At 53.5% G+C, this 70,875-nt stretch overlaps 1 protein-coding gene across 1 annotated transcript; it reads right to left on the reverse strand.

Moving 5' to 3' along the window:
• Positions 1-13,370: 13,370 nt before the first annotated feature.
• LOC147111807 (uncharacterized) lies at positions 13,371-54,973 on the reverse strand. Its single transcript, XM_085999060.1, has 4 exons — positions 54,668-54,973; positions 20,208-20,268; positions 19,708-19,758; positions 13,371-15,431 (listed from the first exon to the last, which is right to left on the reverse strand). The coding sequence occupies exons 1-4, from the start codon at positions 54,827-54,829 to the stop codon at positions 13,591-13,593; spliced, it is 2,115 nt and encodes a 704-aa protein (XP_085855186.1). The 5' UTR covers positions 54,830-54,973; the 3' UTR covers positions 13,371-13,590.
• Between the last annotated feature and the right edge of the window lie 15,902 nt (positions 54,974-70,875).

A 70,875-nucleotide genomic window follows, 5' to 3' on the forward strand; every position in this document is an offset into this window, starting at 1 on the left:
GAGGAGGAGGAGCCCGGTATAAAAACCAGTGACCAGCGAGGCCCGAGAGCACTCGGAGCAGCGGGAGCAGAGGAGGAGGAGCCCGGTATAAAAACCAGCGACCAGCGAGGCCCGAGAGCACTCGGAGCAGCGGGAGCAGAGGAGGAGGAGCCCGGTATAAAAACCGGCGACCAGCGAGGCCCGAGAGCACTCGGAGCAGCGGGAGCAGAGGAGGAGGAGCCCGGTATAAAAACCAGCGACCAGCGAGGCCTGAGAGCACTCGGAGCAGCGGGAGCAGAGGAGGAGGAGCCCGGTATAAAAACCAGCGACCAGCAAGGCGCACCAACTCAGCAGCGGGGAGAGAGGTAAAAAGTAATCAGTGTGTGACGTCACCAGGGAGCAGGTAAGTGATTGGTTGGTGAGTATTTCTCTTTTTTTAAACTTTAACTCTGTAGTTTAGAGTTACTAGGGTCTTTTCTGGTGTAGCAGGGACTGTTGGTAGACTATACAAGCGCCTTAGAGATAATTTTAATTGGTGATAGTAAATTAATTTAAATTAAGTAAAGGGAAGGTCATGCCAGGTGAGCCCAGGCCCGTGATATGCTCCTCTTGCTCTATGTGGGAATTCAGGGACACCGGTGCCCCTGATGACCACGTGTGCCAGAGATGCATCCATCTGCAGCTACTAGCAGACCGCATTGAGGCGCTGGAGCTGCGGGTGGATGGGTTGTTGAGCATTCACGATGCTGAGAGGGTCGTGGATAGCACGTTTAGTGAGTTGGTCACACCGCAGGGAAGGGCTGCACAGGAAGACAGGAAATGGGTGACCACCAGGCGGAGCAATAGAAGCAGGCAGGTAGTGCAGGAGACCCCTGTGACCATTCCCCTCTCAAACAAGTATACCGCTTTGGATACTGTTGAGGGGGATGACTCACCAGGGGAAGGCAGCAGCAGCCAACTTCCTGGCACTGGGGGTGCTCCTGCTGCCCAGGAAGGGGGGAAAAAGAGTGGGAGAGCAATAGTGGTAGGGGATTCTATAGTAAGGGGAACAGATAGGCGTTTCTGTGGCCGTAGACGTGAATCCAGGATGGTTTGTTGCCTCCCTGGTGCCAGGGTCAAGGATATCACTGAGCGGCTGCAGGGCATTCTGGAGGGGGAGGGTGAACAGCCAGAGGTCGTGGTCCACATTGGTACCAACGACATAGGTAAAAAGAGGGATGAGGTCCTGCAGCAAGAATTTAGGGAGCTAGGTGAAGGATTAAAGAGCAGGACCTCAAAGGTTGTAATCTCTGGATTACTCCCGGTGCCACGTGCTAGTGAGTATAGGAATAGGAAGATAGAACAGATGAATGCGTGGCTAAAGGGATGGTGCAGGAGGGAGGGCTTTAGTTTCCTGGATCACTGGGTCTGCTTCTGGGAAAGGTGGGACTTGTACAAGTCGGACGGTTTACACCTGAACCAGAGGGGAACCAATATCCTTGCGGGGAGGTTTGCTAGCACTGCTGGGGGGGGTTTAAACTAACTTGGCAGGGGGATGGGGTACAGAGTGGAGCTATAGTAGGGGGTGATTTACAGCCAAATACAGAGGAAAAAACAAGTCAGCTGGGAAGGCAGAGCAAATATGTGAAGGCAAAAGGGAATATGGCAGGGCTGGAAGGCATTTATTTTAATGCAAGGAGTCTTGCAAATAAGGTGGATGAACTGAAGTTGTTGTTGAACACATGGGAGTACGATATTGTTGCCATCACGGAGACATGGTTGAGGGAGGGTCAGGACTGGCAGCTCAATATTCCGGGGTATAGAATCTTCAGGCGAGACAGAGGGGGGTGTAAAAGGGGAGGGGGTGTTGCAATATTAATTAAGGAGTCAATTACTGCTGTAAGGAGGGATGATATATTAGCGGGTTCCTCAAATGAGGCCATATGGGTAGAACTTAAAAACAAAAAGGGGGCAAGCACTTTGCTGGGAGTGTACTATAGGCCCCCAAACAGTCAGGGGGAGATAGAGGAACAGATATGTAGGCAAATCTCAGAGAAGTGTGAAAATAATAGGGTAATAATAGTGGGGGATTTCAACTTCCCCAATATAAATTGGGATAGTCAGAGTGTGAAAGGCTTAGAGGGTGCAGAATTCTTAAAGTGCATCCAGGAGAGCTTTTTGAGCCAATATGTAGAAAGTCCTACAAGAGAGGGGGCGGTACTGGACCTAATTCTGGGGAATGTAGCCGGGCAAGTGGTGGAAGTATCAGTAGGAGAGCATTTTGGCGACAGTGACCATAATTCGGTGAAATTTAAGGTGGTCATGGAAAAAGACAAAGACGGCCCGGAAATAAGGGTTCTAAATTGGGGGAAGGCCGATTTTAATATGATAAGGCAGGATCTGGCCAAAGTGGACTGGGAGCAGCTACTTATAGGAAAATCCACATCAAAACAGTGGGAGACTTTCAGAAGGGAAATAGAGAGAGTACAGCGCCAACATGTTCCTGTAAAGGTCAAGGGTGGGACCAACAAGCAAAGGGAACCTTGGATGACAAGGGAGATACAAAAATGCATTAGAAATAAAAGGGGGGCTTTTGGCAGTTACAAAAGACTAAAGACGGAAGAAGCCCTAGAGGAGTATAAAAAGTGCAGGGGCATACTTAAAAAAGAAATTAGGAGGGCGAGGAGGGGCCATGAAATAACACTGGCGAGCAAAATAAAGGAAAATCCTAAGATGTTTTATAAGTATTAAGGGCAAGAGGATAACCAGGGAAAGGGTAGGGCCCATTAGGGACCAAAGTGGCAATCTGTGTGTAGAACCAGATGATGTAGGCGGGGTTTTAAATGAATTTTTTGCATCTGTGTTCACTATGGAGAAAGACGATGCAGACATAGAAATCGGGCAAGGGGATTGTGACATACTTGAACATATTAGCATCGAGAGGGAGGAGGTGCTAGCGGTTTTAGCAGGCCAAAAAGTGGATAAATCCCCAGGCCCGGACGAGATGTATCCCAGGCTGCTGTGGGAGGCAAAGGAGGAGATTGCAGGGGCTCTGACACAAATTTTCAGAACCTCTCTGGCCACAGGGGATGTACCAGAGGACTGGAGAACAGCTAATGTAGTACCATTATACAAGAAGGGTAGCAGGGATAAACCAGGGAATTACAGGCCAGTGAGCCTAACATCTGTGGTAGGGAAATTATTGGAAAAAATTCTGAGGGACAAAATTAGTCTCCACTTGGAGAGGCAAGGATTAATCGGGGATAGTCAGCATGGCTTTGTCAAGGGTAAATCATGTCTGACAAATCTGATTGAATTTTTCGAGGGGGTGACTAGGGAGGTGGATGAGGGAAATGCTGTGGATGTGGTTTACATGGACTTCAGTAAAGCTTTTGACAAAGTCCCGCATAGGAGACTGGTCAAGAAGGTAAGAGCCCATGGGATCCAGGGTGCCTTGGCGCGTTGGATCCTAAACTGGCTGAGTGGCAGGAGGCAGAGGGTGATGGTCGAAGGTTGCTTTTGTGACTGGAAGCCTGTGTCCAGTGGGGTACCTCAGGGATCGGTGCTGGGTCCCTTGTTGTTTGTGATCTACATAAATGATTTGGATGAGAATGTAAAAGGGATGATCAGTAAGTTTGCAGATGACACGAAAATTGGTGGGGTGGTAAATTGCAAGGAGGAAAGCCTCAGGCTACAGGACGATATAGACGGGTTGGTCAGATGGGCGGAAAAGTGGCAAATGGAATTTAACCCTGAAAAGTGCGAGGTGATGCATTTTGGACAGACAAATAAGGCAAGGGAATACACAATGAGTGGTAGGACCCTAGGAAGTACAGAGGGTCAGAGGGACCTCGGTGTACATGTACATAGATCTCTGAAGGCAGCGGAACAAGTAGATAAGGTGGTTAAAAAGGCATATGGGATACTTGCCTTCATTAGCCGAGGCATAGAATATAAGAGCAGGGAGGTTATGATGGAGCTGTACAAAACGCTGGTGAGGCCACAGCTGGAGTACTGCGTGCAGTTCTGGTCGCCTCACTATAGGAAGGATGTGATTGCTTTGGAGAGGGTGCAGAGAAGATTCACCAGGATGTTACCTGGGATGGAGCGCCTCAGCTATGAAGAAAGACTAAACAGGCTGGGGTTGTTTTCCTTGGAGCAAAGAAGGCTGAGGGGGGACCTGATTGAGGTGTACAAAATGATGAGGGGCATAGATAGGGTAGACAAAGAGGAACTTTTCCCCTTAGTAGGGGGGTCAATAACAAGGGGACATAGATTCAGGGTAAGGGGCAGGAGATTTAGAGGGGGTTTGTGGAGGAACTTTTTCACCCAGAGGGTGGTTGGAATGTGGAACTCAATGCCTAAAAGGGTGGTAGAGGCAGGAACCCTCACAACATTCAAGAAGCATTTGGATGAGCACTTGAAATGCCATTGCATACAAGGCTATGGACCAAATGCTGGAAAATGGGATTAGACTGGACAGGGATGGATGGGCGGCGCAGACACGATGGGCCGAAGGGCCTCTTTCTGTGCTGTAAAACTCTATGACTCTATGACTCTATGACCTATATCCAATGTCAGACACAATGCAATGATAACAGCACTATCAAACTCCATGTGCTCAGGCCAAGGCAATCGAGTACCTATCACCAATATCAGACATAACACCTTGGAGTGCAGGTCCACAGATCCCTGAAGGTAGCAGGCCAGGTAGATAAGGTGGTTAAGAAGGCATACGGGATACTTGCCTTTATTAGCCGTGACATAGAATATAAGAGCAGGGGGGGGTTATGCTTGAACTGTATAAAAAAAACTAGTTAGGCCTCAGTTAGAGTACTGCGTGCAGTTCTGGTCACCACATTACAGGAAGGATGTGATTGCACTGGAGAGGGTACAGAGGAGATTTACAAGGATGTTGCCTGGGCTGGAGAATTTTAGCAATGAGGAAAGATTGGATCGGCTGTGGTTGTTTTCTTTGGAACAGAGGAGGCTGAGGGGAGATTTAATTGAGGTGTACATAATTATGAAGGGCCCAGATAGAGTGGAATAGAAAGGACCTATTTCCCTTAGCATAAGTGTCAATAACCAGAGGGCATAGATTTACAGGGCGTTGGCGAGACCACACCTGGAGTACTGCGTACAGTTTTGGTCTCCTTATTTAAGGAGGGATATATTTGCATTGGAGGCAGTTCAGAGAAGGTTCACGAGGTTGATTCCGGAGATGAGGGGGGTTGTCTTATGATGAAAGGTTGAGCCGATACTGATTGGAGTTTAGAAGAATGAGAGGGGATCTTATAGAAATAGTAGATGCATTGCTGGTCATCTTTCAGAACTCGATAGACTCTGGAACGGTACCCATGGATTGGAGGGTAGCTAATGTTACCCCACTATTCAAAAAAGGTGGTAGAGAAAAAGCGGGGAATTATAGACCGGTAAGCCTGACATCGGTAGTGGGGGAAATGCTAGAGTCCATTATAAAAGATGTAATAGCAGAGCACATGGAAAACAGTGACAGGATCGGACAAAGTCAACAAGGATTTACAAAAGGTAAATCATGCTTGACTAATCTACTGGAATTTTTTGAGGATGTAACTGGTAAAATAGATAAGGGAGAACCAGTGGATGTGGTGTATTTGGACTTTCAGAGGCTTTCAATAAGGTCCCACATAAGAGATTAGCGTGCAAAATTAAGGCACATGGGATTGGGGGCAAGGTATTGACTTGGATAGAGAACTGGTTGGCGGACAGAAAGCAAAGAGTTGGAATAAACGGGTCGTTTTCCGAGTGGCAGGCAGTGACTAGTGGGGTACCGCAAGGATCGGTCCTAGGACCCCAGCTGTTCACAATATATATTAATGATCTGGACGAGGGAATTGGATGTAATATCTCCAAATTTGCAGACGACACAAAGCTGGGTGGGAGGGTATGCTGTGAGGAGGATGTCGTGAAACTCCAGTACGATTTGGACAGGTTGGGTGATTGGGCAGAAACATGGCAAATGCACTATAATGTGGATAAATGTGAGGTTATCCACTTTGGTGGCAAAAACAGGAAGGCAGATTATTATTTGAATGGCAATAGATTGGGAGATGGGGAAGTGCAAAGAGACCTGGGTGTTCTTGTGCACCAGTCGCTGAAGGTAAGCATGCAGGTGCAGCAGGCGGTTAAGAAGGCAAATGGTATGTTGGCCTTCGTAGCAAGAGGGTTCGAGTACAGGAACAAGGATGTCTTGCTACAGTTGTACAGGGCCTTGGTGAGACGGCACCTTGAGTATTGTGTGCAGTTTTGGTCGCCTTACCTGAGGAAGGACGTTCTTGCCATGGAAGGAGTGCAGCGAAGATTCACCAGGCTGATACCTGGGATGGCAGGAATGACGTATGAGGAGAGATTGTGTCAATTGGGCTTGTACTCGCTGGAGTTTAGAAGATTGAGAGGGGATCTCATCGAAACCTATAAAATTCTGTCAGGTCTGGACAGACTAGATGCAGGAAGGATTTTTCTGATGGCCGGGGAGTCCAGAACCAGGGGTCATAGTCTAAGGATAAGGGGTAAGCCATTTAGGACTGAGATGAGGAGGAATTTCTTCACCCAGAGAGTGGTGAACCTGTGGAATTCTCTGCCACAGAGGGCGGTGGAGGCCAGTTCATTAAATATATTCAAGAAAGAGTGGATATATTTCTTAAGGCTAAAGGGATCAAGGGATATGTGGAGAAAGCAGGGACAGGGTACTGAATTTGGATGATCAGCCACGATCTCATTGAATGGCAGAGCAGGCTCGAGGGGCCGAATGGCCAACTCCTGCTCCTGTTTCTATGGTTGGAGGTTTAGAGGGGATATGAGGGGAACTTTTCTCACCCAGAGGGTGGTGGGGGTCTGGAACTCACTGCCTGAAAGGCTGGTCGAGGCAGAGACCCTCATCGCATTTAAACGGTACTTGGATGTGCGCTTGAAGTGTCGTAACCTGCAGGGCTACGGACCGAGAGCTGGAAAGTGGGATTAGGCTAGATAGCTTTTTCTCGGCCGGCACGGACACGATGGGCCGAATGGCCTCCTTCTGTGCTGTAAACTTCTATGATTCTATGATTATGGTGAAAAGTCCCCCCTTCCCCAAGTTTGCAGACGACACAAAGCTGGCTGGGCGTGTGTGCTGTGAGGAGGATGCAGAGAAACTCCAGGATGATTTGGACAGGTTGGGTGATTGGCCAGAAGCATGGCAGATGCAATATAACGTGGATAAATGCGAGGTTATCCACTTCGGTGGCAAAAACAGGAAGACAGATTATTATCTGAACGGCAATAGATTGGGAGAAGGGGAAGTGCAACGAGACCTGGGTGTCCTTGTGCACCAGTCGCTGAAGGTAAGCATGCAGGTGCAGCAGGCGGTTAAGAAGGCAAATGGGATGTTGGCCTTCGTAGCGAGAGGATTCGAGTACAGGAGCAAGGATGTCTTGCTGCAGTTGTACAGGGCCTTGGTGAAACCACACCTTGAGTATTGTGTGCAGTTTTGGTCGCCTTATCTGAGGAAGGATGTTCTTGCCATGGAAGGAGTGCAGCGAAGATTCACCAGACTGATACCTGGGATGGCAGGAATGATGTATGAGGAGAGATTGGGTCTGATATACCTATCAATTCGTCCAATGAAAAGCGACGAGTTAAGAAAGTAACTATAGGTTTTTATTGACTAAATAACAGAGCCCACCCTCGTGGATGATCGGATCCAAAAAGGAGGAATACCAGCCAGTCGACCACCTTTATACCGGGGCAGGTAGGTGGAGCCATGGGCGGAGTCGGCAGTGGTCAGCCCAGGTATAGCAGCGTGACAAGAGGCGACCTCGTACAGTGATACAACAATGTGAACAGTGATAACTATAGGGAAACGATCTAACAGTGATAACTATAGTGTAACGATAGTGAACGGTAAAAGTGGTTTACCACATTCACCCCTTGTTTAGATTTGAGTCCGGCGGGGTGAAGTGTACTACCAGTTCTGGTATGTCAGTCTGTCCGGAGGCCTTGTAAGCCTGTCTGATCGTCGCAGCGGCGGTGTTGCGTTCTCCGGTGTTAATGCTGGCGTCTGCGAGGTAGGCGAAGGCTCTTGGGGTTCCGGCGTACCGTCTACCTGGGCTGGAATTGGGGGGGTGGTGGGGGGGGGTAGCGGTGGTGTCTCCGGAGTGCCCGAGGGTGCGAGGTCTCGTAAGGAGACTGTGTCCTCCCGCCCATCTGGGTATGCCACGTAGGCGTACTGGGGGTTGGCGTGCAGGAGGTTCACCCTCTCGACCAGGGGGTCCGTTTTATGGGCCCTCACGTGCTTTCGCAGCAAGACAGGCCCCGGAGAGGTCAGCCAGGTTGGTAGCGTGGTTCCCGTAGTCGACTTCCTGGGGAAAACAAACATTCGTTCATGGGGGGTGGCGTTAATGGCAGTGCAAAGTAGTGACCGGGTGGAATGCAGCGCCGCCGGGAGGACCTCCTGCCAGCGAGAGGTTGGGAGGCCCTTAGACTTTAAGGCTAAGAGGACGGCCTTCCATACCGTCGCGTTCTCTCTTTCCACCTGGCCGTTCCCTCGGGGGTTGTAGCTGGTGGTCCTGCTAGTGGCGATGCCTCTCGCTAGTAGGAACTGACGGAGTTCCTCGCTCATGAAGGAGGCGCCCCGGTCACTATGTATATAGTTTGGGAACCCGAACAAGGCAAAGAGGTCGTTCAGGCATTTAACGACCGTGGTGCTGGTCATGTCTGGGCAGGGGAAGGCAAAGGGGAAACGGGAGTACTCATCAACAATGTTGAGCAAGTACACATTACGGTCAGAGGACGGGAGGGGCCCCTTAAAATCGATGCTCAAGCGCTCGAAGGGGCGGGTGGCCTTGATCAGGCTTGCTCTGTCCGGCCTAAAGAAGTGTGGTTTGCACTCGGCACAGGTCTGGCAGTTCCTGGTCATGGTCCTGACCTCCTCGATGGAGTAGGTCAGGTTGCGGGCCTTAATGAAGTGGTAAAGCCTGGTGACCCTGGGGTGGCAGAGGTCGTTGTGGAGGGTCTGAAGTCTATAAATTTGCGCGCTGGCGCATGTAATTCGCGATAGAGCGTCAGGGGGTTCGTTCAGCTTACCAGGCCGGTACAAGATATCATAATCGTAGGTGGATAGCTCGATTCTCCACCTCAAGATCTTGTCGTTCTTGATTTTACCCCTCAGCTTGTTATTAAACATAAAAGCGACCGAACGCTGGTCGGTGAGGAGGGTAAATCGCTTGCCTGCGAGGTAATGCCTCCAGCGGCGTACCGCCTCCACAATCGCCTGGGCCTCCTTCTCGACCGAAGAGTGTCGGATCTCAGGGCCCTGTAGGGTCCTTGAGAAGAAGGCCACCGGTCTCCCCTCCTGGTTGAGGGTAGCGGCTAGGGCGAAGTCGGATGCATCGCTCTCCACTTGGAAGGGGATGGACTCATCCACTGCGTGCATAGTGGCCTTAGCAATGTCTCCCCTGATGAGGGAGAAGGCCGCGCGCGCTTCTTCCGTAAGGGGGAAGGAGGTGGACTTCATGAGGGGTCTGGCTTTGTCCGCATAATTCGGCACCCATTGGGCATAGTAGGCGAAGAGCCCCAGGGTTCTCTTCAGCGCCTTTGGACAGTGGGGAAGGGGTAGCTCCATGAGGGGACGCATTCTTTCGGGATCGGGGCCGATGATTCCGTTCTCTACTACGCAGCCGAGGATGGCAAGGCGCGAGGTGTTAAACACACATTTCTCCTTATTGTAGGTGAGGTTCAGCCGTTGGGCCGTACGGAGGAATCTTTCCAGATTAGCGTCATGGTCTTGCCGGTCGCGGCCGCAGATGGTGACGTTATCTAGATAGGGGAACGTGGCTTGCAGCCCATTCTGGTCAACCATCCGGTCCATCTACCTTTGGAAGACCGAAACCCCGTTGGTGACGCCGAAGGGGACCCTAAGGAAGTGGTAGAGGCGGCCATTCGCCTCGAAGGCTGTATACTGGCGGTCCTCGGGGCGGATAGGGAGTTGGTGGTAGGCCGACTTAAGGTCGATGGTAGAGAATACCCGGTATTGAGCAATCTGATTGACCATATCAGATATGCGGGGAAGTGGGTATGCGTCCAGCTGGGTGTACCGGTTTATGGTTTGGCTGTAGTCGATGACCAGGCGGTTTTTATTGCCGGTCTTAACGACTACAACCTGGGCACGCCAGGGGCTGCTGCTCCCCTCGATGATGCCCTCCTTCAGGAGACGCTGCACCTCAGAGCTAATGAAAGCTCTGTCCCCGGAGCTGTACCGCCTGCTCTTGGTAGCGACGGGTTTGCAGTCGGGGGTGAGGTTAGCGAACAGGGAAGGTGGCGGGACCTTGAGGGTGGATAGGCCGCAGGTGTTACGCGGTGGGCGATTTAAAGGCTGCTGGTTGTCGACTGTGAGCCGGGGGAGGGGTCCACCGTATGCTAGAGTGACGCTTTGGAGGTGGGATTGAAAATCCAGCCCTAGTAGGACGGCAGCGCATAGCTGGGGCAGGATGAGGAGTTTAAAGTTTTTATACTCCGTGCCCTTAACCGACAGGGTCACAACACAGTAGCCGCTGATGTCTGTGGCGTGGGACCTCGATGCCATCGAGATCCGGTTGCGCGTTGGCTGGACAGTGAGGTAGTAGTGGCTCACCGTGTCTGGATGTATGAAGCTCTCCGTGCTTCCGCTGTCGAACAGGCAGGTCGTGGCGTGGTCGTCTACTTTGATGTCCATCATTGACTTGGACAGCTGATGCGGGCGAGCTTGGTCTAGTGTGACGGAGGCTAGTGTGTGGCTGAGCGGGTCGCTGTAGTCTGTAGGTGAAGCGGTCGTCAGGTCTGGAGGTAAGGTGGCGGTCGAGCGTGGTGGGTAAAATGGAGGCGCCCACGAGGTGGGGCAAAATGGTGGAGAAGATGGCTGCCCCCACAACCCACATGAGGCACTGCTGGCGTCGATTGCCTGGATCAAAGATGGCCGCCCCCATTGCTCATCTGTGGCCTTGATAGAAGATGGCCGCCCCCACAGTTCGCATGAGGCACTGCTGGCCTCTGCTGCTCTCCCTCTGCAGGCCTTCGCGAAGTGGCCTTTCTTCAGGCAGCTGGAGCACGTCGCGTTTTTGGCTGGGCAGCGCGACCTCGGGTGTTTCGCCTGCCCACAGAAGAAGCAGCCGGCGGCCCGGTCGCGGGGGTCCGAAGTCGCAGCCGGTACCAGGGGTGGCGGTCCCGATCGGGTCCGGGACGCCGCGCTGAGGTAGGTCCCGGGGGTGGCGCTACGAGGGGTATTGCGGTCGGGGTCGGGCCCGAGTCCCAGAGTCGCGAACTGTACCTGGAATACACCTCGAGGTCCCGCTGGGTCACTTCTAGGGAGTAGGCCAAGGCTGCAGCTGTGTTCGGGTCGAGGTCCTTTGATTCCAGCAGTCTCTGCCGTGAGTCGTCGGACCGAAGGCCTTTCACGAAGGCATCACGGATGTTATCTTCAGTGTTTTCTGCAGCCGATACTGCTTTAAAGTCACAGTCCCTGCCGAGTGTTCGTAGCGCCCGTAAAAATTCAGCTACAGACTCTCCTGGCTGTTGCGGGCGGGATCTTAGGAGGTGTCTGGCATACATGGAATTTACCGGGCTCCGGTACTGCTGTTTCAGTAGGTTGATAGCGGCCTCGTAAGTAGTAATGTCCTGGATGAGTGCGTATACTTTAGGGCTCGCTTGGGCGGTCAGAACTCTCAGTTTGGACCTCTGAGGGACGCCGGATTCTTCCAGGTAGGATTCGAAGCAGCACAGCCAGTGTTTGAAGCCGAGGGCTGCGTTTGTTGCTTGTGGGTTTAGATCCAGGTACGGTGGTTTGAGGGCTCGCAGCCAAGCCGGCTGCTGTGGCTGTTGTAGCTGGGCGTCTGGCTGGTCGTTTGGCTGCTCCGTTGACTGGTTGTTTGGCTGCTCAAGTGACGACATTTTAAAATTTAGTCAATAAAATTGATATACCTATCAATTCGTCCAATGAAAAGCGACGAGTTAAGAAAGTAACTATAGGTTTTTATTGACTAAATAACAGAGCCCACCCTCGTGGGTGATCAGATCCAAGAAGGAGGAATACCAGCCAGTCGACCACCTTTATACCTGGACAGGTAGGTGGAGCCATGGGCGGAGTCGGCAGTGGTCAGCCCAGGTATAGCAGCGTGACAAGAGGCGACCTCGTACAGTGATACAACAATGTGAACAGTGATAACTATAGGGAAACGATCTAACAGTGATAACTATAGTGTAACGATAGTGAACGGTAAAAGTGGTTTACCACAGGGTCGATTGGGCTTATACTCGCTGGAGTTTAGAAGAATGAGAGGCGATCTCATTGAAACTTATAAAATTCTAACAGGACTAAACAGACTGGATGCAGGAAGGATGTTCCCGATGGCGGGGGAGTCCAGGACCAGGGGTCACAGTCTAAGGATAAGGGGTAAGCCATTTAGGACTGAGATGAGGAGGAATTTCTTCACCCAGAGAGTGGTGAACCTGTGGAATTCTCTGCCGCACAAGGCAGTTGTGGCCAATTAAACATAGAAACATAAAAGATAGGAGCAGGAGTCGGCCATTCGGCCACTCAAGCCTGCTCCACCATTCAATGAGATCATGGCTGATCATCCAAATTCAGTACCCTGTCCCTGCTTTCTCCCCATATCCCTTGATCCCTTTAGCCTTAAGAAATATATCTAACTCCTTCTTGAATTGGCCTCCACTGCCTTCTGTGGTAGAGAATTCCACAGGTTCACCACTCTCTGGGTGAAGAAATTCCTCCTCATCTCTGTCCTAAATGGCTTACCCCTTATCCTTAGACTGTGACCCCTGGTTCTGGACTCCCCAGCCATCGGGAACATCCTTCCTGCATCTCGTCTGTCTAGTCCTGTCAGAATTTTATAAGTTTCAATGAGATCCCCTCTCATTCTTCTAAACTCCAGCGAGTACAAGCCCAATCAACCCAATCTCTCCTCATACGTCATTCCTGCCATCCCAGGTATCAGCCTGGTGAATCTTCGCTGCACTCCCTCCATGGCAAGAACATCCTTCCTCAGATAAGGCGACCAAAACTGCACACAATACTCAAGGTGTGGTCTCACCAAGGCCCTGTACAACTGCAGCAAGACATCCTTGCTCCTGTACTCAAACCCTCTCGCTACGAAGGCCAGCATACCATTTGCCTTCTTAACCGCCTGCTGCACCTGCATGCTTACCTTCAGCGACTGGTGCACAAGGACACCCAGGGCTCGTTGCACTTCCCCTTCCCATTAAATTCATTAAATATATTCAAGAAGGAGTTGGATATATTTCTTAAGGCTAAAGGGATCAAGGAATATGGGGAGAAGGCAGGAACGGGGTACTGAATTTGGATGATCAGCCATGATCTCAATGAATGGCGGAGCAGGCTCGAGGGGCCGAATGGCCGACTCCTGCTCCTATCTACTATGTTTCTATGTTTCCGCGGATATGAAAGCAAATAAAGTGGAGGTCGAAAGCCAGAGTGGGATTTGATTGGTTTCTTTTACTTTGCTCACCAGGCTTTATTTACGTTAAGGATAGGTCTGATCTCTCTGCGTAATAGCTCAACACATCTCGACGAGACACAAAGTTAGGAGGAGGAGGCCTCTCTCTCTTTCAGCGCCGGTCGTAGTAGGGGGGCGGTCTGCCGTTGTGGAAGCAGCTGCTTGGCGAGAGTGGGGAGCCGCGCTGGGATTTGGGGTGGTGAGAGGGGCGGGCGGGGGCCTCTGGGCCCTCGGCGCCGCCAGGGTACCGGACCAACAGCCGGGCCTTGCGGGGGGGCTCCCTGCCGGCCGCGGGGCTGCCCCCGCCTGCGGGGTCCTTCGGCTGCCGGTGGGCCGGGTTTGGGGCCTGGGGCTGGGGCTCGAAGGCTGGCTGGCCGGAGTGGGGGGCGTCGTTGATGCTGCATCCTCCGCCCAGCCGGGGCTGCCCCATCTTCCTGGGCAGGGGCTGAGGCGGGTAGCCAGGCGGCGGGGCCAGGGGGAGCTCGCTCTCCCCCCAGATCGGGCACTGTGGCGGGGGTTGGTCGGGGTCGGGACCAGGCCGCAGGTGGCGGCGGGTCGAGCAGGCGCAGTTGGGGCTGCGGGTGTCGGCGGCCCCTAGGGCGGGGCAATGGGCCCCGGCCTGCCTCATGGGGCTGGTGTTGAGGTGGGGCTGGCTGACGCCCGTGCGGTCATAGTAGACGGGGAATTGGCGGGGCGAGGTGTCGCCGTAGACCTGAGGCTGCCACCACTGCGGCGGATGGGGGTGATGGTGGTGAGGCGAGGGAGGAGGAGGCTGCTCTGAGGGCTTGGGGACACGGACAAGGTCCTCCACCGCGCTCTCGTCCATCGTGTCCTCTATGTAATAAGGGTTGCCATAGACTGCCGCCCCCCCAGTCTCGGGCACCAGAGAGCCAGGCTCGTCCGAGGCCCTGGGCCGCTGGACCAAGGCCTGAATGGCGCTCTCGTCCAAGGTGTCGTCCATGAAGCAAGGGTTGGAAAAGCCCGCGTCGGAGCTCACTGCCGCCCCTGCCTGGGGGATGGGGCGGCAAGGGCCCTCCAAGGCCTTGGGCCTGCGCGCTAGGGCGCCCTTGTCCGAGGTGTCTTCCGTGTAGTAGGCCGGAGCCTTGCCCGCCTCGGGGGCCAGGCAGCTGGGGGTGGAGCTGCAGCTGTACGAGGAGGTGTCGTCGGAGGCGACGGAGGTGGAGCGGGAGCGGGAGGGCCGACAGGGGGAGGAGGAGGAGGCCGGCAGCGGTGTGGCCCGCTCGGGGGGAGAGGAGGAGGAGGCCCGGCTGAGGGGCGACTCGGGCGAGTAGTCGGGCGGGGGCAGGAGCGGTGGGGTGCGGTCGGGGGCCGCGGGGGCCTGCTCCGCCAGCGGGTGGGCAGGGCTGGAGCTGGCGAAGGAGTCGCTGAAAGAGCTGGAGGTGCGGGGCCGCGGCGGGGACAGCGGGTAGTCCAAGGGGCATGTGGCCAGCTCCTGCCCGAGGCCCTGCGCCAGGGGGACGGGGTTGCTGAAGGGCTGCTCGGGCCTGTCCAGCACCGGCAGCTCGGAGAAGCAGGGGGAGAGCTGGTCCTGGTGGCGGAGGCGCGGGGGGCAAGTACCCTCGCTTTGAAAGTTGACCTTTGGCCGGAAATCGGGGCTGGGACAGCGGGAGCTGAAGCTGCAGTGGGAGCTGCCTTTGCGCTCGCTCTTGACCGGGTACTGGGAGCTGTGGGACCTGGACTCGGCCTCCTGGTCTCGGCCCAGCGAGGGGCAGTTGTCCACGCCCGCCTGGCGGTGGCATCCGGTGTCCGGGAGGCAGTAGCCGTCATCCTGGGCCCACTGGTACTTGAGGTTCCTCTCCGTGTGCTTCTGCGGGTGGTAGCTGGCCCGGGGGTCCGCCATGCGAGCCGCGCCCCCGCTCGGGGCTGAGACGATCATCATCAGGCACGACTTGACCCGGCCGGATAGGTTGGACGCGAAGCCGGCGCTCTCGCCTGAGGTGGGGGCACAAGGAACAAAAGGTAAATGAACACCAGACTGTGGGTCAAGTGAAGGACCAAGCGGACACGCGCCCCCACCCACCACCGTCGCTAACCTCACTTTTCACAGACCCCCCTCGCTGGCTGAGTAGGTGGAGTTGAGGGATATGGGGAGAAGGTGGGTAGGTGGGGTTGGGGGATATGGGGAGAAGGTGGCTAGGTGGTGTTGAGGGATATGAGGAGAAGGTGGGTAGGTGGGGTTGGGGATATGGGGAGAAGGTGGGTAGGTGGGGTTGAGGGATATGGGGAGAAGGTGGGTAGGTGGGGTTGGGGATATGGGGAGAAGGTGGGTAGGTGGGGTTGGGGGATATGGGGAGAAGGTGGGTGGGTGGGGTTGGGGGATAGGGGGAGAAGGTGGGTAGGTGGTGTTGAGGGATATGAGGAGAAGGTGGGTGGGTGGGGTTGGGGATATGGGGAGAAGGTGGGTAGGTGGGGTTGGGGATATGGGGAGAAGGTGGGTAGGTGGGGTTGGGGGATATGGGGAGAAGGTGGGTAGGTGGGGTTAGGGATATGGGGAGAAGGTGGGTAGGTGGGGTTGGGGGATATGGGGAGAAGGTGGGTAGGTGGGGTTGGGGGATATGGGGAGAAGGTGGGTTGGTGGGGTTGAGGGATATGGGGAGAAGGTGGGTAGGTGGGGTTGGGGAGAAGGTGGGTAGGTGGGGTTGGGGATATGGGGAGAAGGTGGGTAGGTGGGGTTGGGTGATATGGGGAGAAAGTGGGTAGGTGGGGTTGAGGGATATGGGGAGAAGGTGGGTAGGTGGGGTTGGGGGATATGGGGAGAAGGTGGGTAGGTGTGGTTGAGGGATATGGGGAGAAGGTGGGTGGGTGGGGTTGGGGGATATGGGGAGAAGGTGGGTGGGTGGGGTTTGAGGATATGGGGAGAAGGTGGGTAGGTGGTGATGAGGGATATGGGGAGAAGGTGGGTAGGTGGGGTTGAGGGATATGGGGAGAAGGTGGGTAGGTGGGATTGGGGGATCTGTGGAGAAGGTGGGTAGGTGGGGTTGAGGGATATGGGGAAAAGGTGGGTAGGTGGTGTTGGGGGATATGGGGAGAAGGTGGGTAGGTGGGGTTGAGGGATATGGGGAGAAGGTGGGTCGGTGGGGTTGGGGATATGGGGAGAAGGTGGACGGGTGGGGTTGAGGATATGATGAGAAGGTGCGTAGGTGGGGTTGGGGATATGGGGAGAAGGTGGGTGGGTGGGGTTGGGGATATGGGGAGAAGGCGGGTAGGTGGGGTTGGGGATATGGGGAGAAGGTGGGTGGGTGGGGTTGGGGGAGATGGGGTGAAGGTGGGTAGGTGGGGTTGAGGGATATGGGGAGAAGGTGGGTGGGTGGGGTTGGGGGATATGGGGAGAAGGTGGGTAGGCGGGGTTGAGGGATATGGGGAGAAGGTGGGTAGGTGGGGTTGTGGGGATATGGGGAGAAGGTGGGTAGGTGGGGTTGAGGGATATGGGGAGAAGGTGGGTGGGTGGGGTTGGGGGATATGGGGAGAAGGTGGGTAGGTGGGGTTGAGGGATATGGGGAGAAGGTGGGTAGGTGGGATTGGGGGATCTGTGGAGAAGGTGGGTAGGTGGGGTTGAGGGATATGGGGAAAAGGTGGGTAGGTGGTGTTGGGGGATATGGGGAGAAGGTGGGTAGGTGGGGTTGAGGGATATGGGGAGAAGGTGGGTCGGTGGGGTTGGGGATATGGGGAGAAGGTGGACGGGTGGGGTTGAGGATATGATGAGAAGGTGCGTAGGTGGGGTTGGGGATATGGGGAGAAGGTGGGTGGGTGGGGTTGGGGATATGGGGAGAAGGCGGGTAGGTGGGGTTGGGGATATGGGGAGAAGGTGGGTGGGTGGGGTTGGGGGAGATGGGGTGAAGGTGGGTAGGTGGGGTTGAGGGATATGGGGAGAAGGTGGGTGGGTGGGGTTGGGGGATATGGGGAGAAGGTGGGTAGGCGGGGTTGAGGGATATGGGGAGAAGGTGGGTAGGTGGGGTTGTGGGGATATGGGGAGAAGGTGGGTAGGTGGGGTTGAGGGATATGGGGAGAAGGTGGGTGGGTGGGGTTGGGGGATATGGGGAGAAGGTGGGTAGGTGGGGTTGGGGGATATGGGGAGAAGGTGGGTAGGTGGGGTTCGGGGATATGGGGAGAAGGTGGGTAGGTGGGGTTGAGGGATATGGGGAGAAGGTGGGTAGGTGGGGTTGGGCGATATGGGGAGAAGGTGGGTAGGTGGGGTTGGGGGATATGGGGGAAGGTGGGTAGGTGGGGTTGGGGATATGGGGAGAAGGTGGGTAGGTGGGGTTGAGGGATATGGGGAGAAGGTGGGTAGGTGGGGTTGAGGAATATGGGGAGAAGGTGGGTAGGTGGGGTTGAGGGATATGGGGAGAAGGTGGGTCGGTGGGGTTGGGGGATATGGGGAGAAGGTGGATAGGTGGGGTTGGGGGATTTGGGGAGAAGGTGGGTAGGTGGGGTTGGGGGATATGGGGACAAGGTGGGTAGGTGGGGTTGGGGATATGGGGAGAAGGTGGACGGGTGGGGTTGAGGATATGATGAGAAGGTGCGTAGGTGGGGTTGGGGATATGGGGAGAAGGTGGGTGGGTGGGGTTGGGGATATGGGGAGAAGGCGGGTCGGTGGGGTTGGGGATATGGGGAGAAGGTGGACGGGTGGGGTTGAGGATATGATGAGAAGGTGCGTAGGTGGGGTTGGGGATATGGGGAGAAGGTGGGTGGGTGGGGTTGGGGATATGGGGAGAAGGTGGGTGGGAGGGGTTGGGGGAGATGGGGTGAAGGTGGGTAGGTGGGGTTGAGGGATATGGGGAGAAGGTGGGTGGGTGGGGTTGGGGGATATGGGGAGAAGGTGGGTAAGTGGGGTTGAGGGATATGGGGAGAAGGTGGGTAGGTGGGGTTGTGGGGATATGGGGAGAAGGTGGGTAGGTGGGGTTGAGGGATATGGGGAGAAGGTGGGTGGGTGGGGTTGGGGGATATGGGGAGAAGGTGGGTAGGTGGGGTTGGGGGATATGGGGAGAAGGTGGGTAGGTGGGGTTCGGGGATATGGGGAGAAGGTGGGTAGGTGGGGTTGAGGGATATGGGGAGAAGGTGGGTAGGTGGGGTTGGGCGATATGGGGAGAAGGTGGGTAGGTGGGGTTGGGGGATATGGGGGAAGGTGGGTAGGTGGGGTTGGGGATATGGGGAGAAGGTGGGTAGGTGGGGTTGAGGGATATGGGGAGAAGGTGGGTAGGTGGGGTTGAGGAATATGGGGAGAAGGTGGGTAGGTGGGGTTGAGGGATATGGGGAGAAGGTGGGTAGGTGGGGTTGGGGGATATGGGGAGAACGTGGGTAGGTGGGGTTGGGGGATGTAGGGAGAAGGTGGGAGGGTGGGGTTGGGGGATATAGGGAGAAGGTGGGTAGGTGGGGTTGGGGGATATAGGGAGAAGGTGGGTAGGTGGGGTTGGGGGATATGGGGAGAAGGTGGGTAGGTGGGGTTGAGGGATATGGGGAGAAGGTGGGTAGGTGGGATTGAGGGATATGGGGAGAAGGTGGGTAGGTGGGGTGGGGGATATGGGGAGAAGGTGGGTAGGTGGGGTTGGGGGATATGGGGAGAAGGTGGGTGGGTGGGGTTGGGGGATATGAGGAGAAGGTGGGTGCGTGGAGTTGAGGGATTTCGGGGAGAAGGTGGGTCGGTGGAGTTGAGGGATATGGGGAGAAGGTGGGTCAGGAACGGTGGTTATGTTACCGGACTAATGACACCAAAATCCCACCCCGACAGCTGGGGAACTTAAATTGAGTTAATTAAATAAATCTGTAATAAAAAGCCAGTATCCGTAATGGTGACCATGAAACTACCGGATTTTCGTAAAAACCCATCTGGTTCACTAATGTAGGGAAGGAAATCTATCGTCCTTGCCCGGTCTGGCCGATATGTGACTCCAGACCCACAGCAATGTGGTTGACTCTTAACTGCCCTCTGAAAAAGAATAAGAAGAAAACCGGAGGGTACCGCCCGGCCTCGACCTCGGCAGCGTATCCAGACACGACCCGGCAAAGTCCTCCTCCCCAACATCTGGGGGCTTTGTGCCAAAATTGGGGGAGGGCTGGTCCCACAGGCGAGTCAAGCGTCAGCCTGACAGGTTCCAACACCGTGGCTGCAGTGTGGACCATCTACAAAGATGCACTGCAGCAACTCGCCAAGGCTTCTTGGGCGGCACCTCCCGGACCCGCCACCTCTTCCGCCTGGAAGGTAAATACGTACCACAGGTAGCTGGGGGACTGTGTGGGCCGCTCACGTCTCGGTACGATTTTGCTGTGGAGAAATTAAGATGGATAATTAGGAACACGCAGTTCGTGGTTTTTTTGTCCATCCAATTTCCACCACTTCACCCAAAGGTGTTGATTCCCTCGCTGGTGGGGGGGTCACGGGTCTCCCCATGGGCGCTGACCCCTCGCTGGGGATGGGGTGGTCAAGGGTCACCCCACGGGCGTTTCCCCCTCGCTGGGGTGTCACGCTTTCAGAAGCTCTCTGTCCATCCAGGACCTCAGTTAAACCTAACCTTCGACAGAGACAGAGAGATGACCGGACCTGGATCTTGGGGTGTGATTAGGAGATGGGGGGGGCGTGCTGTTGGTGTGTATGACGGCTTGAGAGGGACGTCAAGCACTCCCCGCCCCCCGAGAAACCGCCCCGGGTCTAAGGACCTGCCGCGCAGTGTTCGTGAGGGTGCCATGACGCAGTCGGCTCCAGAATGTACTCACTTTTCATTTGCTGAACCTTAGACTTGTACGAGGCCGCAGTGTGTCGCACCTTTGAATAGGCCTGTGTGGAAACCAAACCAAAGTGATCAGGAGCAGGAACCCTGGCTGATTTCCCCCCTCACTCATAGAAACATAGAAGATAGGAGCAGGAGTAGGCCATTCGGCCCTTCGAGCCTGCTCCGCCATTCAATGAGATCATGGCTGATCATCCAAATTCAGTAGTCCCTGCTTTCTCCCCATACCCCTTGATCCCTTTAGCCTTAAGAAATATATCTAACTCCTTCTTGAATATATTTAATGAATTGGCCTCTACTGCCTTCTGTGGTAGAGAATTCCACAGGTTCACCACTCTGTGGGTGAAGAGATTCCTCCTCATTTCTGTCCTAAATGGCTTACCCCTTATCTTTAGACTGTGACCCCTGGTTCTGGACTCCTCGACCATCGGGAACATCCTTCCTGCATCCAGTCTGTCCAGTCCTGTCAGAATTTTATAAGTTTCAATGAGATCCCCTCTCATTCTTCTAAACTCCAGCGAGTACAAGCCCAATCGTCCCAATCTCTCCTCATACGTCATTCCTGCCATCCCAGGTATCAGCCTGGTGAATCTTCGCTGAACTCCCTCCATGGCAAGAACATCCTTCCTCAGATAAGGCGACCAAAACTGCACACAATACTCAAGATGTGGTCTCACCAAGGCCCTGTACAACTGCAGCAAGGCATCCTTGTTCCTGTACTCGAATCCTCTGGCTACGAAGGCCAACATACCACTTGCCTTCTTAACCGCCTGCTGCACCTGCATGCTTACCTTCAGCGACTGGTGCACAAGGACACCCAGGTCTCGTTACACTTCCCCTTCTCCCAATCTACTGCCATTCAGATAATAATTTGCCTTCCTGTTTTTGCCACCAAAGTGGATAACCTCACATTTATCCACGTTATATTGCATCTGCCATGCTTTTGCCCAATCACCCAACCTGTCCAAATCATCCTGGAGTTTCTCGGCATCCTCCTCACAGCACACACGCCCACCCAGCTTTGTGTCGTCTGCAAATTTGGAGATATTACATCTAGTTCCCTCATCTAGATAATTAATATATATTGTGAATAGCTGGGGTCCAAGGACCGATCCCAGCGGTACCCCATCATACTCGCTGGAGTTTAGAAGAATGAGAGGGGATCTCATTGAAACTTATAAAATCCTAACAGGACTAGACAGACTAGATGCAGGAAGGATGTTCCCGATGGCGGGGGAGTCCAGAACCAGGGGTCACAGTCTAAAGATAAGAGGTAAGCCATTTAGGACAGAGATGAGGAAGAATTTCTTCACCCAGAGAGTGGTGAACCTGTGGAATTCTCTACCACACAAGGTAGTTGAAGCCAATTCATTAAATATATTCAAGAAGGAGTTAGATACATTTCTTAAGGCTAAAGGGATCAAGGGATATGGGGAGAAGGCAGGGACAGGGTACTGAATTTGGCTGATCAGCCATGATCGCATTGAATGGCGGAGCAGGCTCGAGGGGCCGAATGGCCGACTCCTGCTCCTATCTTCTATGTTTCTAAGTTAATACCATATTCCCGCTCTCTCCCCATACCCCTTGATGCCTTTTGTGTCTAGAAATCTATCGATCTCCTTCTTAAATATATTCAGTGACTTGGCCTCCACAGCCTTCTGTGGTAGAGAATTCCACAGGTTCACCATCCTCTGAGTGAAGAAATTTCTCCTCATCTCAGTCCTAAATGTCCTACCCCGTATCCTGAGACTGTGACCCCTCGTTCTAGACCCCCCCAGCCAGGGGAAACATCCTCCCTGCATCCAGTCTGTCTAACCCTGTCAGAATTTTATACATTTCAATGAGATCCCCTCTCATTCTTCTAAACTCTAGTGAATACAGGCCTAGTCGACCCAATCTCTCCTCATACAACAGTCCTGCCATCCCAGGAATCAGTCTGGGGAACCTTCGCTGCACTCCCTCTATGGCAAGTATATCCTTTCTTAGGTAAGGAGACCAAAACTGCACACACTACTCCAGGTGTGGTCTCACCAAGGCCCTGTATAACTGTAGTAAGACATCCTTGCTCCTGTACTCGAATCCTCTTGCAATGAAGGCCAACATACCATTTGCCTTCCTAACTGCTTGCTGCACCTGCATGTTTGCTTTCAGTGACTGGTGTACAAGGACACCCAGGTCCTTTTGTACATCAACATTTCCCAATCTATCACCATTTAAATAATACTCTGCCTTTCTGTTTTTTCCTACCGAAGTGGATAACTTCACATTTATCCACGTTATACTGCATCTGCCATGTATTTGCCCACTCACTCAACTTGTCCAAATCGCCTTGAAGCCTCTTTGCATCCTCCTCACAACTCACAACCCCACCTAGTTTCGTGTATTCAGCAAACTTGGAAATATTACATTTGGTTCCCTCATCCCATCTCATCTCTAGCCCAGGGGCCACTGGACAGTGATCAGGAGCAGGAACCCTGGCTGATTTCCCTCTCTCTAACCCAGGGGTCACTGGACAGTGATCAGGAGCAGGAACCCTGGCTGATTTCCCTCTCTCTAACCCAGGGGTCACTGGACAGTGATCAGGAGCAGGAACCCTGGTTGATTTCCCCCTCTCTCTAACCCAGGGGTCACTGGACAGTGATCAGGAGCAGGAACCCTGGCTGACTTCCTCTCTCTCTAACACAGGGGATCGCTGGACAATGATCAGGAGCAGGAACCCTGGCTGATTTCCGCTCTCTCTAACCCAGGGACCACTGGACAATGATCAGGAGCAGGAACCCTGGCTGATTTCCGCTCTCTCTAACCCAGGGATCACTGGACAGTGATCAGGAGCAGGAACCCTGGCTGATTTCCGCTCTCTCTAACCCAGGGGTCACTGGGCAGTGATCAGGAGCAGGAACCCTGGCTGATTTCCTCTCTCTCTAACACAGGGGATCGCTGGACAATGATCAGGAGCAGGAACCCTGGCTGATTTCCGCTCTCTCTAACCCAGGGACCACTGGACAGTGATCAGGAGCAGGAACCCTGGCTGATTTCCGCTCTCTCTAACCCAGGGACCACTGGACAATGATCAGGAGCAGGAACCCTGGCTGATTTCCGCTCTCTCTAACCCAGAGACCACTGGACAGTGATCAGGAGCAGGAACCCTGGCTGATTTCCGCTCTCTCTAACCCAGGGATCACTGGACAGTGATCAGGAGCAGGAACCCTGGCTGATTTCCGCTCTCTCTAACCCAGGGGTCACTGGACAGTGATCAGGAGCAGGAACCCTGGCTGATTGACCCTCTCTCTAACCCAGGGGTCACTGGGCAGTGATCAGGAGCAGGAACCCTGGCTGATTTCCTCTCTCTCTAACCCAGGGGTCACTGGGCAGTGATCAGGAGCAGGAACCCTGGCTGATTTCCCCTCTCTCTAACCCAGGGGTCACTGGACAGTGATCAGGAGCAGGAACCCTGGCTGATTTCCCCTCTCTCTAACCCAGGGGTCACTGGAATAGTGATCAGGAGCAGGAACCCTGGCTGATTTCCCCTCTCTCTAACCCAGGGGTCACTGGACAGTGATCAGGAGCAGGAGCCCTGGCTGATTTCCCCTCTCTCTAAACCAGGGGTCATTGGACAGTGATCAGGGGCAGGAACCCTGGCTGATTGACCCCCTCTGTCTAAACCCAGGGGTCACTGGACAGTGATCAGGAGCAGGAACCCTGGCTGATTTCCCCTCTCTCTAACCCAGGGGTCACTGGAATAGTGATCAGGAGCAGGAACCCCGGCTGATTTCCTCTCTCTCTAACCCAGGGGCTCACTGGACAGTGATCAGGAGCAGGAACCCTGGCTGATTTCCCCTCTCTCTCTAACCCAGTGGTCACTGGACAGTGATCAGGAGCAGGAACCCTGGCTGATTTCCCCTCTCTCTCTAACCCAGGGCTCACTGGACAGTGATCAGGAGCAGGAACCCTGGCTGATTTCCCCTCTCTCTAACCCAGGGATCACTGGGCAGTGATCAGGAGCAGGAACCCTGGCTGATTTCCCCCTCTCTCTAACCCAGGGCTCACTGGACAGTGATCAGGAGCAGGAACCCTGGCTGATTTCCCCTCTCTCTAACCCAGGGGTCACTGGACAATGATCAGGAGCAGGAACCCTGGCTGATTTCCCCTCTCTCTAACCCAGGGGTCACTGGACAATGATCAGGAGCAGGAACCCTGGCTGATTTCCTCTCTCTGTCTAACCCAGGGCCTCACTGGACAGTGATCAGGAGCAGGAACCCTGGCTGATTTCCGCTCTCTCTAACCCAGGGATCACTGGACAGTGATCAGGAGCAGGAACCCTGGCTGATTTCCGCTCTCTCTAACCCAGGGGTCACTGGACAGTGATCAGGAGCAGGAACCCTGGCTGATTGACCCTCTCTCTAACCCAGGGGTCACTGGGCAGTGATCAGGAGCAGGAACCCTGGCTGATTTCCTCTCTCTCTAACCCAGGGGTCACTGGGCAGTGATCAGGAGCAGGAACCCTGGCTGATTTCCCCTCTCTCTAACCCAGGGGTCACTGGACAGTGATCAGGAGCAGGAACCCTGGCTGATTTCCCCTCTCTCTAACCCAGGGGTCACTGGAATAGTGATCAGGAGCAGGAACCCTGGCTGATTTCCCCTCTCTCTAACCCAGGGGTCACTGGACAGTGATCAGGAGCAGGAACCCTGGCTGATTTCCCCTCTCTCTAACCCAGTGGTCACTGGACAGTGATCAGGAGCAGGAACCCTGGCTGATTTCCCCTCTCTCTACACCAGGGGTCATTGGACAGTGATCAGGGGCAGGAACCCTGGCTGATTGACCCCCTCTGTCTAAACCCAGGGGTCACTGGACAGTGATCAGGAGCAGGAACCCTGGCTGATTTCCCCTCTCTCTAACCCAGGGGTCACTGGAATAGTGATCAGGAGCAGGAACCCCGGCTGATTTCCTCTCTCTCTAACCCAGGGGCTCACTGGACAGTGATCAGGAGCAGGAACCCTGGCTGATTTCCCCTCTCTCTAACCCAGGGGCTCACTGGGCAATGATCAGGAGCACGAACCCTGGCTGATTTCCCCTCTCTCTCTAACCCAGGGCTCACTGGACAGTGATCAGGAGCAGGAACCCTGGCTGATTTCCCCTCTCTCTAACCCAGGGATCACTGGGCAGTGATCAGGAGCAGGAACCCTGGCTGATTTCCCCCTCTCTCTAACCCAGGGCTCACTGGACAGTGATCAGGAGCAGGAACCCTGGCTGATTTCCCCTCTCTCTAACCCAGGGGTCACTGGACAATGATCAGGAGCAGGAACCCTGGCTGATTTCCCCTCTCTCTAACCCAGGGGTCAATGGACAGTGATCAGGAGCACGAACCCTGGCTGATTTCCCTCTCTCTCTAACCCAGGGGTCACTGGACAATGGTCAGGAGCAGGAACCCTGGCTGATTTCCCCTCTCTCTCTAACCCAGGGGTCAATGGACAGTGATCAGGAGCAGGAACCCTGGCTGATTTCCTCTCTCTGTCTAAACCCAGGGGCTCACTGGACAGTGATCAGGAGCACGAACCCTGGCTGATTTCCCTCTCTCTCTAACCCAGGGGTCACTGGACAATGGTCAGGAGCAGGAACCCTGGCTGATTCCCACTCTCTCTCTAACCCAGGGCCTCACTGGGCAGTGATCAGGAGCAGGAACCCTGGCTGATTCCCCCTCTCTCTAACCCAGGGGTCACTGGACAGTGATCAGGAGCAGGAACCCTGGCTGATTTCCCCTCTCTCTCTAACCCAGGGGTCACTGGACAGTGATCAGGAGCAGGAACCCTGGCTGATTTCCCCTCTCTCTCTAACCCAGGGCCTCACTGGGCAGTGATCAGGAGCAGGAACCCTGGCTGATTCCCACTCTCTCTCTAACCCAGGGCCTCACTGGGCAGTGATCAGGAGCAGGAACCCTGGCTGATTCCCCCTCTCTCTAACCCAGGGGTCACTGGGCAGTGATCAGGAGCAGGAACCCTGGCTGATTTCCCCTCTCTCTAACCCAGGGGCTCACTGGGCAGTGATCAGGAGCAGGATCCCTGGCTGATTTCCCCTCTCTCTAACCCAGGGATCACTGGGCAGTGATCAGGAGCAGGAACCCTGGCTGATTTCCCCTCTCTCTCTAACCCAGGGGTCACTGGACAGTGATCAGGAGCAGGAACCCTGACTGATTTAGATCGATCTGTTACCGTCCGAGGCAAAGTACTAGACTACAATATCAGGGCAACACTCAAGGATTTTACAAGTACATTAAGAGAAAGCGAATGGCAAAGAATAATGTGGACACCTTAAAGACAGAGACAGGCGATACTGTTACTGAAAATCAGGAAATGGCAGACTTGCTAAATACTTGCTAAATCAAGGTGGCGGGACATATTGAGAGAGTGGTTAGCAAAGCATATGGGATCTTGGGCTTCAGAAATAGAGGTATTGGGCCAGAAATTAGGATCGGGTGCTTGCCGCGCGTGCAAGCACCCGATGTGCACTCACCCGGCGCACCAACATCTGAAGCCTGGGCCTGCTTGGAGTTCCTGTCACTGGCCCGGTTTAGCTGTCGGCGCGATGTGCTTGCCTGATCCAGCGGCGTAGTTAGTGCGATGTGCCGGCTGGGATCAGGTGAGCACTCTGCAGCCAATCAGGGGAGGGGAAACTTCATTCATGAGTTTGATAGTAAGAGCTGTCAAACTCATGAAAAGTACGGGCACCCAAAAGACTAGTTTAACTTTAAATAAAATTTTTAAAAATATCCCAATAATTAAATAAACTATAAATAACTTTAAAAAACTATTTTAAACAATTAATAAAATTTTTGAAAAAAATAATTTTTTAAGAAATCGGGTCTAAAAATAAACTTACCTTACTGTAAAGTCCTTAAAAACAATGAAGCTGTGGAAAAAATGTAATAATTTTAAATAATAGACCACTTACCTTCAAGAATCCAGTCCTTACGCCTCCTTTTTATATGTGTAAAAAGTTCAGGCCCTTGCACACGGGCAAACCTGTCAAAAAGAAGGAAGTTCAACGCATGCGTGCAGAGTCCTGCACGCACACGTTGGACCTCTGAAACCCTTGGAGGAAATGCCGGTTTCCCGCGCATGCGCTGTCCATGCTGAAATCCAGCACTTCCAACGGGCCCACGCGTGAGTACCCCGTCTGTACTCACGCGTTGGGACCGGAATTACTGGGCCATAGAGTGCAAAAGTAGAGAAGTTATGCTGAACCTTTATAAAGCGCTGGTGAGGCCACAACGGGAGTATTGTGTCCAGTTCTGGTCACCACACTTTATAGGAAGGATGTGAAGGCCCTTGAGAGGGTGCAGAGGAGATTTACCAGAATAATTCTGGGGATCTTAGCTACAAGGACAGGTTGGAGAAGCTGGATTTGTTTTCATTAGAGCAAAGGAGGTTGAGGGGCGATTTGATAGAGGTGTACATCCACGTACAGAGGATTGAAGAAGGGAATGCAATGGATGTTGTCTACATGGATTTTCGGAAGGCGTTTGACAAAGTACCACATAGAAGGCTGGTTAACAAAATTGAGGTTCATGGAATAGGTGGGTCAGTGGCAGCTTGGATAAGGAATTGGCTTAAGGACAGAAAACAGCGATTTGTGGTAAATAGCTGTTTTTCAGACTGGAGGATGGTAGACAGTGGTGTTCCCCAAGGGTCAGTGCTGGGGCCACTGCATTTTTTGATATATGACCTGGATATTGGAATACAGAGTAGAATTTCTAAATTTGCCGATGACGCCAAACTTGGGGGTGTGGCAAACAGTGAGGATGATACCAATCGACTGCAACTTGACATAGAAAGGCTAGCAGAATGGGCAGATGGAGTTTAATAGAGAGGTATGAGGTGATGCATTTTGGTAGAAGGAACAAGGAGAGGCAATATACACTGAATGGCACAGTTTTAAAGAGTGTGTGGGGACAGAAGGACCTGGGAGTTAATGTGCATCGGTCCCTGAAGGTGGCAGGACATATTGAGAGAGTGGTTAACAAAGCATATGGGATCTTGGGCTTCATAAATAGAGGTATTGAGTACAAAAGTAGAGAAGTTATGCCGAACCTTTATAAAGCGCTGGTTAGGCCACAACTGGAGTATTGTGTCCAGTTCTGGTCACCACGCTTTAGGAAGGATGTGAAGGCCCTTGAAAGGGTGCAGAGAAGATTTACCAGAATGGTTCCGGGGATGGGGGGATCTTAGCTACAAGGACAGGTTGGAGAAGCTGGACTTGTTTTCTTTAGAGCAAAGAAGGTTGAGGGGTGATTTGATAGAGGTGTACAAGACGATGACAGGTTTGAATAGACGTCGTCGGGAGCAGAGTAGTGCTCAAGGGCAATAAATGCTGGCATTGCCAGCGACGCCCTGATCCCATAAACGAATAAAAATAAAAATCAGATAGCGAGAAGCTAGGAATTGTGGAGGAGCGGAGAGGTTGAGGGATCTGTTGTGTATGTAACCTGTTCCACCTTAAGAGAGCTTAAGCCTGTTCCACCTTAAGAGATGTACTATTTTCTCAGGCTGCTGTAGATGTAATACCGGGGGTGAACACACCGGTATATAAGCACTGTGCAGTAATCTTGTATTCAGTATAGTCCCTACCTCCAACCAGTAAAGACCTGTTTTTATTGTTACTCATTAGTCTGTGTCTTAATTAACCAAATAATTCACAGACTTAACAGGATCCACGAACAGAAATCACTAAAAACCACTGCACAGGTACAGAAAATAATTGGAAAGGCAAATGGAATGGTGGCCGTCATCTCAAGGGCTGGATCACAAAGGGCTGGGGGTTCTGTTACAGCTGGGCAGAGCTCTGGTTAGATCCCATCTGCAGTGACTGCATTCAGTTCTGGACACCGCACCTCAGGAGAGACGTACTGGCCTTGGAGGAGGTGGGAATGATGAGATTGGAGCCCAGGATCTCTCTCTGTTCACGCTCTGCCTTTCAGCCGATTCCCATTGAATGGAAACTCCAGCTCCCTGTTTCTCTACCCCCGGCTCCCTGTTTCTCTAACATCTAAAGAGTGCAGCAAAGGTTCACCATACTCATATCTAGGATGGTATCCTCCTCCAGCCCCTACAATTCTCATCCTCCTGTTCAAATCCCTCCATGGCCCTCGACTCCTCCCTATCCCTGTAACCACCTCCAGCTCCTACAATTCTCATCCTCATGTTCAAATCCCTCCATGGCCCCTCGCCCCCTCCCTATCTCTGTAACCTCCTCCAGCCCCTACAATTCTCATCCTCCTGTTCAAATCCCTCCATGGCCCTCACCTCCTCCCTATCTCTGTAACCTCCTCCAGCCCCTACAATTCTCATCCTCCTGTTCAAATCCCTCCATGGCTCCTCGCCCCCGTCCCTATCTCTGTAACCTCCTCCAGCCGCTACAATTATCATCCTCCTGTTCAAATCCCTCGCCCCCTCCCTATCTCTGTAACCTCCTCCAGCCCTACAATTCTCATCCTCCTGTTCAAATCCCTCCATGGCCCCTCGCCCCTCCCTATCCCTGTAACCTCCTCCAGCCCCTACTATTCTCATCCTCCTGTTCAAATCCCTCCATGTCCCTCATCCCCTCCCTATCTCTGTAACGTCCTCCAGCCCCTACAATTCTCATCCTCCTGTTCAAATCCCTCCATGGCCCTCGCCCCCTCCCTATCTCTGTAACCTCCTCCAGCCCCTACAATTCTCATCCTCCTGTTCAAATCCTCCATGGCCCTGGCCCCCTCCCTATCTCTGTAACCTCCTCCAGCCCCCACAATTCTCATCCTCCTGTTCAAATCCCTCCATGGCCCCTCGCCCCCTCCCTATCTCTGTAACCTCCTCCAGCCCTACAATTCCCATCCTCCTGTTCAAATCCCTCCATGGCCCCTCGGCCCCTCCCTATCTCTGTAAGCTCCTCCAGCCCTACAATTCTCATCCTCCTGTTCAAATCCCTCCATGGCCCCTTACCCCCTCCCTATCTCTGTAACCGTCTCCAGCCCTACAACTCTCATCCTCCTGTTCAAATCCCTCCATGGCCCCTCGCCCCCTCCCTATCTCTGTAACCTCCTCCAGCCCCTACAATTCTCATCCTCCTGTTCAAATCCCTCCATGGCCCCTCGCCCCCTCCGTATCTCTGTAACCTCCTCCAGCCCTATGATTCTCATCCTCCTGTTCAAATCCCTCCATGGCCCTCGCACCCTCCCTATCTCTGTAACCTCCTCCAGTCCCTACAATTCTCATCCTCCTGTTCAAATCCCTCCATGGCCCCTCGCCCCCTCCCTATCTCTGTAACCTCCTCCAGCCCCTACAATTCCCATCTTCCTGTTCAAATCCCTCCATGGCCCCTCGCCCCCTCCCTATCTCTGTAACCTCCTCCAGCTCCTACAATTCTCATCCTCCTGTTCAAATCCCTCCATGGCCCTCGCACCCGCCCTATGTCTGTAACCTCCTCCAGGCCTACGATTCTCATCCTCCTATTCAAATCCCTCCATGGCCCTCGCACCCTCCTTATCTCTGTAACCTCCTCCAGCCCCTACAATTCTCATCCTCCTGTTCAAATCCCTCCATGGCTCCTCGCCCCCCTCCCTATCTCTGTAACCTCCTCCAGCCCCTACAATTATCATCCTCCTGTTCAAATCCCTCGCCCCCTCCCTATCTCTGTAACATCCTCCAGCCCTACAATTCTCATCCTCCTGTTCAAATCCCTCCATGGCCCCTCGCCCTTCCCTATCCCTGTAACCTCCTCCAGCCCCTACTATTCTCATCCTCCTGTTCAAATCCCTCCTTGGCCCTCGCACCCTCCCTATCTCTGTAACCTCCTCCAGTCGCAACAATTCTCATCCTCATGTTCAAATCCATCCATGGCCCCTCGGCCCCTCCCTATCTCTGTAAGCTCCTCCAGCCCTACAATTCTCATCCTCCTGTTCAAATCCCTCCATGGCCCCTTACCCCCTCCCTATCTCTGTAACCGTCTCCAGCCTTACAATTCTCATCCTCCTGTTCAAATCCCTCCATGGCCCCTCGCCCCCTCCCTATCTCTGTAACCTCCTCCAGCCCCTACAATTCTCATCCTCCTGTTCAAATCCCTCCATGGCCCTCGACTCCTCCCTATCCCTGTAACCTCCTCCAGCTCCTACAATTCTCATCCTCATGTTCAAATCCCTCCATGGCCCCCCGCCCCCTCCCTATCTCTGTAACCTCCTCCAGCCCCTACAATTCTCATCCTCCTGTTCAAATCCCTCCATGGCCCTCACCTCCTCCCTATCTCTGTAACCTCCTCCAGCCCCTACAATTCTCATCCTCCTGTTCAAATCCCTCCATGGCTCCTCGCCCCCCTCCCTATCTCTGTAACCTCCTCCAGCCGCTATAATTATCATCCTCCTGTTCAAATCCCTCGCCCCCTCCCTATCTCTGTAACCTCCTCCAGCCCTACAATTCTCATCCTCCTGTTCAAATCCCTCCATGGCCCCTCGCCCCTCCCTATCCCTGTAACCTCCTCCAGCCCCTACTATTCTCATCCTCCTGTTCAAATCCCTCCATGTCCCTCATCCCCTCCCTATCTCTGTAACCTCCTCCAGCCCCTACAATTCTCATCCTCCTGTTCAAATCCCTCCATGGCCTTCGCCCCCTCCCTATCTCTGTAACCTCCTCCAGCCCCTACAATTCTCATCCTCCTGTTCAAATCCTCCATGGCCCTGGCCCCCTCCCTATCTCTGTAACCTCCACCAGCCCCCACAATTCTCATCCTCCTGTTCAAATCCCTCCATGGCCCCTCGCCCCCTCCCTATCTCTGTAACCTCCTCCAGCCCTACAATTCCCATCCTCCTGTTCAAATCCCTCCATGGCCCCTCGGCCCCTCCCTATCTCTGTAAGCTCCTCCAGCCCTACAATTCTCATCCTCCTGTTCAAATCCCTCCATGGCCCCTTACCCCCTCCCTATCTCTGTAACCGTCTCCAGCCCTACAACTCTCATCCTCCTGTTCAAAACCCTCCATGGCCCCTCGCCCCCTCCCTATCTCTGTAACCTCCTCCAGCCCCTACAATTCTCATCCTCCTGTTCAAATCCCTCCATGGCCCCTCGCCCCCTCCCTATCTCTGTAACCTCCTCCAGCCCTATGATTCTCATCCTCCTGTTCAAATCCCTCCATGGCCCTCGCACCCTCCCTATCTCTGTAACCTCCTCCAGTCCCTACAATTCTCATCCTCCTGTTCAAATCCCTCCATGGCCCCTCGCCCCCTCCCTATCTCTGTAACCTCCTCCAGCCCCTACAATTCCCATCTTCCTGTTCAAATCCCTCCATGGCCCCTCGCCCCCTCCCTATCTCTGTAACCTCCTCCAGCCCCTACAATTCTCATCCTCCTGTTCAAATCCCTCCATGGCCCTCGCCCCCGCCCTATGTCTGTAACCTCCTCCAGGCCTACGATTCTCATCCTCCTATTCAAATCCCTCCATGGCCCTCGCACCCTCCTTATCTCTGTAACCTCCTCCAGCCCCTACAATTATCATCCTCCTGTTCAAATCCCTCGCCCCCTCCCTATCTCTGTAACATCCTCCAGCCCTACAATTCTCATCCTCCTGTTCAAATCCCTCCATGGCCCCTCGCCCTTCCCTATCCCTGTAACCTCCTCCAGCCCCTACTATTCTCATCCTCCTGTTCAAATCCCTCCATGGCCCTCGCACCTTCCCTATCTCTGTAACCTCCTCCAGTCGCTACAATTCTCATCCTCATGTTCAAATCCCTCCATGGCCCCTCGGCCCCTCCCTATCTCTGTAAGCTCCTCCAGCCCTACAATTCTCATCCTCCTGTTCAAATCCCTCCATGGCCCCTTACCCCCTCCCTATCTCTGTAACCGTCTCCAGCCTTACAATTCTCATCCTCCTGTTCAAATCCCTCCATGGCCCCTCGCCCCCTCCCTATCTCTGTAACCTCCTCCAGCCCCTACAATTCTCATCCTCCTGTTCAAATCCCTCCATGGCCCCTCGCCACCTCCCTATCTCTGTAACCTCCTCCAGCCCCATGACTCTCATCCTCCTGTTCAAATCCCTCCATGGCCCTCGCACCCTCCCTATCTCTGTAACCTCCTCCAGTCCCTACAATTCTCATCCTCCTGTTCAAATCCTCCATGGCCCTGGCCCCCTCCCTATCTCTGTAACCTCCTCCAGCCCCCACAATTCTCATCCTCCTGTTCAAATCCCTCCATGGCCCCTCGCCCCCTACCTATCTCTGTAACCTCCTCCAGCCCCTACAATTCTCATCTCCCTGTTCAAATCCCTCCATGGCCCCTCGCCCCCTCCCTATCTCTGTAACCTCCTCCAGCCCCTAAAATTCTCATCCTCCTGTTCAAATCCCTCCATGGCCCTCGCCCCCTCCCTATCTCTGTAACCTCCTCCAGCCCTACGATTCTCATCCTCCTGTTCAAATCCCTCAATGGCCCTCGCACCCTCGCTATCTCTGTAAACTCCTCCAGTCCCTACAATTCTCATCCTCATGTTCAAATCCCTCCATGGCCCTCGCCCCCTCCTTATCTCTGTAACCTCCTCCAGCCCCTACAATTATCATCCTCCTGTTCAAATCCCTCGCCCCCTCCCTATCTCTGTAACCTCCTCCAGCCCTACAATTCTCATGCTCCTGTTCAAATCCCTCCATGGCCCCTCGCCCCTCCCTATCCCTGTAACCTCCTCCAGCCTCTACTATTCTCACCCTCCTGTTCAAATCCCTCCATGTCCCTCGTCCCCTCCCTATCTCTGTAACCTCCTCCAGCCCCTACAATTCTCATCCTCCTGTTCAAATACCTCCATGGCCCTCGCCCCCTCCCTATCTCTGTAACCTCCTCCAGCCCCTACAATTGTCATCCTCCTGTTCAAATCCTCCATGGCCCTGGCCCCCTCCCTATCTCTGTAACCTCCTCCAGCCCCCACAATTCTCATCCTCCTGTTCAAATCCCTCCATGGCCCTCACCCCCTCCCTATCTCTGTAACCTCCTCCAGCCCCTACAATTCTCATCCTCCTGTTCAAATCCCTCCATGGCCCTCGCCCCCTCACTAACTCTGTAACCTCCTCCAGCCCCTACAATTCTCATCCTCCTGTTCAAATCCCTCCATGGCCCCTCGCCCCCTCCCTATCTCTGTAACCTCCTCCAGCCCTACAATTCTCATCAGCCTGTTCAAATCCCTCCATGGCCCTCGCCCCCTCCCTATCTATGTAACCTCCTCCTGCTCCTACAATTCTCATCCTCATGTTCAAATCCCTCCAAGGCCCTCACCCCCTCCCTATCTCTGTAACCACCTCCAGCCCCTACAATTCTCATCCTTATGTTCAAATCTCTCAATGGCCCCTCGCCCCCTCCCTATCTCTGTAACCTCCTCCAGCCCCTACAATTCTCATCCTCCTGTTCAAATCCCTCCATGGCTCCTCGCCCCCCTCCCTATCTCTGTAACCTCCTCCAGCCCCTACAATTATCATCCTCCTGTTCAAATCTCTCGCCCCCTCCCTATCTCTGTAACCTCCTCCAGCCCTACAGTTCTCATCCTCCTGTTCAAATCCCTCCATGGCCCCTCGCTCCTCCCTATCCCTGTAATCTCCTCCAGCCCCTACTATTCTCATCCTCCTGTTCAAATCCCTCCATGTCCCTCATCCCCTCCCTATCTCTGTAACCTCCTCCAGCCCCTACAATTCTCATCCTCCTGTTCAAATCCCTCGATGGCCCTCGCCCCCTCCCGATCTCTGTAACATCCTCCAGCCCCTACAATTTTCATCCTCCTGTTCAAATCCTCCATGGCCCTGGCCCCCTCCCTATCTCTGTAACCTCCTCCAGCCCCCACAATTCTCATCCTCCTGTTCAAATCCCTCCATGGCCCTCACCCCCTCCCTATCTCTGTAACCTCCTCCAGCCCCTACAATTCTCATCCTCCTGTTCAAATCCCTCCATGGCCCTCGCCCCCTCCCTAACTCTGTAACCTCCTCCAGCCCCTGCAATTCTCATCCTCCTGTTCAAATCCCTCCATGGCCCCTCGCCCCCTCCCTATCACTGTAACCTCCTCCAGCCCTACAATTCTCATCCTCCTGTTCAAATCCCTCCATGGCCCTCGCCCCCTCCCTATCTCTGTAACCTCCTCCAGCCCCTACAATTCTCATCCTCCTGTTCAAATCCCTCCATGGCCCTCGCCCCTCCCTAACTCTGGAACCTCCTCAGCCCCTACAATTCTCATCCTCCTGTTCAAATTCATCCATGGTCCTCGCCCCCTCCCTATCTCTGTAACCTTCAGCAGCCCCTACAATTCTCATCCTCCTGTTCAAATCCCTCAATGGCCCTCGCCCCCTCCCTATCTCTGTAACGTCCTCCAGTCCCTACAATTCTCATCCTCATGTTCAAATCCCTCCATGGCCCTCACCCCCTCCCTATCTCTGTAACCTCCTCCAGCCTCTACAATTCTCATCCTCCTGTTCAAATCCCTCCATGGCCTTCGCACCCTTCCTATCTCTGTAACCTCCTCCAGCCCTACAATTCCCATCCTCCTGTTCAAATCCCTCCATGGCCCCTCGGCCCCTCCCTATCTCTGTAAGCTCCTCCAGCCCTACAATTCTCATCCTCCTGTTCAAATCCCTCCACATCCTCCTGTTCAAATCCCTCCATGGCCCTCGCCCCCTCCCTATCTCTGTAACCTCCTCCAGCCTCTACAATTCTCATCCTCCTGTTCAAATCCCTCCATGGCCCTCGCCCCCTCCCTATCTCTGTAACCTCCTCCAGCCCTACGATTCTCATCCTCCTGTTCAAATCCCTCCATGGCCCTCGCACCCTCCCTATCTCTGTAACCTCCTCCAGTCCCTACAATTCTCATCCTCATGTTCAAATCCCTCCATGGCCCTCACCCCCTCCCTATCTCTGTAACCTCCTCCAGCCCCTACAATTCTCATCCTCCTGTTCAAATCTCTCAATGGCCCCTCGCCCCCTCCCTATCTCTGTAACCTCCTCCAGCCACTACAATTCTCATCCTCCTGTTCAAATCCCTCCATGGCCCTCGCCCCCTCCTTATCTCTGTAACCTCCTCCAGCCCCTACAATTCTCATCCTCCTGTTCAAATCCCTCGATGGCTCCTCGCCCCCCTCCCTATCTCTGTAACCTCCTCCAGCCCCTACAATTATCATCCTCCTGTTCAAATCCCTCGCCCCCTCCCTATCTCTGTAACCTCCTCCAGCCCTACAATTCTCATCCTCCTGTTCAAATACCTCCATGGCCCCTTGCCCCTCCCTATCCCTGTAACCTCCTCCAGCCCCTACTATTCTCATCCTCCTGTTCAAATCCCTCCATGTCCCTCGCCCCCTCCCTATCTCTGTAACCTCCTCCAGCTCCTACAATTCTCATCCTCCTGTTCAAATACCTCCATGGCCCTCGCCCCCTCCCTATCTCTGCAACCTCCTCCGGCCCCTACAATTCTCATCCTCCTGTTCAAATCCTCCATGGCCCTGGCCCCCTCCCTATCTCAGTAACCTCCTCCAGCCCCCACAATTATCATCCTCCTGTTCGAATCCCTCCATGGCCCTCACCCCCTCCCGATCTCTGTAACCTCCTCCAGCCCCTACAATTCACATCCTCCTGTTCAAATCCCTCCATCGCCCTCGCCCCCTCCCTATCTCTGTAACGTCCTCCAGCCCCTACAATTCTCATCCTCCTGTTCAAATCCTCCATGGCCCTGGCCCCCACCCTATCTCTGTAACCTCCTCCAGCCCCCACAATTCTCATCCTCCTGTGCAAATCCCTCCATGGCTCTCACCCCCTCCCTATCTCTGTAACCTCCTCCAGCCCCTACAATTCTCATCCTCCTGTTCAAATCCCTCCATGGCCCTCGCCCCCTCCCTAACTCTGTAACCTCCTCCAGCCCCTACAATTCTCATCCTCCTGTTCAAATCCCTCCATGGCCCCTCGCCCCCTCCCTATCTCTGTAACCTCCTCCAGCCCTACAATTCTCATCCTCCTGTTCAAATCCCTCCATGGCCCTCGCCCCCTCCCTATCTCTGTAACCTCCTCCAGTCCCTACAATTCTCATCCTCCTGTTCAAATCCCTCCATGGCCCTCGCCCCTCCCTAACTCTGGAACCTCCTCCAGCCCCTACAATTCTCATTCTCCTGTTCAAATTCATCCATGGCCCTCGCCCCTCCCTAACTCTGGAACCTCCTCCAGCCCCTACAATTCTCATCCTCCTGTTCAAATTCATCCATGGTCCTCGCCCCCTCCCTATCTCTGTAACCTTCACCAGCCCCTACAATTCTCATCCTCCTGTTCAAATCCCTCCATGGCCCTCGCCCCCTCCCTATCTCTGTAACCTCCTCCAGCCTCTACAATTCTCATCCTCCTGTTCAAATCCCTCCATGGCCTTCGCACCCTTCCTATCTCTGTAACCTCCTCCAGCCCGACAATTCCCATCCTCCTGTTCAAATTCCTCCATGGCCCCTCGGTCCCTCCCTATCCCTGTACGCTCCTCCAGCCCTACAATTCTCATCCTCCTGTTCAAATCCCTCCATGGCCCCTTACCCCCTCCCTGTCTCTGCAACCGTCTCCAGCCCTACAATTCTCATTCTCCTGTTCAAATCCCTCCATGGCCCCTCGCCCCCTCCCTATCTCTGTAACCTCCTCCAGCCCCTACAATTCTCATCCTCCTGTTCAAATCCCTCCATGGCCCCTCGGCCCCTCCTTATCTCTGTAACCTCCTCCAGCCCTATGATTCTCATCCTCCTGTTCAAATCCCTCCATGGCCCTCGCACCCTCCCTATCTCTGTAACCTCCTCCAGTCCCTACAATTCTCATCCTCCTGTTCAAATCCCTCCATGGCCCCTCGCCCCCTCCCTATCTCTGTAACCTCCTCCAGCCCCTACAATTCTCATCTTCCTGTTCAAACCCCTCCATGGCCCCTCGCCCCCTCCCTATCTCTGTAACCTCCTCCAGCCCCTACAATTCTCATCCTCCTGTTCAAATCCCTCCATGGCCCTCGCCCCCTCCCTATGTCTGTAACCTCCTCCAGCCCTACGATTCTCATCCTCCTGTTCAAATCCCTCCATGGCCCTCGCACCCTCCCTATCTCTGTAACCTCCTACAGTCCCTACAATTCTCATCCTCATGTTCAAATCCCTCCAGGGCCCTCACCCCCTCCCTATCTCTGTAACCTCCTCCAGCCCCTACAATTCTCATCCTCCTGTTCAAATCTCTCAATGGCCCCTCGCCCCCTCCCTATCTCTGTAACCTCCTCCAGCCCCTACAATTCTCATCCTCCTGTTCAAATCCCTCCATGGCCCTCGCCCCCTCCTTATCTCTGTAACCTCCTCCAGCCCCTACAATTCTCATCTTCCTGTTCAAATCCCTCCATGGCTCCTCGACCCCCTCCCTATCTCTGTAACCTCCTCCAGCCTCTACAATTATCATCCTCCTGTTCAAATCCCTCGCCCCCTCCTTATCTCTGTAACCTCCTCCAGCCCTACAATTCTCATCCTCCTGTTCAAATCCCTCTATGGCCCCTCGCCCCTCCCTATCCCTGTAACCTCCTCCAGCCCCTACTATTCTCATCCTCCTGTTCAAATCCCTCCATGTCCCTCGTCCCCTCCCTATCTCTGTAACCTCCTCCAGCCCCTACAATTCTCATCCTCCTGTTCAAATCCCTCCATGGCCCTCGCCCCCTCCCTATCTCTGTAACCTCCTCCAGCCCCTACAATTCTCATCCTCCTGTTCAAATCCTCCATGGCCCTGGCCCCCTCCGTATCTCTGTAACCTCCTCCAGCCCCCACAATTCTCATCCTCCTGTTCAAATCCCTCCATGGCCCTCACCCCCTCGCTATCTCTGTAACCTCCTCCAGCCCCTACAATTCTCATCCTCCTGTTCAAATCCCTCCATGGCCCTCGCCCCCTCCCTAACTCTGTAACCTCCTCCAGCCCCTACAATTCACATCCTCCTGTTCAAATCCCTCCATGGCCCCTCCCTATCTCTGTAACCTCCTCCAGCCCTACAATTCTCATCCTCCTGTTCAAATCCCTCCATGGCCCTCGCCCCCTCCCTATCCCTGTAACCTCCTCCAGCCTCTACTATTCTCATCCTCCTGTTCAAATCCCTCCATGTCCCTCGTCCCCTCCCTATCTCTGTAACCTCCTCCAGCCCCTACAATTCTCATCCTCCTGTTCAAGTACCTCCATGGCCCTCGCCCCCTCCCTATCTCTGTAACCTCCTCCAGCCCCTACAATTCTCATCCTCCTCTTCAAATCCTCCATGGCCCAGGCCCCCTCCCTATCTCTGTAACCTCCTCCAGCCCCCACAATTCTCATCCTCCTGTTCAAATCCCTCCATGGCCCTCACCCCCTCCCTATCTCTGTAAACTCCTCCAGCCCCTACAATTCTCATCCTCCTGTTCAAATCCCTCCATGGCCCTCGCCCCCTCCTTATCTCTGTAACCTCCTGCAGCCCCTACAATTCTCATCCTCCTGTTCAAATCCCTCCATGGCTCCTCGCCCACCTCCCTATCTCTGTAACCTCCTCCAGCCCCTACAATTATCATCCTCCTGTTCAAATCCCTCGCCCCCTCCCTATCTCTGTAACCTCCTCCAGCCCTACAATTCTCATCCTCCTGTTCAAATCCCTCCATGGCCCCTCGCCCCTCCCTATCCCTGTAACCTCCTCCAGCCCCTACTATTCTCATCCTCCTGTTCAAATCCCTCCATGTCCCTCGTCCCCTCCCTATCTCTGTAACCTCCTCCAGCCCCTACAATTCTCATCCTCCTGTTCAAATCCTCCATGGCCCTGGCCCCCTCCCTATCTCTGTAACCTCCTCCAGCCCCCACAATTCTCATCCTCCTGTTCAAATCCCTCCATGGCCCTCACCCCCTCCCTATCTCTGTAACCTCCTCCAGCCCCTACAATTCTCATCCTCCTGTTCAAATCCCTCCATGGCCCTCGCCCCCTCCCTAACTCTGTAACCTCCTCCAGCCCCTACAATTCACATCCTCCTGTTCAAATCCCTCCATGGCCCCTCGCCCCCTCCCTATCTCTGTAACCTCCTCCAGCCCCTACAATTCTCATCCTCCTGTTCAAGTACCTCCATGGCCCTCGCCCCCTCCCTATCTCTGTAACCTCCTCCAGCCCCTGCAATTCTCATCCTCCTGTTCAAATCCTCCATGGCCCAGGCCCCCTCCCTATCTCTGTAACCTCCTCCAGCCCCCACAATTCTCATCCTCCTGTTCAAATCCCTCCATGGCCCTCACCCCCTCCCTATCTCTGTAACCTCCTCCAGCCCCTACAATTCTCATCCTCCTGTTCAAATCCCTCCATGGCCCTCGCCCCCTCCCTAACTCTGTAACCTCCTCCAGCCCCTGCAATTCTCATCCTCCTGTTCAAATCCCCCCATGGCCCCTCCCCCCCTCCCTATCTCTGTAACCTCCTCCAGCCCTACAATTCTCATCCTCCTGTTCAAATCCCTCCATAGCCCTCGCCCCCTCCCTATCTCTGTAACCTCTTCCAGCTCCCACAATCCTCATCCTCATGTTCAAATCCCTCCATGGCCCTCACCCCCTCCCTATCTCTGTAACGTCCTCCAGCCCCTACAATTCTCATCCTCATGTTCAAATCTCTCAATGGCCCCTCGCCCCCTTCCTATCTCTGTAACCTCGTCCAGCCCCTACAATTCTCATCCTCCTGTTCAAATCCCTCCATGGCCCTCGCCCCCTCCTTATCTCTGTAACCTCCTACAGCCCCTACAATTCTCATCCTCCTGTTCAAATCCCTCCATGGCTCCTCGCCCCCCTCCCTATCTCTGTAACCTCCTCCAGCCCCTACAATTACCATCCTCCTGTTCAAATCCCTCGCCCCCTCCCTATCTCTGTAACCTCGTCCAGCCCTACAATTCTCATCCTCCTGTTCAAATCCCTCCATGGCCCTCGCCCCTCCCTAACTCTGGAACCTCCTCCAGCCCCTACAATTCTCATCCTCCTGTTCAAATTCATCCATGGTCCTCGCTCCCTCCCTATCTCTGTAACCTTCACCAGCCCCTACAATTCTCATCCTCCTGTTCAAATCCCTCCAAGGCCCTCGCCCCCTCCCTATCTCTGTAACCTCCTCCAGCCTCTACAATTCTCATCCTCCTGTTCAAATCCCTCCATGGCCTTCTCACCCTTCCTATCTCTGTAACCTGCTCCTGCCCTACAATTCCCATCCTCCTGTTCAAATCCTCCATGGCCCCTCGGCCCCTCCCTATCTCTGTAAGCTCCTCCAGCCCTACAATTCTCATCCTCCTGTTCAAATCCCTCCATGTCCCCTTACCCCCTCCCTATCTCTGCAACCGTCTCCAGCCCTACAATTCTCATTCTCCTGTTCAAATCCCTCCATGGCCCCTCGCCCCCTCCCTATCTCTGTAACCTCCTCCAGCCCCTACAATTCTCATCCTCCTGTTCAAATCCCTCCATGGCCCTCGCACCCTCCCTATCTCTGTAACCTCCTCCAGTCCCTACAATTTTCATCCTCCTGTTCAAATCCCTCCATGGCCCCTCGCCCCCTCCCTATCTCTGTAACCTCCTCCAGCCCCTACAATTCTCATCTTCCTGTTCAAATCCCTCCATGGCCCCTCACCCCCTCCCTATCTCTGTAACCTCCTCCAGCCCCTACAATTCTCATCCTCCTGTTCAAATCCCTCCATGGCCCTCGCCCCCTCCCTATGTCTGTAACCTCCTCCAGCCCTACGATTCTCATCCTCCTGTTCAAATCCCTCCATGGACCTCGCACCCTCCCTATCTCTGTAACCTCCTCCAGTCCCTACAATTCTCATCCTCATGTTCAAATCCCTCCAGGGCCCTCACCCCCTCCCTATCTCTGTCACCTCCTCCAGCCCCTACAATTCTCATCCTCCTGTTCAAATCCCTCCATGGCCCTCGCCCCCGCCTTATCTCTGTAACCTCCTCCAGCCCCTACAATTCTCATCCTCCTGTTCAAATCCCTCCATGGCTCCTCGCCCCCCTCCCTATCTCTGTAACCTCCTCCAGCCCCTACAATTATCATCCTCCTGTTCAAATCCCTCGCCCCCTCCCTATCTCTGTAACCTCCTCCAGCCCTACAATTCTCATCCTCCTGTTCAAATCCCTCCATGGCACTCGCCCCCTCCCTATCTCTGTAACCTCCTCCAGCCCTACAATTCTCATCCTCCTGTTCAAATCCCTCCATGGCACTCGCCCCCTCCCTATCTTTGTAACCTCCTCCAGCCCCTACAATTCTCATCCTCCTGTTCAAATCCCTCCATGGCCCTCTGATGCGCTATCAATTACTCATAAAAGACTGAGAGTTAAGAGAGTAACTAAAGGCTTTTATTAACAAAAGAATGAAGGTCTGCCTCGAGTGGTCGACCGGTCCAGAAATACAAAGGGCTGGGGAGCAGTCACCTTTATACTAGGACTTGTGGGAGGAGTCAGCGGAGGCATGTCCAGGCATGTGCACAGTGGAATACAAACAGTGGTTTACCACATTCACCCCTTGTTTAAAATTGAGTCCGGCGGGGTGAAGTGTATTAAAAGTTAGTGTATTGGAGTCTCTCCGGAGGTCTTGTCTGCCGCTGTGATCGGCGTGGCGACGGCAGGGGTAGTGGAGCTTCCGGCGTCGAGTCCTGCGTAGGCTGTGGCACAGGTGTGTCGTCCTCGTAGATGTCGAGCGGGTCGCGGGGCCCAGGCCTGCCGTCTGCTGGGGCTGGATATCGGATCGTGGGGGGGGGTGGTAGTGAGTAGTGGGTTACTGCGGCCCCCGAGGGTGCAAGGTCTCTTATGGAGACTGTGTCCTCCCGCCCGTCCGGGTATGCAATGTAAGCATACTGGGGGTTGGCGTGGAGGAGGTCGACCCTCTCGACCAGGGGGTCCGTTTTATGGGTCCTCATGTGTCTTCTCAGTAGGACCGACCCTGGGGACGTCAGCCATGGCGGTAGCGATGTCCCCGATGTGGACTTCCTTGGGAAGACAAACATTTTCTCATGAGGGGTGGCGTTAGTGGCAGTGCAGAGCAGTGACCGAATAGAGTGGAGCGCATCAGGGAGCACATCCTGCCAGCGGGAGGTTGGAAGGCCCCTAGACTTTAAGGCTAGCAGGGCGGCCTTCCAAACTGTCGCATTTTCTCTTTCCACCTGTCCGTTCCCCCGGGGGTTGTAACTGGTGGTCCTGCTTGTGGCAATACCCCTAGTTAGCAGGTACTGACGGAGTTCGTCGCTCATAAACGATGAGCCCCGGTCGCTATGGATATAGCTGGGGAAACCGAACAGGGTGAAGAGGTCGTTCAGACATTTAATGACCGTGGCACTGGTCATGTCCGGGCAGGGGATGGCGAACGGGAAACGGGAGTACTCATCAATAATATTGAGGAAGTACACATTGCGGTCGGAGGAGGGGAGAGGCCCTTTAAAATCAACGCTCAGGCGCTCGAAGGGGCGAGTGGCTTTTATCAGGTGGGCCCTGTCTGGTCTATAAAAGTGCGGTTTGCACTCAGCGCAGACTTGGCAGTTCCTGGTCATGGTCCTGACCTCCTCAATAGAGTAAGGCAGGTTGCGGGCCTTGATGAAGTGGAAGAACCTGGTGACCCCCGGGTGGCAGAGGTCATTGTGGAGGGCCTGCAGTCTATCGATCTGCGCGTTGGCGCAGGTGCCACGCGATAGTGCATCCGGGGGTTCATTGAGCTTCCTGGGCCGGTACAAGATCTCGTAATTGTAGGTGGAAAGTTCGATTCTCCACCTCAAGATCTTGTCATTTTTGATTTTGCCCCTCTGCTTGTTGTTAAACATGGAAGCAACTGAACGCTGGTCAGTGAGCAGGGTAAATCGTTTTCCGGCCAGGTAGTGCCTCCAATGACGCACAGCCTCCACAATCGCCTGGGCCTCCTTCTCAACAGCAGAGTGTCTGGTCTCCGGGCCTTGGAGGGTTCGTGAAAAGAAGGCCACGGGTCTCCCCGCCTGATTGAGGGTAGCGGCCAGGGCAAAGTCGGACGCGTCGCTTTCCACCTGGAAGGGGATGGATTCGTCCACTGCGTGCATGGTGGCTTTGGCAATGTCCTCCTTGATACGGTGGAAGGCTAAGCGGGCCTCTGCCATCAAGGGAAAAGAGGTGGACTTGATCAGCGGACGGGCCTTGTCCGCATAGTAGGGGACCCACTGGGCGTAATAGGAGAAAAACCCTAGGCACCTCTTCAGGGCCTTGAGGCAGTGGGGCAGTGGGAGTTCCATAAGGGGACGCATTCGGTCGGGGTCGGGGCCGATGACTCCGTGTTCCACAACACAGCCAAGGATGGCGAGGCGGTTTGTGCGGAATATGCACTTCTCCTTGTTATATGTCAGGTTCAGGAGTTGGGCGGTGCGGAGGAATTTTTCGAGGTTTGCGTCATGGTCCTGCAAGTCACGGCCGCAGATGGTCACATTGTCCAGATATGGGAAAGTGGCCTGCAACGCATTTTGATCTACCATCCGGTCCATCTCCCTTTGGAAGACGGAGACCCCGTTGGTGACGCCAAAGGGAACCCTAAGGAAGTGATAGAGGCGGCCGTTTGCCTCAAAGGCAGTATACTGGCGGTCCTCAGGGCGGATAGGGAGCTGGTGGTACGCTGATTTCAGGTCAATGGTCGAGAAGACGCGGTACTGCGCGATCTGGTTGACCATATCAGCTATGCGGGGGAGTGGGTAGGCATCCAGCAGGGTGTAGCGATTTATTGTCTGGCTGTAGTCGATGACCAGGCGCTGCTTCTCGCCGGTCTTAACGACCACAACCTGGGCTCACCAGGGGCTGGTGCTGCCCTCAATAATCCCTTCCTTCAGGAGCCGCTCCACTTCGGTTTTAATGAAAACCCTGTCCCCGGCACTGTATCGCCTGCTCTTTGTGGCGATGGGCTTACAGTCGGGGGTGAGGTTAGCAAACAGTGGGGGGGGGGGTGACTCTGAGTGTGGAGAGGTTGCACCTGGTGCGCGGCGGGCAATTTGGAAGCTGCTGGCTGCGGACTGTGAGTGGGGGTAGGGGTCCACCGTACGCCATCGTAACACTTTTAAGGTGGCACTGAAAATCTAACCCCAGCAGGACGGCAGCGCAGAGGTCGGGCAGGACCAGAAGTTTAAAATGATCGTACACGGTCCCGTCTACTACGAGTGTCACCACGCAGTAGCCGCCGATGTCCGCCGACTGGGACTCGGAGGCCATAGAAATCCGCTGGTGCGCAGGCAGGACTGGGAGAGAGCAACGCCGCACCGTGTTGGGGTGGATGAAGCTCTCCGTGCTCCCAGAGTCAAAAAGGCAGATTGTATCATGACCATTTACCTTAATGTCCATTGTGGAACTGGCCAGCTGGTGCGGTCTCGCTTGGTCCAGTGTAACGGATGCCAGCGTAGGGGTCGGTGTGTCGCTGCGGGTATCAGATGAGATGGTGTTGGGGGCCTGCTGCGTTCCGGCTGTCGTCCAAGATGGCGGCGTCCATGATCCCCATGTGGCTGGAGGCGTCCAAAATGGCTGCTGTACCGGTGGTTCGCACATGGCCGGGGAGGCCCAAGATGGCGGCCCGCATGGCCCACACGCGGCGCTGCTGGGGTTCGGGGTGGCTTTGGCCCTGCAGATGCTAGCGTAGTGTCCCTTCTTCCCGCAGCCCGAGCAGATCGTGTTTTTCGCCGGGCAGCGCGCTCTGGGGTGTTTTTCCTGGCCACAGAAGTAGCATTTCTGGCCTTGGGGCACTGCTGTCTGGCCTTGGGACACTGCTGCGGTAGTTGGGCCGTTGCTGGGGTGTGGCTGGGGTGGCACGGAGCTATGAGGTGGTCCTACCGTGTCCCAGGCTGTCATTCCCCGCGGCGTCCACGGTGCAGAGGAGTAGGCATCCATGCCCCGGTAGGCTGCATCCAATGATAGTGCGAGTTCAGAGGCCTTGTTGAGGTCGAGGTCACTCTGCTCCAACAGTCGCTGTCGGGTGTAATTGGATCTGTGGCCCGCTACAAAAGCGTCCCGGATAAGTTCCTCTGTGTACACGGCGGCCTTTACATCCTTACAACCACAGGCCCGGCCAAGCACAGACAGTGCCTGAAGGTATTCCACGGTCGATTCCCCAGGTTGTTGTTTACGACTCCCCAGAAGGTGCCTGGCATACACTTCGTTCACTGGGCGTGTGTACTGGTCCTTGAGGAGCTTGATAGCGTCCGCGTACGAGGTCGCGTCTTGGATGACCGAGTACACTCGGTGGTTCACTTTGGAGGTCAGGACATCCAGTTTGTCCTCGTCCGATTTGATTGCTGCGGAGGCGGTCAGGAATTTTTTGAAACACTTAAGCCAGTGAGTAAACTTGGTGGATGAGTCCGCCTCCCGATGATCTAAGTCCAGGCATGCTGGTGTGAGGATCTTCTCCATTATAAAAATTTTGTTAATAAAATTGATGCGCTATCAATTACTCATAAAAGACTGAGAGTTAAGAGAGTAACTAAAGGCTTTTATTAACAAAAGAATGAAGGTCTGCCTCGAGTGGTCGACCGGTCCGGAAATACAAAGGGCTGGGGAGCAGTCACCTTTATACTAGGACTTGTGGGAGGAGTCAGCCGAGGCATGCCAGGCATGTACACAGTGGAATACAAACAGTGGTTTACCACACCCTCGCCCCTCCCTAACTCTGGAACCTCCTCCAGCCCCTACAATTCTCATCCCCCTGTTCAAATTCATCCATGGTCCTCGCCCCCTCCCTATCTCTGTAACCTTCACCAGACCCTACAATTCTCATCCTCCTGTTCAAATCCCTCCATGGCCCTCGCCCCCTCCCTATCTCTGTAACCTCCTCCAGCCCCTACAATTCTCATCCTCCTGTTCAAATCCCTCCATGGCCCTCGCCCACTCCCTATCTCTGTAACCTCCTCCAGCCTCTACAATTCTCATCCTCCTGTTCAAATCCCTCCATGGCCTTCGCACCCTTCCTATCTCTGTAACCTCCTCCAGCCCTACAATTCTCATTCCCCTGTTCAAATCCCTCCATGGCCCCTCAGCCCCTCCCTATCTCTGTAAGCTCCTCCAGCCCTACAATTCTCATCCTCCTGTTCAAATCCCTCCATGGCCCTCGCCCCCTCCCTATCTCTCTAACCTCTTCCAGCCCCTACAATTCTCATCCTCCTGTTCAAATCCCTCCATGGCCCCTCGCCCCCTCCCTATCTCTGTAACCTCCTCCAGCCCTACAATTCTCATCCTCCTGTTCAAATCTCTCCATAACCCTCGCCTTCGCCCTATCTCTCTAACCTCTTCCAGCCCCTACAATTCTCATCCTCCTGTTCAAATCCCTCCATGGCCCCTTGCCCCCTCCCTATCTCTGTAACCTCCTCCAGCCCTACAATTCTCATACTCCTGTTCAAATCCCTCCATGGCCCTCGCCCCCTCCCTATCTCTGTAACCTCCTCCAGCCCCTACAATTCTCATCCTCCTGTTCAAATCCCTCCATGGCCCCTTGCCCCCTCCCTATCTCTGTAACCTCCTCCAGCCCCTACAATTCTCATCCTCCTGTTCAAATCCCTCCATGGCCCCTCGCCCCCTCCCTATCTCTGTAACCTCCTCCAGCCCCTACAATTCTCATCCTCCTGTTCAAATCCCTCCATGGCCCTCGCCCCTCCCTATCTCTGTAACCTCCTCCAGCCCTACGATTCTCATCCTCCTGTTCAAATCCCTCCATGGCCCTCGCCCCCTCCCTATCTCTCTAACCTCCTCCAGTCCCTACAATTCTCATCCTCCTGTTCAAATTCATCCATGGTCCTCGCCCCCTCCCTATCTCTGTAACCTTCACCAGACCCTACAATTCTCATCCTCCTGTTCAAATCCCTCCATGGCCCTCGCCCCCTCCCTATCTCTGTAACCTCCTCCAGCCCCTACAATTCTCATCCTCCTGTTCAAATCCCTCCATGGCCCTCGCCCACTCCCTATCTCTGTAACCTCCTCCAGCCTCTACAATTCTCATCCTCCTGTTCAAATCCCTCCATGGCCTTCGCACCCTTCCTATCTCTGTAACCTCCTCCAGCCCTACAATTCTCATCCCCCTGTTCAAATCCCTCCATGGCCCCTCAGCCCCTCCCTATCTCTGTAAGCTCCTCCAGCCCTACAATTCTCATCCTCCTGTTCAAATCCCTCCATGGCCCTCGCCCCCTCCCTATCTCTCTAACCTCTTCCAGCCCCTACAATTCTCATCCTCCTGTTCAAATCCCTCCATGGCCCCTCGCCCCCTCCCTATCTCTGTAACCTCCTCCAGCCCTACAATTCTCATCCTCCTGTTCAAATCTCTCCATAACCCTCGCCTTCGCCCTATCTCTCTAACCTCTTCCAGCCCCTACAATTCTCATCCTCCTGTTCAAATCCCTCCATGGCCCCTTGCCCCCTCCCTATCTCTGTAACCTCCTCCAGCCCTACAATTCTCATACTCCTGTTCAAATCCCTCCATGGCCCTCGCCCCCTCCCTATCTCTGTAACCTCCTCCAGCCCCTACAATTCTCATCCTCCTGTTCAAATCCCTCCATGGCCCCTTGCCCCCTCCCTATCTCTGGAACCTCCTCCAGCCCCTACAATTCTCATCCTCCTGTTCAAATTCCTCCATGGCCCCTCGCCCCCTCCCTATCTCTGTAACCTCCTCCAGCCCCTACAATTCTCATCCTCCTGTTCAAATCCCTCCATGGCCCTCGCCCCTCCCTATCTCTGTAACCTCCTCCAGCCCTACGATTCTCATCCTCCTGTTCAAATCCCTCCATGGCCCTCGCCCCCTCCCTATCTCTCTAACCTCCTCCAGTCCCTACAATTCTCATCCTCCTGTTCAAATTCATCCATGGTCCTCGCCCCCTCCCTATCTCTGTAACCTTCACCAGACCCTACAATTCTCATCCTCCTGTTCAAATCCCTCCATGGCCCTCGCCCCCTCCCTATCTCTGTAACCTCCTCCAGCCCCTACAATTCTCATCCTCCTGTTCAAATCCCTCCATGGCCCTCGCCCACTCCCTATCTCTGTAACCTCCTCCAGCCTCTACAATTCTCATCCTCCTGTTCAAATCCCTCCATGGCCTTCGCACCCTTCCTATCTCTGTAACCTCCTCCAGCCCTACAATTCTCATCCCCCTGTTCAAATCCCTCCATGGCCCCTCAGCCCCTCCCTATCTCTGTAAGCTCCTCCAGCCCTACAATTCTCATCCTCCTGTTCAAATCCCTCCATGGCCCTCGCCCCCTCCCTATCTCTCTAACCTCTTCCAGCCCCTACAATTCTCATCCTCCTGTTCAAATCCCTCCATGGCCCCTCGCCCCCTCCCTATCTCTGTAACCTCCTCCAGCCCTACAATTCTCATCCTCCTGTTCAAATCTCTCCATAACCCTCGCCTTCGCCCTATCTCTCTAACCTCTTCCAGCCCCTACAATTCTCATCCTCCTGTTCAAATCCCTCCATGGCCCCTTGCCCCCTCCCTATCTCTGTAACCTCCTCCAGCCCTACAATTCTCATACTCCTGTTCAAATCCCTCCATGGCCCTCGCCCCCTCCCTATCTCTGTAACCTCCTCCAGCCCCTGCAATTCTCATCCTCCTGTTCAAATCCCTCCATGGCCCCTTGCCCCCTCCCTATCTCTGGAACCTCCTCCAGCCCCTACAATTCTCATCCTCCTGTTCAAATCCCTCCATGGCCCCTCGCCCCCTCCCTATCTCTGTAACCTCCTCCAGCCCCTACAATTCTCATCCTCCTGTTCAAATCCCTCCATGGCCCTCGCCCCTCCCTATCTCTGTAACCTCCTCCAGCCCTACGATTCTCATCCTCCTGTTCAAATCCCTCCATGGCCCTCGCCCCCTCCCTATCTCTCTAACCTCCTCCAGTCCCTACAATTCTCATCCTCCTGTTCAAATCCCTCCATGGCCCTCGCCCCCTCCCTATCTCTGTAACCTCCTCCAGCCCCTACAATGCCCCCGAGATCTCTGAGCTCCTCCAATTCTGCCCTCTTGAACATCCCCGATTTGCATCGCTCCACCATTGGCGGCCGTGCCTTCAGCTGCCTGGGGCCCTGAGCTCTGGAATTCCCTCCCTAAACCTCTCCGCCTCTCTCTCCTCCTTTAAGACGCTCCATAAAACCGACATCTTCGACCAAGCTTTTGGTCACCTGTCCTAATATCTCCTTACGTGGCTCGGTGTTAATTTCTGTTTGATAATCGCTCCTGTGAAGCGCCGTGGGACGTTTTACTATGTTAAAGCCGCTGCACAAACATACATAGAAACATAGAAGATAGGAGCAGGAGTCGGCCATTCGGCCCCTCGAGCCTGTTCCGCCATTCAATGCGATCATGGCTGATCATCCAAATTCAGTACCCTGTCCCTGCCTTCTCCCCGTATCCCTTGATCCCTTTAGCCTTAAGAAATATATCTAACTCATTCTTGAATATTTTTAATGAATTGGCCTCCACTGCCTTCTGTGGTAGAGAATTCCACAGGTTCACCACTCTCTGGGTGAAGAAATTCCTCCTCATCTCTGTCCTAAATGGCTTACCCCTTATCCTTAGACTGTGACCCCTGGTTCTGGACTCCCCGGCCATCGGGAACATCCTTCCTGCATCTAGTCTGTCTAGTCCTGTTAGAATTTTATAAGTTTCAATGAGATCCCCTCTCATTCTTCTAAACTCCAGCGAGTATAAACCCAGTCGACCCAATCTCTCCTCATACGTCATTCCTGTCATCCCTGGTATCAGTCTGGTGCATCTTCGCTGCACTTCCTCCATGGCAAGAACATCCTTCCTCAGATAAGGCGACCAAAACTGCACACAATACTCAAGGTGTGGTCTCACCAAGGCCCTGTACAACTGCAGCAAGACATCCTTGCTCCTGTACTCGAATCCTCTCGCTACGAAGGCCAACATACCATTTGCCTTCTTAACTGCCTGCATGCTTACCTTCAGCGACTGGTGCACAAGGACACCCAGGTCTCGTTGCAGTTACCCTTTTCCCAATCTATTGCCATTCAGATAATAATCTGCCTTCCTGTTTTTGCCACCGAAGTGGATAACCTTGCATTTATCCACATTATCCACCCAACCTGTCCAAATCATACTGGAGTTTCTCTGCATCCTCCTCACAGCACACACATCCACCCAGCTTTGTGTCGTCTGCAAACTTGGAGATATTATATCTAGTTCCCTCGTCTAGATCATTAATATATATTGTGAATAACTTGGGTCCTAGCACCGATCCCTGCGGTACCCCACTAGTCAATGCCTGCCACTCGGAAAAAGACCCGTTTATTCCAACTCTTTGCTTCCTGTCTGCCAACCAGTTTTCTATCCAAGTCAGTACCTTACCCGCAATCCCATGTGCTTTAACTTTGCACGCTAGTCTCTTATGAGGGACCTTATCGAAAGCCTTCTGAAAGTCTAAATACACCACATCCACTGGGTCTCCCTTATTTATTCTACCAGTTACATCCTCAAAAAAAGACACTGTGCCCTTAAAGGGGCAGGCTGGGTTGGACGAGCCTCCCCGCCTCCCTTACTCAGCAGCCTACATAGCCCAAGGAAGTCTCTTTAAGCCTGTCAGGAAAAGGGTGTGTTATATTACAAAGCAGGCGTGGCGTAATATAACACTTGATAAAAACAGCCGGCTTGCTATGAGCAACGCCACAGGAAGTCCGCTAGCAAGTCCAAACCCATAACATATTAAAAATAATAGTTCCGCGCACATTTCCTGTCTCTAAAATCTTATTTCCTGTTACCATGTTCCTGTCACGCTTTTCCCATCCCTATTCTCTATGTCAACATGTCACGGTGTAATTACACCCACCCGCCAGGTGTGGTGCTGTAGCAACCTTCGTTAAACAGCCTGTATTGCAGAGCAACTCCTCTCTTGCGGTGGGTTACACTCGCCTCTGAGTCAGATGGTGGTGGGATCAAGGCCCGCACCAGAGACTTGAGCTCCATAATCCAGGCTCACACTCCCCGGTGCCAGTACTGAGGGAGCGCCGCACTGTCGGAGGTAGATGTATATACTCTAGGACTTGAGCCTCATAATCCAGGCCCACACTCCCCGGTGCCAGTACTGAGGGAGTGCTGCACTGTCGGAGGTAGATGTATATACTCTAGGCCTTGAGCCCCACAATCCAGGCCCACACTCCTCGGTGCCAGTACTGAGGGAGTGCTGCACTGTCGGAGGTAGATGTACATACTCTAGGACTCGAGCCCCATAATCCAGGCCCACACTCCCCGGTGCCAGTACTGAGGGAGTGCTGCACTGTCGGAGGTAGATGTACATACTCTAGGACTCGAGCCCCATAATCCAGGCCCACACTCCCCGGTGCCAGTACTGAGGGAGCGCCGCACTGTCGGAGGTAGATGTATATACTCTAGGACTCGAGCCCCATAATCCAGGCCCACACTCCCCAGTGCCAGTACTGAGGGAGTGCTGCACTGTCGGAGGTAGATGTATATACTCTAGGACTCGAGCTCCATAATCCAGGCCCACACTCCCCAGTGCCAGTACTGAGGGAGTGCTGCACTGTTGGAGGTAGATGTATATACTCTAGGACTCGAGCCCCATAATCCAGGCCCACACTCCCCGGTGCCAGTACTGAGGGAGTGCTGCACTGTCGGAGGTGCCAACTTTCGGATGGACGTAAAAGATCCCACAGCCACTACTGGATGAAGAGCGATGGGTGGGAGTTCTCTCCATTGTCCAGGGGCCAAAATTTACCCCTCAACCAAGATCACTAAAAATCAGATTATCCCGTCATTATCACATTGCTGTTTGTGGGACCTTGCTGTGCACAAACTTTGACAGCACCTCCCAAACCCGCGACCTCTTCCACCTAGAAGGACAAGGGCAGCAGGCGCACGGGCAACACCACCACCTCCAAGTTCCCCTCCAAGTCACACACCATCCTGACTTAGAAATATATCGGCCGATCCTTCATCATCGCTGGGTCCAAATCCTGGAACTCCCTCCCTAACAGCGCTGTGGGAGTACCTTCACCACACGGGACTGCAGCGGTTCAAGAAGGCGGCTCACCACCACCTTCTCAAGGGTCAACTAGGGATGGCCAATAAATGCTGGCCTTACCAGCAAGGCCCACATCCCATGAATGAATGAACAAAATAGAGACAGAATGCATGACTGGTAAAGTGCGGGATAAATTACACCACGGCGCCCTGGTCCAATTATCCCTCCGTCCTCTAACCCCACTTACCACCTGGAGATTGCCCTTGGCCGAGTCTCCTGGTGCAAGATGGACTATTTGTTTCAGTCGTCTGGTCGCCGTCTTAGCAAGGGCGGGCGTGGCACAGTCCTACGCCCACGTTGTCCACGTGCTCTGTGACCTCACCCACACTCCGCCTTGACTAGGACGGCCATCTCTGGTCGGACGAATTTGTGGTGTCACCACACGACCCTCCAGCCTCCAAACGCCCCAGCCCACCAACAGTCAGTCAAACCTCCTCCCCATCCCATCGCCAATAAACAGAGGCGTTGAACATAAATGGAAAAAGAACATTTTTCGGAGGCGCCCACAATTCATTTTCCAGCGTTGCTCTCCGCAGGGCTTAGGAGGTCAGTCTTTAATCCCTGCAGAATCCAGGACAATTCTTGGAGGGTGCACAACTCTACCGCTTGATCTGAGCTCCTCTATCATGTATGGGGCGCAGGGTTCTTTAAAAATTCGCTAATAGGATCTGGGCGACATTGGCAAGGCCAGCATTTTATTGCCCATCCCTAGTTGCCCTTGAGAAGGTGGTGGTGAGCCGCCTTCTTGAACTGCTGCAGTCCCGTGTGGTGAAGTTGCTCCCACAGCGCTGTTAGGGAGGGAGTTTCAGGATTTTTACCCAGCGACGATGAAGGAACGGCCGACATAATTCTAAGTCAGGATGGTGTGTGACTTGGAGGGGAACTTGGAGGTGGTGGTGTTCCCATGCGCCTGCTGCCCTTGTCCTTCTCGGTGGAAGAGGTCGCGGGTTTGGGAGGTGCTGCCGAGAAGCCTTGGCGAGTTGCTGCAGTGCATCTTGTAGATGGTACACATTGCAGCCACAGTACGCCGGTGGTGGAGGGAGTGAATGTTTAAGGTGGTAGATGGGGTGCCAATCAAATGGGCTGCTTTGCCCTGGATGGTGTTAAGCTTCTCGAGTGTTGTTGGAGCTGCACTCATCCAGGCAAGTGGAGAGTGTTCAATCACACTCCTGACTTGTGCCTTGTAGATGGTGGAAAGGCTTTGGGGAGTCAGGAGGTGAGACACTCGCCGCAGAATACCCAGCCTCTGACCTGCTCTTGTTGCCACAGTATTTATGTGGCTGGTCCAGTTCAGTTTTTGGTTAATGGTGACCCCCAGGATGTTGATGGTGAGGGATTCGGCATTGGGTTGGGTTAATTTACTCTACACACGAGAATGTCCCACCACCCCAGTCACAGACTCTTCCTTCCCCCGCACCCCAACCCCGCCACGCCACGACTCTTCTCCCTTACCAAGAACAGAGTGTTGACTAAAATGATCGCTGCAATGGCAGTTCCGAAAGATTTGAGGAGGATTTGTCCCAGATATTCGCTGCAGTCACCTTCGGATGCTTTGGAGCAGGGGTGGCCCAGATCTCCGACACTGAGTCCTCTCCAGGGCAAGAAGTAAGCCATCAGGAAGGCTTTCGTTCCCCCACGATTGTGCCAGAGGGCGCGCGCGTTTGGCCTCCCTCGACACTTTCTCTTCTCTTGTTTTCTCTTTCTTTTGTGACTCTTCCTCTGTGGGATCTTTCTCTGCTGAGTTCAGACCCTTGTACTGCCAAGCCTGGCCTCCGGACCAGCTTATGAGGCGCCGTCACCTAATCAGCCCCATTGTGATGCAACGCTAGCATGGGGGCCAGCATTTGTGAGGCAACGCTGCTGCTGGCCAAGGTAGACAGCTGCCCTCCCCCAGCCTGGGGGCTTTGCAAGGGTCTGAAAAGAGGGCTGAGGTTAGGCTGGTGGATGCACCGTCCCCTGTGTTCAGTTGAGTGTTCGTGAAGGCTCACCAGACATGGATGAGAAGGTTGGGAGCCTGATCTAACGACACGTCAACCTCTTAAAGTAAACTCGCAACTTTTTTGGTGTGTTGCCCATGAGACCAATTTGCACCTGATGCAGGTTCCCAACTGACAAATATATGTGTCAAGAGCTTCTAAGAATATAAGAATTAGGAGCAGGAGTCGGCCATTCGACCGCTCGAGCCTGCTCCGCCATTCAATGAGATCCTGGCTGATCTTCGACCTCAACTCCACTTTCCCACTCTCTCCCGATATCCCTCGATTCCCCGAGAGTCCCAAAATCTATCGACCTCAGCCTTGAATATACTCAACGACTGAGCCTCCACAGCCCTCTGGGGCAGAGAATTCCAAAGATTCACCACCCTCTGAGTGAAGAAGTTCCTCCGCATCTCAGTCCTCAATGGCCGACCCCTTATCCTGAGACTGTGACCTCTGGTTCAAGACTCTCCAGCCCAGGGGAAACAGCCTCTCAGCATCTACCCTGTCAATCCCCCTCAGAATCATACACGTTTCAATGAGATCACCTCTCATTCTTCTAAACTCCAGAGAGTATCGGCCCAATCTACTCAATCTCTCCTCATAGGACAATCCCCCCATCCCAGGAATCAATCTAGTGAACCGTCGTTGCACCGCCTCAAAGGAGAACAACCCCAGCTTCTCCAGTCTCTCCACATCACTGAAGTCCCCCATCCCTGGTCCCATTCTGGTCAATCTCCTCTTAACCTTCTCTGCTCTAAGGAGAACAATCCCAGCTTCTTCAGTCTCTCCACATCACTGAAGTCCCTCATCCCTGGTCCCATTCTGGTCAATCTCCTCTTAACCTTCTCTGCTCTAAGGAGAACAATCCCAGCTTCTTCAGTCTCTCCACATCACTGAAGTCCCTCATCCCTGGTCCCATTCTGGTCAATCTCCCCTTAACCTTCTCTGCTCTAAGGAGAACAATCCCAGCTTCTCCAGTCTCTCTACATCACTGAAGTCCCTCATCCCTGGTCCCATTCTGGTCAATCTCCCCTTAACCTTCTCTGCTCTAAGGAGAACAACCCCAGCTTCTCTAGTCTCTCCACATCACTGAAGTCCCTCATCCCTGGTACCATTCTGCTCAATCTCCTCTGCACCCTCTCCAGTGCCTTGACATCCTTCCTAAAGTGCGGTGCCCAGAATTGAACACAATACTCCATCTGGGGCCTAACAAGTGTTCTATAAAGGGTTCAGCATAACTTCCTTGCTTTTGTACTCTGTGCCTCTATTAATAAAGCCCAGGATCCCCGTGTGCTTTTTTAACGGCCTTCTCAATTTGTCCTGCCACCTTCAGAGATTTGGGTACGTCCACTCCCAGGTCTCTCGGATCCTGCACCCTCTTTAAAACTGTACCATTCAGTTTATATTGCCCCTCCTCATTCTTCCGAACAAAATGTATCACTTCACACTTCTCTATTTTAAATTTCAGCTGCCACGTGTCTGAATATTGTCCATAAACTACTGCTTGCCTTTATCCCGCGCCTTTAAAGTAGTAAAACGTTCCAAGGCGCTTCGCAGGAGCGATTATAAAACAAAATTTCTCACGAGCCACATAAGGAGATATTAGGACAGGTGACCAAAAGCTTGGTCAAAGAGGTCAGTTTCAAGAAGCGTCTTAAAGGAGGAGAGAGGAGGAGAGGTTTAGGGAGGGAATTCCAGAGCTCGGGGCCCCAGGCAGCTGAAGGCACGGCTGCCAATGGTGGAGCGATGGAAATCGGGGATGCTCAAGGGGGCAGAATTGGAGGAGCGCAGAGATCTCGGAGGGTCGTAGGGCTGGAGGAGGTTACAGAGATAGGGAGGGCGGGCGAGGGGCCATGGAGGGATTTGAACAGGAGGATGAGAATTGTAGGACTGAAGGAGGTTACAGAGATAGGGAGGGGGCGAGGGGCCATGGAGGGATTTGAACAGGAGGATGAGAATTGTAGGGGCTGGAGGAGGTTACAGAGATAGGGAGGGGGCGAGGGGCCATGGAGGGATTTGAACAGCAGGATGAGAATTGTAGGGGCTGGAGGAGGTTACAGAGATAGGGTGTGGGCGAGGGGCCATTGAACGATTTGTACAGGAGGATGAGAATTGTAGGGCTGGAGGAGGTTACAGAGATAGGGAGGGGGCGAGGGGCCATGGAGGGATTTGAACAGGAGAATTAGAATTGTAGGGCCTGGAGGAGGTTACAGAGATAGGGAGGGGGGCGAGGGGCAATGGAGGGATATGAACAGGAGGATGAGAATTGTAGGACTGGAGGAGGTTACAGAGATAGGGAGGGGGCGAGGGCCATGGAGGGATTTGAACAGGAGGATGAGAATTGTAGGGGCTGGAGGAGGTTACAGAGATAGGGAGGGGGCGAGGGGCCATGGAGAGATTTGAACAGGAGGATGAGAATTGTAGGGCTGGAGGAGGTTACAGAGATAGGGAGGGGGCGAGGGCCATGGAGGGATTTGAACAGGAGGATGAGAATTGTAGGGGCTGGAGGAGTTTACAGAGATAGGGATGGGGCGATGGCCATGGAGGGATTTGAACAGGAGGATGAGAATTGTAGGGGCTGGAGGAGGTTACAGAGATAGGGAGGGGGCGAGGGGCCATTAAGGGATTTGAACAGGAGGATGAGAATTGTAGGGCTGGAGGAGGTTACAGAGATAGGGAGGGGGGCCAGCGGCCATGGAGGGATTTGAACAGGAGGATGAGAATTGTAGGGGCTGGAGGTTACAGAGATAGGGAGGGGGGTGAGGGGCCATGGAGGGATTTGAACAGGAGGATGAGAATTGTAGGGGCTGGAGGAGGTTACAGAGATAGGGAGGGGGCGAGGGCCATGGAGGGATTTGAAGAGGAGGATGAGAATTGTAGGTCACTCGAGGAGGTTACAGAGATGGGGAGGGGGTGTGGGTCCATGGGGGGATTTGAATAGGAGGATAAGAATTGTAGGGCTGGAGGAGGTTACAGAGATAGGGAGGGGGAAGGGGCCATGGAGGGATTTGAACAGGAGGATGAGAATTGTAGGGGCTGGAGGACGTTACAGAGATAGGGAGGGGGCGAGGGTCCATGGAGGAACTTGAACAGGAGGATGAGAATTGTAGGGCTGGAGGAGGTTACAGAGATAGGGAGGGGCGAGGTCCATGGAGGGATTTGAACAGGAGGATGAGAAATGTAGGGCTGGAGGAGGTTACAGAGATAGAGAGGGGACGAGGCCCATGGAGGGATTTGAACAGGAGAAAGAGAATTGTATGGGCTGGAGGAGGTTACAGAGATAGGGAGGGGCGAGGGCCATGGAGGGATTTGAACAGGAGGATGAGAATTGTAGGGCTGGAGGAGGTTACAGAGATAGGGAGGGGGCGAGGGCCATGGAGGGATTTGAACAGGAGGATGAGAATTGTAGGGCGTTGGAGGAGGTTACAGAGATAGGGAGGTGGGTGAGGGGCCATGAAGAGATTTGAACAGGAGGATGAGTATTGTAGGGCTGGAGGAGGTTACAGAGATAGGGAGGGGCGAGGGCCATGGAGGGATTTGAACAGGAGGATGAGAATTGTAGGGCTGGAGGAGGTTGCAGAGATAGGGAGGGGGCGAGGGCCATGGAGGGATTTGAACAGGAGGATGAGAATTGTAGGGCGTTGGAGGAGGTTACAGAGATAGGGAGGTGGGTGAGGGGCCATGAAGAGATTTGAACAGGAGGATGAGAATTGTAGGGGCTGGAGGAGTTTACAGAGATAGGGTGGAGGTGAGGAGCCATGGAGGTATTTGAACAGGAGGATAAGAATTGTAGGGCTGGAGGAGGTTTCAGAGATAGGGAGGGGGCGAGGGCCATGGAGCGATTTGAACAGGAGGATGAGAATTGTAGGGCTGGAGGAGGTTACAGAGATAGGGAGGGGGCGAGGGCCATGGAGGGATTTGAACAGGAGGATGAGAATTGTAGGGCGCTGGAGGAGGTTACAGATATAGGGAGGGGTGCGAGGGGCAATGGAGGGATTTGAACAGGAGGATGAGAATTGTAGGGCTGGAGGAGGTTACAGAGATAGGGAGGGGGCGAGGGCCATGGAGGGATTTGAACAGGAGGATGAGAATTGTAGGGGCTGGAGGAGGTTACAGATATAGGGAGGGGTGCGAGGGGCAATGGAGAGATTTGAACAGGAAGATGAGAATTGTAAGGCTGGAGGAGGTTACAGAGATAGGGAGGGGGGGCGAGGGAAATGGAGGAATTTGAACAGGAGGATGAGAATTGTAGGGCAGGAGGAGGTTACAGAGATAGGGAGGGGGCGAGGGGCCATAGAGAGATTTGAACAGGAGGATGAGAATTGTAGGGCTGGAGGAGTTTACAGAGATAGGGAGGGGGGCAAGGGGCCATTGAGGGATTTGAACAGGAGGATGAGAATTGTACGGGCTGGAGGAGGTTACAGAGGTAGGGAGGGGGGCGAGGGGCCATGGAGGGATTTAAACAGGAGGATGAGAATTGTAGGGGCTGGAGGAGGTTAGAGATAGGGAGGGGGCGAGGGCCATGGAGGGATTTGAACAGGAGGATGAGAATTGTAGGGGCTGGAGGAGGTTACAGAGATAGGGAGGGGGCGAGGGCCATGGAGGGATTTAAACACGAGGATGAGAAATGTAGGGTTGGAGGAATTTACAGAGATAGGGAGGGGGCGAGGGCCATGGAGGGATTTAAACAGGAGGATGAGAATTGTAGGGCTGGAGGAGGTTACAGAGATAGGGATCGCGGCGAGGGGCCATGGAGGGATTTAAACAGGAGGATGAGAATTGTAAGGCTGGATGAGGTTAAAGACATAGGCAGGGGGTGAGGGCAATGGAGGGATTTCAACAAGAGGTTGAGAATTTTAGGGGCTGGAGGAGGTTACAGAGATAGGGAGGGGACGAGGCCCATGGAGGGATTTGAACAAGACGATGAGAATTGTAGGGCTGGAGGAGGTTACAGAGATAGGGAGGGGACGAGGACCATGGAGGGATTTGAACAGGAGGATGAGAATTGTTGGGGCTGGAGGAGGTTACAGAGATATGGAGGGGGGCGAGGGCCATGGAGGGATATGATCAGGAGGATGAGATTTGTTGGGCTGGAGGAGGTTACAGAGATAGGGAGGGGGTGAGGAGCCATGGAGGTATTTGAACGGGAGGATGAGAATTGTAGGGCTGGAGGAGGTTACAGAGATAGGAAGGGGGCGAGGGCCATGGAGGGATTTGAACAGGAGGATGAGAATTGTCGGGCGCTGGAGGAGGTTACAGAGATAGGGAGGGGGTGCGACGGGCCATGGAGGGATTTAAACAGGAGGATGAGAATTGTAGGGGCTGGAGGAGGTTACAGAGATAGGGAGGGGGCGAGGGCCATGGAGGGATTTAAACACGAGGATGAGAAATGTAGGGCTGGAGGAGTTTACAGAGATAGGGTGCGGGGCGAGGGGCGATGGAGGGATTTAAACAGGAGGATGAGAATTGTAGGGCTGGATGAGGTTAAAGAGATAGGGCGGGGTGAGGGCAATGGAGGGATTTGAACAGGAGGATGAGAATTGTAGGGGCTGGAGGAGGTTACAGAGATAGGGAGGGGGGCGAGGGCCATGGAGGGATTTGATCAGGAGGATGAGATTTGTAGGGCTGGAGGAGGTTACAGAGATAGGGAGGGGGTGAGGAGCCATGGAGGTATTTGAACAGGAGGATGAGAATTGTAGGGCTGGAGGAGGTTACAGAGATGGGGGGGGGCGATGGCCATGGAGGGATTTGAACAGGAGGATGAGAATTGTAGGGCTGGAGGAGATTACAGAGATAGGGAGGGGCCGAGGGCCATGGAGGGATTTGAACAGGAGGATGAGAATTGTAGGGGCCGGAGGAGTTTACAGAGATAGGGAGGGGACGAGAACCATGGAGGGATTTGAACAGGAGGATGAGAATTGTAGGGGCTGGAGGAGGTTACAGAGATGGGGAGGGGGGTGAGGTTCCATGGGAGGATTTGAATAGGAGGATAAGAATTGTAGGGCTGGAGGAGGTTACAGAGATAGGGAGGGGGAAGGGGCCATGGAGGGATTTGAACAGGAGGATGAGAATTGTAGGGGCTGGAGGAGGTTACAGAGATAGGGAGGGGGCGAGGGTCCATGGAGGAATTTGAACAGGAGAAAGAGAATTGTACGGGCTGGAGGAGGTTACAGAGATAGGGAGGGGTGCGAGGTGCATGGAGGGATTTGATCAGGAGGATGAGAATTGTAGAGGCTGGAGGAGGTTACAGAGAAAGGGAAGGGCGAGGGGCCATGGAGGGATTTGAACAGGAGGATGAGAATTGTGGAGGCTGGAGGAGGTTACAGAGATGGGGAGAGGGCGAGGGACATGGAAGGATTTGAAGAGGAGGATGAGAATTGTAGGGCGCTGGAGGAGGTTCCAGAGATAGGGAGGGGGTGAGGAGCCATGGAGGTATTTGAACAGGAGGATGAGAATTGTAGGGCTGGAGGAGGTTACAGAGATGGCGAGGGCCATGGGGGGATTTGAACAGGAGGATGAGAATTGTTGGGCTGGAGGAGGTTACAGAGATAGAGAGGGGGCGAGGGCCATAGAGGGATTTGAACAAGAGGATGAGAATTGAAGGGGCTGGAGGAGGTTACAGAGATAGGGAGGGGGCGAGGGCCATGGAGGGATTTGAACAAGAGGATGAGAATTGTAGGGGCTGGAGGAGGTTACAGAGATAGAGAGGGGGCGAGGGCCATGGAGGGATTTGAACAGGAGGATGAGAATTGTAGGGGCTGGAGGAGGTTACAGAGCTGGGGAGGGGGTAAGGTTCCATGGGGGGATTTGAATTGGAGGATAAGAATTGTAGGGCTGGAGGAGGTTACAGAGATAGGGAGGGGGAAGGGGCCATGGAGGGATTTGAACAGGAGGATGAGAATTGTAGGGGCTGGAGGAGGTTACAGAGATAGGGAGGGGGTGAGGGTCCATGGAGGAATTTGAACAGGAGAATGAGAATTGTAGGGCTGGAGGAGGTTACAGAGATAGGGAGGGGGCGAGGGTCCATGGAGGAATTTGAACAGGAGGATGAGAATTGTAGGGCTGGAGGAGGTTACAGAGATAGGGAGGGGACGAGGCCCATGGAGGGATTTGAACAGGAGAAAGAGAATTGTAGGGGCTGGAGGAGGTTACAGAGATAGGGAGGGTTGCGAGGGCCATGGAGGGATTTGATCAGGAGAATGAGATTTGTAGGGCTGGAGGAGGTTACAGAGATAGGGAGGGGCGAGGGCCATGGAGGGATTTGAACAGGAGGATGAGAATTGTAGGGCTGGAGGAGGTTACAGAGAAAGGGAGGGGCGAGGGGCCATGGAGGGATTTGAACAGGAGGATGAGAATTGTAGAGGCTGGAGGAGGTTACAGAGATGGGGAGAGGGCGAGGGCCATGGAGGGATTTGAAGAGGAGGATGAGAATTGTGGGGCGCTGGAGGAGGTTACAGAGACAGGGAGGGGGGCGAGGGGCCATGGAGGGATTTAAACAGGAGGATGAGAATTGTAGGGGCTGGAGGAAGTTACAGAGATAGGGAGGGGGCGAGGGCCATGGAGGGATTTAAACACGAGGATGAGAATTGTAGGGCTGGAGGAGGTTACAGAGATAGGGAGGGGGCGAGGGCCATGGAGGTATTTGAACAGGAGGATGAGAATTGTAGGGCTGGAGGAGGTTACAGAGATAGAGAGGGGGCGAGGGCCATGGAGGGATTTGAACAGGAGGATGAGAATTAAAGGGGCTGGAGGAGGTTACAGAGATAGGGAGGGGGCGAGGGCCATGGAGGGATTTGAGCAAGAGGATGAGAATTGTCGGGCTGGAGGAGATTACAGAGATAGGGAGGGGGCAAGGGGCCATGGAGGGATTTGAACAGGAGGATGAGAATTGTAGGTGCCGGAGGAGTTTACAGAGATAGGGAGGGGGCGAGGACCATGGAGGGATTTGAACAGGAGGATGAGAATTGTAGGGGCTGGAGGAGGTTACAGAGATAGGGAGGGTGGCGAGGGCCATGGAGGGATTTGGTCTGGAAGATGAGATTTGTAGGGCTGGAGGAGGTTCCAGAGATAGGGAGGGGGTGAGGAGCCATGGAGGTATTTGAATTGGAGGATAAGAATTTTAGGGCTGGAGGAGGTTACAGAGATAGGGAGGGGGAAGGGGCCATGGAGGGATTTGAACAGGAGGATGAGAATTGTAGGGGCTGGAGGAGGTTACAGAGATAGGGAGGGGGTGAGGGTCCATGGAGGAATTTGAACAGGAGGATGAGAATTGTAGGGCTGGAGGAGGTTACAGAGATAGGGAGGGGGCGAGGGTCCATGGAGGAATTTGAACAGGAGGATGAGAATTGTAGGGCTGGAGGAGGTTACAGAGATAGGGAGGGGACGAGGCCCATGGAGGGATTTGAACAGGAGAAAGAGAATTGTAGGGGCTGGAGGAGGTTACAGAGATAGGGAGGGTTGTGAGGGCCATGGAGGGATTTGATCAGGAGAATGAGATTTGTAGGGCTGGAGGAGGTTACAGAGATAGGGAGGGGCGAGGGCCATGGAGGGATTTGAACAGGAGGATGAGAATTGTAGGGCTGGAGGAGGTTACAGAGAAAGGGAGGGGCGAGGGGCCATGGAGGGATTTGAACAGGAGGATGAGAATTGTAGAGGCTGGAGGAGGTTACAGAGATGGGGAGAGGGCGAGGGCCATGGAGGGATTTGAACAGGAGGATGAGAATTGTGGGGCGCTGGAGGAGGTTACAGAGACAGGGAGGGGGGCGAGGGGCCATGGAGGGATTTAAACAGGAGGATGAGAATTGTAGGGGCTGGAGGAAGTTACAGAGATAGGGAGGGGGCGAGGGCCATGGAGGGATTTAAACACGAGGATGAGAATTGTAGGGCTGGAGGAGGTTACAGAGATAGGGAGGGGGCGAGGGCCATGGAGGTATTTGAACAGGAGGATGAGAATTGTAGGGCTGGAGGAGGTTACAGAGATAGAGAGGGGGCGAGGGCCATGGAGGGATTTGAACAGGAGGATGAGAATTAAAGGGGCTGGAGGAGGTTACAGAGATAGGGAGGGGGCGAGGGCCATGGAGGGATTTGAGCAAGAGGATGAGAATTGTCGGGCTGGAGGAGATTACAGAGATAGGGAGGGGGCAAGGGGCCATGGAGGGATTTGAACAGGAGGATGAGAATTGTAGGTGCCGGAGGAGTTTACAGAGATAGGGAGGGGGCGAGGACCATGGAGGGATTTGAACAGGAGGATGAGAATTGTAGGGGCTGGAGGAGGTTACAGAGATAGGGAGGGTGGCGAGGGCCATGGAGGGATTTGGTCTGGAAGATGAGATTTGTAGGGCTGGAGGAGGTTCCAGAGATAGGGAGGGGGTGAGGAGCCATGGAGGTATTTGAACAGGAGGATGAGAATTGTAGGGCTGGAGGAGGTTACAGAGATAGCGAGGGGGCGAGGGCTATGGGGGGATTTGAACAGGAGGATGAGAATTGTAGGGCTGGAGGAGGTTACAGAGATAGAGAGGGGGCGAGGGCCATAGAGGGATTTGAACAAGAGGTTGAGAATTGAAGGGGCTGGAGGAGGTTACAGAGATAGGGAGGGGGCGAGGGCCATGGAGGGATTTGAACAAGAGGATGAGAATTGTAGGGCTGGAGGAGATTACAGAGATAGGGAGGGGGCAAGGGACCATGGAGGGATTTGAACAGGAGGATGAGAATTGTAGGGGCCGGAGGAGGTTACAGAGATAGAGAGGGGGCGAGGGCCATGGAGGGATTTGAACAGGAGGATGAGAATTGTATTGGCTGGAGGAGGTTACAGAGATGGGGAGGGGGTGAGGTTCCATGGGGGGATTTGAATAGGAGGATAAGAATTGTAGGGCTGGAGGAGGTTACAGAGATAGGGAGGGGGCGAGGATCCATGGAGGAATTTGAACAGGAGGATGAGAATTGTAGGGCTGGAGGAGGTTACAGAGATAGGGAGGGGACGAGGCCCATGGAGGGATGTGAACAGGAGAAAGAGAATTGTAGGGGCTGTAGGAGGTTACAGAGATAGGGAGGGTTGCGAGGGCCATGGAGGGATTTGATCAGGAGGATGAGATTTGAAGGGCTGGAGGAGGTTACAGAGAAAGGGAGGGGCGAGGGGCCATGGAGGGATTTGAACAGGAGGATGAGAATTGTAGAGGCTGGAGGAGGTTACAGAGATAGGGAGAGGGCGAGGGCCATGGAGGGATTTGAACAGGAGGATGAGAATTGTAGGGCGCTGGAGGAGGTTACAGAGATAGGGAGGGGGGCGAGGGGCCATGGAGGGATTTAAACAGGAGGATGAGAATTGTACGGGCTGGAGGAGGTTACAGAGATAGGGAGGGGGCGAGGGCCATGGAGGGATTTAAACACGAGGATGAGAATTGTTGGGCTGGAGGAGTTTACAGAGATAGGGAGGGGGCGAGGGGCCATGGAGGGATTTGAACAGGAGGATGAGAATTGTAGGGCTGGAGGAGGTTACAGAGATAGAGAGGGGGCGAGGGCCATGGAGGGATTTGAACAGGAGGATGAGAATTAAAGGGGCTGGAGGAGGTTACAGAGATAGGGAGGGGGCGAGGGCCATGGAGGGATTTGAGCAAGAGGATGAGAATTGTAGGGCTGGAGGAGATTACAGAGATAGGGAGGGTCAAGGGGCCATGGAGGGATTTGAACAGGAGGATGAGAATTGTAGGGGCCGGAGGAGTTTACAGAGATAGGGAAGGGGCGAGGACCATGGAGGGATTTGAACAGGAGGATGAGAATTGTAGGGGCTGGAGGAGGTTACAGAGATAGGGAGGGTGGCGAGGGCCATGGAGGGATTTGGTCAGGAAGATGAGATTTGTTGGGCTGGAGGAGGTTACAGAGATAGGGCGGGGCGAGGGCCATGGAGGGATTTGAACAGGAGGATGAGAATTGTAGGGCTGGAGGAGGTTACAGAGAAAGGGAGGGGGTGAGGAGCCATGGAGGTATTTGAACAGGAGGATTGGAATTGTAGGGCTGGAGGGGATTTCAGAGATAGGGAGGGGGCGAGGGCCATGGAGGGATTTGAACAGGAGGGTGAGAATTGTAGGGCTGGAGGAGGTTACAGAGATAGGGAGGGGGCGAGTGCCATGGAGGGATTTGAACAGGAGGATGAGAATTGTAGGGGCTTGAAATGAAGAGCAGATTGCCTTTTAAAAGCTAAGCTTTATTAACCTTAAAAACCAGCAGTACATCTTAATCTCCCAGTCTCAACCAGACTGTGGAGAACTGAATTTAAGATGGCCACCACAGGTCACATGACATCAACTAACCAATAGGTTTACAGCATCTATCTCAAGGCAGGAAAACAGGCAACCAATTACAATGCTTCTTATAAAACAAGAATAATCACCACATTCACCCCTCCTTTTAAAATATACTTCGACCCAGGTAGCCTTTACAATTTACAATGAGTTATTTATGACTAAAACAATACATGTATAATATTTCAACAATTTTAAAATTTTACTATCAAATTATTTTAGAAGTCCATTTTTTAATCGGTCAACCGGATATCTTGTTCGTGTCGACCTTCTTAACCTTGATAAAGTTCCTTGCCCTCCCACACCAGGAGACACAGAAATATCTTCTGCAGGGAGGCTATCAATATCCTGATTATCAACGGTTTCTGAATTGGAAGTCCCATTACAAGGTAAACTGGGAGAGTCATAAACATCCATCGAGGGCAGACTAAGAGAATTGTAAGTGTCTGCAATAGGATTGGAAATATTCGTAGTATCTGTGACGACATCAACATTATCTGAATTATGGCTATTGTTAATATCCTCAGAAGAGGGCTGGCCACCACAAGGAGCTAAGTCTTTAACTGAAACCGTACTTTCTTTCCCATCTTGGAATCGAATGTGAGCATATTGGGAATTTGCCTCCAATAGCTCCACCTCCTCCACTAAAGGATCATACTTTGACAGTCTAACATGGCATCGGAGCAGCACAGGTCCCTGCATAGTAAGCCATGAAGGTACCGAATATCCCACAGTGGATCTCCGCGGATAGTTGAAGAGCCTTTCATGGGGAGTCACATTAGTAGCCGTTGACAGCAATGATCTAATGGAATGCAGGGCATCAGGCAATACCATTTCCCACTGTGTATTCTCAAGGTTCTGAGATGTCAAAGCCAACATAACTGCCTTCCAGATCACCCCATTGTATTGTTCGCACTGTCCATTACCCTGGGGATTATACGGGGTAGTTCTGCTAATAGAAATTCCCCGACTCTGGAGGTATTCCTTCAACTGGGAAGACATGAAAGAACTTCCCTGATCCGAATGGATATACGCAGGCATCCCAAAGATGACAAAAAGTTGAGTCAGACATTTAATAACTGTAGCAGCTGATACATCTGTACAAGGAAAAGCAAAAGGGAACCTTGAAAACTCATCCACAACAGTAAATATATATCGATTCTGAGTCGTTGAAGGAAGGGGCCCCTTAAAATCAATGCTCAGGCGTTCAAAGGGAAAAGTAGCCTTTATAAGATGAGCTCGTTGAAGCTTAGAGAAATTCGGTTTACACCGGGCACAAACAGAGCATGACGAAGTCATCCGCTTGACGTCTTCAACTGAAAAGGGCAAATTCTTACTGCGTACGAAGTGTATCATCCTCGTAACACCAGGATGGCACAAAGCATTATGAAGATTAATAAATTCTTTATCCTGACTGCTATACCTTCTTGACTTAATAACAATTGGCTTACAGTCCGACATCAAATTAGTAAAAGATGATAATGGAGAAATGGATAAAGAAGTTGATCCACAAATAGACAAAGGTGGCTTAGTTCCTCCGAAAGAAAGACTGAGGGACTCATGTAATTGAAGCACATCATGACCAATCAAAACATCTGCACAGAGATTAGGCAGAACAAATAGGCGTATATCAGTATACGTATTACCTAAGAGAATTAATTTCACAAGGCAACAACCAGCTACTTGTGAGGTGAGAGTCGCCTGAGCCATACACACCTGATAGGAAACAGGTGAAATTTTCAAACGCTTCTCCCTCACAAACTGAAGACTTATAAAGCTCTCAGTACTGCCCGTATCTATAAGGGCCTTCACTTCTAACCCATTAACTTGGGCCATAACTATAGCTTTGTTTAGGCCATGGGAAAAGGCGGCAGAAACTGATGCAATAAACGCCCTATCTAAAGGCTGAATGGTCGCAGAGGAGGCAACCGATTTACAAACACGTGCGTAATGACCTCCCTTGCCGCATTTACTACACACAGCCTCCCGGGCAGGGCACTTCAGACGAGGGTGCCGGGCGTTCCCGCAGAAATAACACTTCTGAATCCTAGAGGCAACAGCTGCCAAAGTAGAAACTGTTTCGGAATCTGGTAAACCACGCCTATTAAATCCACATAATTCCCTTCCATCCGGAACTGCCGAAACCACGGTCGCAGGCCGATCAAAAGGAGCATAAGAATCCGAACTTCTCTGAGCCAAATCCAATGTGGAGGCTTGCTCAAAAGCACTCTTAAGATCCAAGGTCTTATTTTCTAACAACCGCTGACGAATTGATCTAGACTGTAATCCATTAATAAATGCATCCCGTACCAACTCTTCCTTATATTCTTCTGCAGACACGGCCCTATAATTGCAGTCAGCACCAAGGCGCCGGAGTGCCTGCAAATAAGCATCCAAGGATTCTCCCGCCTGCTGCCTACGGGCAGATAAAAGGTGACGTGCAAATACCGCATTTTTGGGTTTAACAAAAAAAATTTCCAACGTAGCAATAGCCAATTCATAAGTTTCACAGTCCAAAATATACTTGTACACATCCGGAGCAATGCAGTTCATTAGTATATCCAACTTTAGAGATTGCTGATCCAACACACCCAAAAAGTTTTTAAATGTACGATACCAATGTTTCCATTGATCATCCACTCCTGCAGAATTAGGGTCAGCATTAAATCGTTCCGGTCGAAGATATCGCTCCATTATAGTTCAAGGTTAATAAATTGAAATGAAGAGTAGATTGCCTTTCAAAAGCTAGGCTTTATTAACCTTAAAAACCAGCAGTACATCTTAAGCTCCCAGTCTCAACCAGACTGTGGAGAACTGAATTTAAGATGGCCACCACAGGTCACATGACATCAACTAACCAATAGGTTTACAGCATATATCTCAAGGCAGGAAAACAGGCAACCAATTACAATGCTTCTTATAAAACAAGAATAATCACCACAGCGCTGGAGGAGGTTACAGAGATAGGGAGGCGGCGAGGGCCATGGAGGGATTTGAACAAGAGGATGAGAATTGTAGGGCTGGAGGAAATTACAGAGATAGGGAGGGGGCGAGGGGCCATGGAGGGCTTTGAACAGGAGGATGAGAATTGTAGGGGCTGGAGGAGGTTACAGAGATAGGGAGGGGGCGAGGGGCCTTGGAGGGATGTGAACAGGAGGATGAGAATTGTAGGGGCTGGAGGAGGTTACAGAGATAGGGAGGGGGCGAGGGCCATGGAGGGATTTGAACAGGAGGATGAGAATTGTAGGGGCTGGAGGAGGGTACAGGGATAGGGAGGGAGCGAGGGCCATGGAGGGATTTGAACAGGAGGATGAGAATTGTAGGGCTGGAGGAGGTTACAGAGATAGGGAGGGGACGAGGGCCATGGAGGGATTTAATCAGGAGGATGAGATTTGTAGGGCTGGAGGAGGTTACAGAGATAGGGAGGGGCGAGGGGCCTTGGAGGGATGTGAACAGGAGGATGAGAATTGTAGGGGCTGGAGGAGGTTACAGAGATAGGGAGGGGGCGAGGGTCATGGAGGGATTTGAACAGGAGGATGAGAATTGTAGGGGCTGGAGGAGGGTACAGGAATAGGGAGGGAGCGAGGGCCATGGAGGGATTTGAACAGGAGGATGAGAATTGTAGGGCTGGAGGAGGTTACAGAGATAGGGAGGGGACGAGGGCCATGGAGGGATTTGAACAGGAGGATGAGAATTGTAGGGGCTGGAGGAGGGTACAGGGATAGGGAGGGAGCGAGGGCCATGGAGGGAGTTGAACAGGAGGATGAGAATTGTAGGGGCTGGAGGAGGTTACAGAGATAGGGAGGGGGCGAGGGGCCATGGAGGGATTTGAACAAGAGGATGAGAATTGTAGGGGCTGGAGGAGGTTACAGAGATAGGGAGGGGGCGAGGGCCATGGAGGGATTTGAACAGGAGGATGAGAATTTTAGGGGCTGCAGGAGGTTACAGAGATAGGGAGGGGGGATAGGGCCATGGAGAGATTTGAACAGGAGGATGTGAATTGTAGGGCTGGAGGAGGTTACAGAGATAGGGAGGGGGCGAGGGGCCATGGAGGGATTTGAAGAGGAGGATGAGAATTGTAGGGGCTGGAGGAGGTTACAGAGATAGGGAGGGGGGCGAGGGCCATGGAGGAATTTGAACAGGAGGATGAGAATTGTAGGGGCTGGAGGAGGTTACAGAGATAGGGAGGGGGCGAGGGCCATGGAGGGATTTGAACAGGAGGATGAGAATTGTACGGCTGGAGGAGGTTACAGAGATAGGGAGGGGACGAGGGCCATGGAGGGATTTGAACAGGAGGATGAGAATTGTAGGGGCTGGAGGAGGTTACAGAGATAGGGAGGGGGCTTGGGTCCATGGAGGAATTTGAACAGGAGGATGAGAATTG

This window comes from Somniosus microcephalus, chromosome 10, assembly GCF_052327205.1.
Source record: "Somniosus microcephalus isolate GS21.2 chromosome 10, FLI_Smic_1.0, whole genome shotgun sequence".
In the NCBI taxonomy this organism is placed as follows: domain Eukaryota; kingdom Metazoa; phylum Chordata; class Chondrichthyes; order Squaliformes; family Somniosidae; genus Somniosus; species Somniosus microcephalus.

Excerpts from the sequence above, each read along its gene's own strand:
- LOC147111807 (XM_085999060.1), bottom strand. The coding sequence starts at position 54,829 with ATGGCTTACTTCTTGCCCTGGAGAGGACTCAGTGTCGGAGATCTGGGC. Across the intron at positions 20,269-54,667 it reads TAGTCAACACTCTGTTCTTG|GCCTATTCAAAGGTGCGACA; the intron begins GTAAGGGAGAAG and ends GTTTCCACACAG. Across the intron at positions 15,432-19,707 it reads CAGTCCCCCAGCTACCTGTG|GCGAGAGCGCCGGCTTCGCG; the intron begins GTACGTATTTAC and ends CCCCCACCTCAG.